Source organism: Mixophyes fleayi, chromosome 7 (assembly GCF_038048845.1).
Source record: "Mixophyes fleayi isolate aMixFle1 chromosome 7, aMixFle1.hap1, whole genome shotgun sequence".
NCBI lineage: Eukaryota > Metazoa > Chordata > Amphibia > Anura > Limnodynastidae > Mixophyes > Mixophyes fleayi.
In genome coordinates this window covers 106,035,062-106,107,150 of record NC_134408.1, presented here as the reverse complement: position 1 = coordinate 106,107,150, position 72,089 = coordinate 106,035,062, and the positions used below count along the sequence as shown (strand labels likewise).

At 41.6% G+C, this 72,089-nt stretch overlaps 2 protein-coding genes and 1 long non-coding RNA gene across 4 annotated transcripts in view; all 3 read left to right on the top strand.

Moving 5' to 3' along the window:
* The first annotated feature begins 30,776 nt into the window (after positions 1–30,776).
* LOC142097025 (speedy protein 1-B-like) lies at positions 30,777–52,373 on the top strand. 2 transcript variants are annotated; one of them, XM_075178634.1, is made up of 8 exons: positions 30,777–30,995; positions 43,218–43,301; positions 43,864–43,979; positions 45,931–45,989; positions 46,275–46,357; positions 48,516–48,687; positions 50,468–50,722; positions 51,945–52,373. In XM_075178634.1, exons 3-7 carry the CDS (start codon positions 43,910–43,912, stop codon positions 50,711–50,713), a joined length of 630 nt encoding a protein of 209 aa, XP_075034735.1. In that variant the 5' UTR covers positions 30,777–30,995; positions 43,218–43,301; positions 43,864–43,909; the 3' UTR covers positions 50,714–50,722; positions 51,945–52,373. The 2 variants fall into 2 exon arrangements, with proteins under 2 accessions (XP_075034735.1, XP_075034734.1); XM_075178633.1 differs by lacking the exon at positions 30,777–30,995 and adding an exon at positions 36,383–36,434.
* Positions 52,374–62,207: 9,834 nt separating this feature from the next.
* On the top strand, positions 62,208–64,308 carry LOC142097024 (uncharacterized). The gene is made up of 3 exons (XR_012678087.1): positions 62,208–62,258; positions 63,553–63,636; positions 64,199–64,308. It is a non-coding gene; the product is annotated as an uncharacterized LOC142097024 (long non-coding RNA).
* A 1,748-nt stretch (positions 64,309–66,056) lies between these two features.
* Positions 66,057–72,089, top strand: part of LOC142098546 (speedy protein 1-B-like) — a 7,137-nt gene continuing 1,104 nt past the window's right edge. The window contains exons 1-5 of the mRNA XM_075181381.1: positions 66,057–66,074; positions 66,378–66,512; positions 66,802–66,884; positions 68,896–69,067; positions 70,648–70,902. Coding sequence (XP_075037482.1) covers positions 66,057–66,074; positions 66,378–66,512; positions 66,802–66,884; positions 68,896–69,067; positions 70,648–70,893 — 654 coding nt within the window. The 3' untranslated portion in view covers positions 70,894–70,902. The remainder of the gene's footprint in view (positions 66,075–66,377; positions 66,513–66,801; positions 66,885–68,895; positions 69,068–70,647; positions 70,903–72,089) is intronic.

The following is a 72,089-nucleotide window of genomic DNA, read 5'->3' as shown; positions in this document are numbered from 1 at the left end:
GGGTATAGATATCTCTGCTGATCACCACATATGCTGAATATCACTAGTGGTTTGAGATTTCACACTCAAAATCACTATATAATAAAAAATGGGGCTTGGAGGGCAAAATCGATGATGATGTGTGGAAATGTACGGCGGTTTCTGAACAACCAGAAAATTGACTGTTTAGTAACTTTAGCCACAGATGTGCTAAAAAAAATGTGAAACAACTTGAAAATTTTAGTAGAGCTACTCTGGGTTTTACTAGTCTCAAATGCTTCTGAAAATGCCATTGGGATTTCCACCAGATGAAGAAGTGGGTTCCATCTGCCCTGCACTTGCACTTTTATTGGTGACTTAATAGGTGGAAACACGTTATAATAGTTCAATGCTTCTATGCAGTGTAGTAGGAGGAGGGACAACTATCAATGACTGCCAAGTTCCTGTGCAGATTGTAGTGTTTGCACCATATATGAAAATACAGCACATGTACATGTCCTAGTGCATGATCTGGTAATGGACAAGAATGGGTTAAACATTTTTATTACCTCGATTTTAATTTAGCACAAAGCATTGTTAGTGCATTTTTCCTAAGTGTAGTTTATTAGTTTATTTGCAGCCCAAATACTTTGTGGTATAAGCCAAATCCCAAATACTGTTTGCACTAAATGTAACCCCTCCAAGTTTACTCTTCCAACTACATACCAGATCCAAAGCCACTATTTCCTTTTTGTAGTTTTGCATTGTCATTAGCCCAAAAAGTGTAGCTACAGCAAACTTGCCTACTTTTTGCCTACTTGTCCAAAGAGAAAGTCTGGAGGCATGATGACTCAACTTCTGAAATCAGAGCCCCGTCCTCTGCTGCACAATGATGTGATTGGTGGGGGACTGGGGCCATGATGCTGACTTGCCTGGCGAGGCCTGGTGATGTAAATTACATCATCACAGCCCGCCCTCTTTGCAAGAGGATAGACAGTATCCAGGAGGTTGGTCTGCTCTCCTTGGAGTCCAGGAGGATTCCCTGAAACTCGGGAGTCTACTGGACATCCCAGGAGTAGGCAAATATGACCTACATCTTAAGCAGCGTAATATCCATCATATACAGATTAATATACAACACATGCATCTGTTAGGACGGTTCAGTTTTTCCCATAACAGGTCAACATTGTGTAAGTAGAATAAGAAGAAATATCTTCCTCTAAAAACAAATATTTGGATAATGAAGCCATAAATATATAGGTATTTTTACATTTTTAATTGAACTTTCAAAATCATAAGTTCTCGTTTTCTCACTTGGGTGGAACTTTGATTTTCCACAAACTTGAATAAGTTTAAACTTTTTTCCAATTTGAATAGATTTATACAAAACTGACATTAGAAAGATACTTCAATTCCTCTTTTATAGCTATAGTGCCTGATGATATTTCATCAACTAAGATAACATATTAGCTACACAGTATAGAAAGGAGAATAACATTTGGGACACACAGGGGCGCACCCAGGGGGGGTTTCCTAGTCCCCAGAAACCCCTGTCCTACCTGGGATGCTGTGTGATTACAGTGGCTGGCCCCACTACTGCTTGTAGCTTGGGAGGATCGTCTCCCAGTCAGTCCCCTGCTGTGTGATCATAGCTCTCTGCCGGCAGTGTGGCCCCGCCCCTTCCTCCCACACAGCCAGCATGGGTGTAATGCAGGAGGCAGCAGAAGAAGGTAAGAATGTGTGTATGTGTCTGTGTATATGACAGCTTACATGTATGTGTGTTTGATCCTGTGTGTCTTTGTGTATGTGTGAGTCTGTGTATATGGCAGTTTACATATCTGTGTTTGATCCTGTGTGTCAGTCTGTGTTTGTCTGTGTATATGACAGCTTACATGTCTGTGTTTGATCCTGTGTGTGTTTATCTGTGCTTATCTGTGTATATGGCAGTTTACATGTCTGTGTGTTTGATCCTGTGTTTGTATGTGTATGTGTGTTTCTGCTTAACTGTGTATGTGGCAGTTTACATGTCTGTGTGTGTATGTATATGTGAGTCTGTGCTTGTCTGTGTATGAGACAATTTACATGTTTGTGTGTTTGACCCGATGTGTGTTTGTAGCCACGCCCCTACACATGCTGGTCACGCCCACTGGTATCGTGGCGTGGAAACCCCCCTTTATCGAATCCTGCGTTTGCCCCTGACACACAAGGGTTAAACCATAGCCCACGTTTAACCCTGTGTACACCAAGGTCCCTTTATTGTGACCTTTTACCAATTCAAAGCATTTATTGATATGTCCATTAACAACAAAAACAAGGAGGGAAATCTTAACTTACAGTAAAGGGCACTCATGCCATTCAAGAAAAATATGGACATTGTGATAAAAGAAGTGGATAAGAGGTCAGCTGTGGTGATATTGGAAAAGAATATGTATCATGGCGCAACCTCAAATCTTAAAACTAAAAACAGATACCAGTAAAATTTCTAATACAAAATTGAAAATCACTATTAGACGAAGCATTACGTAATTCAAATATTGGTAAAGAGGAATTTGAGTTTCTCTACATAAAAAGCTCTGTATTCCTGTTCTTCGCCCATTACCAAAATCCACAAAACTCTAAAAAAAATACATTGGGGAGGTGCTATTATCTACTTATCCAGATATTTAGACTGCTTTTTTTTTCCATAACCATTTTTTTCAAACTGTGCTCTTTTATTAAGGTTTCAAATTATATCATTAATGTTTTTGAGGGGATTACCTGGAATGAGAAATACCTTCTGGTTTCTTGCGATAATCATGGAAAATACATACATTTTAATTAGAGATGCTCAGGCTCGGTTCCCCGAGAACTGAACACACCCAAACTTAGCAGATCCGAGTCGGCTCGGTACTTTCATGCACTAGGAATTGAAAACGAGGCAAAACTTCATTGTTACGTCATCGGATCGCGGATCTCACGAGCTTTGGATTCTATATGACTATAACTACCAGAAGTATAAACACTGTCCTCTTCATTGGAGATCAGGCAGAGTTTCCTTGATATTCTAGTGTCCTCTATACACTTGTGGTTACACTTGGCTTATGTATGTCTCACATTTTGCTAAAATACTGTAAGACCTGCCCTTCCTGACACATGCAGAGTGTCCTTAATCTCCAACCTCAGGTCTGACAGCTGTCTCAGTGTATGGTAATTGTCTGTCAGTAGATACATGATAAAAAACTTATTTTATACCATGTCTATATCTATTTTGAGAGCAAATAACTAGTTGCAAGTGAGTGTACAATAATGAGTAAATGTACATTTAGAATAATTAACAATAGAGATGCACAGGCTCGGTTCTCAGAGAACAAAGCTTACCCGAACTTAGCAGATCCGAGACAGTACCGAGCCAAACCGGCTCGGTACTATTGCGCGCCTTCGGAATTTAAAACAAGGCAAAATATCATTGTTGCGTAATCGGATCTTGTGAGTTTTGGATTCTATAAGTACCACCCTCCACGACGATTAACGCCATTTCACAGAGGGACACAGAAGGGGTAGCACGGTTCTTGGGAGTCTCTAGTGCAGTTCTGGCAGGCTTGGTCTAAGTCTGCAGTCTTTGTTTGAAAGTATATGAAAATAATATTGCGACCTGTGAGTTGGTCAAAGCTGACTGCAAATGACTTGAAATTAGTGTTATTGAGGCTAATAATAATGTAGGAAACTTCCCTTTACAAGGCAGCGCCGCTTTAAATTTAAACGCCAAAGACGCCAAACTCGCGGGTGTTGAAGAACCCGCAGCTTAATACATTTACCCCTAGGACTGAAATGCTAGAATAGCTTACTTGGGAGTAATCTGGTCAGAATCATATCAAGCTAAGTCTCTTCGGATGAGATTCATGAAGGTTTTCCATCAGAAGTACATAATTAGTAGAGATAGTATGTTTAGGGTCCAGGGAGTCCAAGCACAACAGCTCAAAAGATGTTAGGGCCCTACCAGTGACCAAAAGATTCATTTAAGCACAAAATTCCAAGCAAAAGATTGTAACACGGCCAATTCTCCTGCTCTGTATGAGTGTCAGGTAACATGATTAATATTCATCTTGGCCACATGTGATTACCATAAATTATCCTCTATCATTGGAGTCTATTAGTGCAATGGAATATGGATGACATCTTCTGTCATCTTCTGACCGAATTTACAAAAATACCAGATAATGCTCTTTACTTGATTTTGATAGTATCATTAACGGGCATCACCCTCAATGTTGGATGACATGTGCTGCAATATCAGGCCAATTACCAATATCTGCTGCCACACTAAAGGCTCTGACTGTTGGAAGGCTGGATAGCAGGCATATGCCTCCCTGGTTCAAGTTACAAGTGTGCGGCTCGTAAAAGGATCCTCTAGAATGTATTCTCTCGCAGGCAGGGTCCTCTTTACCTATTGTCCATGTCGGTCTACTGTCTGACTCCCTCATACGTCCTGTCCTGTCTTTTGCTGCACTCTGTGTGAGTCCTCATAGCACTACTCACACTCATCTGTGCTACTTATGTGTATTACCTCATCTAATTGTTTCTTGATTCTGTATCTGGCACTGCGGAATCTGTGGCGCCTTGTAAATAAATAAATAATAATAATGGGTAATGTTAGGTGTTTGATAGGGACATAGGTTGACCAATTTGTGTAGACTATAGGATAATTGTTCATGTCATTTATTATCTCAACAGCTAGAAACTTATTCACTTCACCTGATGTAGAATGTTAGGAACCACCACCTGGCAGATGAAATGATACAGAGATAGATAACTACTGTACTAACTAGAAAACTAGTACTCAAATTAAAATCCCTGAGCTGTCACAGTGACCTATAAACCATCAATTGGTGATTTAAACCACAAAAAAGGTAAGGTAAAAATGCTGGAAGCATTATATACCTGGATGTTAAAATGAAGATACAACATAGATTGTTTCACGACTTGCATTCTGCAGCTACTGTCTGCAGTGACTTTATTTGATTTGTTGTGTATATATATCCTACTTGTAGTACAAAGTAAAAGCTTATTACCTGCTTCTCTGATCTGGAGTTCTCTTTCTTTCCTGAACAGAAGATCAACAACAGTTGGGAAACTTAGCAGGAGCCTGGGCAATCATTTTTGCCATTATCTACATGCTCTGGTAAGTTACTAACATTGTCTACACATTATGTTACATTTTACAAAGCACTTTAAACTTAAATATTTCCTTTACATAAAGCTGACTTGTCTACTCTCCCTGAATGTCTGTGAGACTGAGAAATTTCTGAGAGTTTTCACAGACTTCCAGGAAAGTAGGTCACGTTCACAGATCTCATCATCATTGTCTCCCACTGCGTGGTGACGGGAATTTCGGAATTGCACATTGGGAGGGGCGGGGCTGTGATTACATGAATCACATTGTCACCCCCCCTACACTTGCCCCTTGGAGCTCCATACATATTTCAAGTACCACAAATGTAATAACAAGATTTCATTTAAACGTACTCAAAATTCTAATAAACTTCAAGGGGTGGAGAGCAGGCCCGGCGCTCCCATTAGGCAAGGTTAGGCACTTGCCTAGGGCGCCAGGCTCTGGAGGGCGCCTGGAGGGCACCCTCCAGAATGAAAATTACTTTAAAACTGTGCGTGGACCGCTGACCATACCTGTCACGGCCGCCGCACAACATTCAGATGCACGGGGGAGGGGGGAAGAGGCTATTGCTCACCACCGCCGCCTCTCTGCTCCGTTTCCTCCCCTCCACTCACTAGTGTCAGTGAGTGGAGGGGAGGAGACGGAGCAGAGAGACGGCGGTGGTGAGGTAAGGAAAGACGGGGTAAGGGGTGAGGAGGGAGGAGGGCGCCGTTTTTGCGGGGGGGGGGGGGGGGGGGCGCCGCCGATTCTTTTCAAAATGCCTAGGGCGCCATGGACCCTAGCACCGGCCCTGGTGGAGAGTGAACATTTTTGGAGGCTTCCACTTTTATTGGGTGTTTATGGAGCCATTTTAGTTGCACATGACAGGCAGATATTTATTCCACCTGTGTAATTTAACATGGAATACAGCTGGGATACGACCTGTGCAAGGTAATATTACCTATAGGAAGAATAAGTAGGAAGCTTTTGCAACTAAAGCCCTTTAGTTTCATGTTTTTGCCATTTTCAACATTAAAAAAAACAAACAACTCCTGATAGAACCTTAGTATAATTATGAGTTATTTAAGACCTTAATGAGGGTGAAATGAGCAGCATACACAGAGAAGTAACATTTAATGAGGGTCATTTTGTGTATTGACACCAGTGGACTTTTACCATTTAATAACCCTTCCCAACCACAATCATCAGCGCACGTATCTTCAGATCCATTTCTTGTTGAATTCGGGGGTTCACAGAATTGAATTAGGAACATTATAAAACAAATGCGTTCCTTGATTAATCAGGCCCTCTATGTGGATTGTACCATAACTGTTTTAAATCATGTGTAGTTATAAACTATTGGATTATGTATATCATTTTCTTTTTAAATCTCCTGTGCAAGATGGATTATTATAAACAATGAGGCTCCCTACTCCCGTTGTTCTGTCCTCTCACCCTCATTGTTATGGTTCAGGTGCCCCAATGCAAGCACAAAGGAACCTGGCTGACTGAACTCAACACTTGGGGGCCTAATACTTGAATCTAGAGTTTGACTACATGACTGTTTTAGACTCGCAGCTAATCTCTCTCTTGATACTTCTCTTACAGATGGAAGAGTTGCAGAGCGCTCAATGATCATTGCCCACAGGCTTTAGGCAAATAAATTTCTGAAATCTGGTGAAATGTGTGATAATATTTGTTCCAATGTGTATCTCTATTGTTTTCTCTATAAGTATAAAAAGGAGAAATTATTATTCTGTCATCAATCACATAGAATAGGCTTGGTGCATAATTGTTTTAATAGGGTTTGGGTAGTAAAGTTTTTTCATTATTTAGATATTGCAGTTGTTGGCTGAAGTAAGGGCACACAAAACATTGCAGTACCTGTCATTATATTCAGTAATTAAGCTTTCATTTCAAATATAGTCTTACTGCAACTGCAATCTTATGACAAACATTATACTGGTTTGGAATATAATAACAGCACTCAGAAAATCTCTCTCTAGTTTCTTATTTCAATGTTGTGATTAATTCCTGCACCATGCTTCAGAGGATATATACAGCAGTGCAGAGAGGGGGGCTGTGAAGTGGGAGGAGCCACCAATCGGAAATGGTCAACGTCTATGGAAGGGGCCCCAAGAAGTTGCTCTCCTGGGGCTGAAAATTCCTCTTGACTGCCCGGGTCTTATTCCCCTTCAAATAAATGGAAACAATGCTTAATTGTATGGGACCTTGTAATTTGCGTCCTTCTCTTTTAAAAAATATTTGTTCATTCTATAATGCTTTTCTTCTTTTAATACAAATCATATAATAAACTTTAATAAAGAGAGTAATACAAATAAATACATTAAACAGCGAACATTTATTGTTATATGAATAATATAAATGAAGACTATGAATTCCTTTTAATAAAATTTTACATTTTTGGGAAGTTAATTTGGCGAGACCGATAGAGGAGAAAAAAGTGCTCCCTTCTTCATCACACTGTATCCCCCTTCATCACGCTGCACCCCCTCTTTCATCACGCTGCACCCCCTCTTTCATCACGCTGCACCCCCTCTTTCATCACACTGTCCCCTCCTCCATTATCATACTGTGCCCTCCTCCATTATCACACTGTGCCCTCCTCCATTATCACAAGCTGCCTCTTTTCATTATCACACTGTGCCCCCCTTCATTATCACACTTCACACTATGCCATCCTTTATTGTACTGTACCCTCTGTTCTTTACTTACTTTTCTATGACTTTCTCTTTCTCCTCTTCTGTCTTCTTTTCTTCGTTGTTCCTCTCTGTGTGGCTCCTCACTGACTGTGTCGGGGCATCATGACATCATGACCAGGGCTGTCTTTCTGATTGGGCATGCTGGGCAATTGCCAAGAGGCCCTTAGGGACATAGGTACCCTATAGGCAGGGCACGGTAGTAATTAAGAAAATAAAATCTTATCAGTTTGCGATGGTGATCCGGCTCCCTCCCTGCTGCGCTCCCACTGAATGTCGAGCATGACATCATCACACCCAACATTTTCAGTGATGAGGACACTGAGTGGAGCCGTGACGGACAAGTAAGGAAGAAAGAAAACAGAGAAGAAAAAAATAAGAGAAGAAAACAATAGAGAGGTAAGTGAAGGGGTACAAAGAGCAGCATAATGGAGGGTACAAAGTGTGATACAGGCAGTGGGTCATGAAGGGCCCACCGGGGGAATGCAATGGTAGGGGCTCCCTGCAATAGTGCTGTTGAAGGGGAGTGGCCAGACGCCAGAGAGGACCAAAGGTTTTTTTTAAAAAGTAGAAACAGGAGCAAATTGGACATGACTGATATTAAACATGCATTTGCCTGTATGGATATTCTTGAAGAGAGGTGCAATTGGAGTATGCCGATTTTAAGAATGACACATATTAAACTTCATCTCATCTATTTATGTGCACAAGTATGGTGGCATTATTTTATTTAATTAGCTTGTTGTAGGTACATACCAAAATGAAAAATCAGGAAAATCTGCTGTTCTTTGTAACACTGCACAATGTATTTTTTCTAACTAGTTCAAAATTATCATTCCATATCATTAAGCTTAATTGGAATAATAACTGCACTAACAATTTCTAGTTCACCAATTAGTGTCACTACTGCACCTTCCTCCCTGGAACGGACGCTCCCCCACACACCTCCCCTCACATGTTTCTCTCCAACCCCGCCCCTTTTCCCTGCAGTACTAACATTAAGGGCTAGATTTGCTAAGCTGCAGGTTTGAAAAAGTGGGGATGTTGCCCATAGCAACCAATCAGATTCTAGCTTTCATTTATTTAGTACCTTCCACAAAATGACAGCTATAATCTGATTGGTTGCTATAGGCAACATCCCCACTTCTTCAAGCCCACAGCTTAGTAAATCTAGCCCTAAGACTCCAATAAGCTTCTCTTCTTTTTTGCTCTCCTGCTCATCGGTTTCCCCAACCCCCCCGCGGGTCCTCTTCATTGACACTGTCACAATGTCATTAGTTGATATTCGCAACACTTAAAGGTACAGGTAGCCGGGTGTCTCTCAGCATTGTTGCTAGATTGCACAGTCTGGGCCATACCTCCAACATACTCCTATACTCCCTATGTAACGCCCTGAAGAAATGGAGTGACTACAATGCAAGGACTTACTTTTTTCTTCTATGCTGTTCTTCCTCTTTCCTCGCAGTTTAGATTCGGTTGGTATGAGAACAAATATGGCTGACAGAGGAGCAATGGTACTGGTAGGACTTACTTGCGCCCAACTCAATAGTCAAAAGCAAGAACCTTTAAGCTTTTATTTCTGGATCAAATAGGTTAAGGTGGAAAAGGCAACTTACACATTTTACAATCAATATACGCTGCCTGTGTCAGAGCAATGTGTTTCCTGTTCCTGGCTACAGTTCCTGTGTCCTGACTCCTGTGAACCTGCTCCCTGTTAACCCCCCATTCCTCCTACTCCTGTGTACCTACCTGGCTGTGACCTGACTATTCTTTGGCTTATCCCTGGCACTACGCAACTGGACTATCTTCTGTGTACCGACTCGGCTGTGTTACCAACTATTCTCTGGATCTCCCTCTGGCACCGCATACCTGATACCTTCTGTGTACCGACTCGGCTGTGTTACCAACTATTCTCTGGATCTCCCTCCGGCACCGTATACCTGATACCTTCTGTGTACCGACCCGGCTGTGTTACCAACTATTCTCTGGATCCTGCCACGCACCCATTGCCTCCGTGCATCTACCGGTTACTGTTCCAGACCTATTACGCCTGGAATTAACAGTTAGTGCCTGTACTTGCACCGCATTGTCTATTTTCTTGTCTGCCTGCCATCACTTAGAACTTTCTCCCTTACGTCAGTAGGCTAATCTGGGGGCCGCGACCTGCGGTTCTTCGGCAGCTAAGCCCACACTACCTTGCGGTGGTTCTTGGTGAAGACCGGAAGGCCGTTAGACTCCGCGCCCTAGGTAAGCCTGTGCTAATACTGACTAAGGCATCAAAATCGTAACAGTTTGCTCTGACCCTTATCTAACTGATGGAAGCGACAGGGAATCCCACTGCGAGAGTACTACTGGATAACTTAGCGGCTCAGGTTGAGGAACAGGGGAAAAATCAAGAACAGTTATTACAGATTCTGCAGACTCTGTCTAACAGGTTGGATACGCTCCAAGCAGCTCAGGTGGCAGCTCCTAATCCTCCACCTGCTCCGGCCCCACAGCCTGCCCCCGCTCCAAGCGGTTCAGCTGTATCTGCTCCCACCACCTCTCAACTCCGCATACCTAACCCACCCAAGTTCAATGGGGATCCTAAGGAATGCCGAGGCTTCTTGAACCAGTGTGCTATTCAATTCGAACTTTTGCCCGGAAACTTTCCCACACAGAAAACTAAAGTCGCGTATATTATTTCCTTATTGTCTGGTCAAGCACTTGCCTGGGCTTCTCCTCTCTGGGAACATGATGACCCCATTCTCCATAATTGTGCCACTTTTTTGGAAACCTTCAGACGCATCTTTGATGAACCCGGACGAGTCTCCAGTGCAGCTTCTGGACTCCTCCGTCTGCGCCAGGGTACCCTTACTCTGGGCCAGTATGCCCTTCAATTTCGCACTATGGCGGCCGAACTTCGTTGGAACAATGAAGCTTTAGTGGCCACATTTTGGCAAGGCTTGTCCGATCGTATTAAGGACGAGCTAGCAGCCCGAGAGTTACCCACTACCCTGGATGCTTTGATCTCTCTCTGTAACCAGATTGATATATATGTTTCCATGAACGCACTCAGGAGAGAGAGAGTTCCCGTCGATCTACTTTCCGTTTGGCTCCTCGCTTCCAAAGTCCTATTACACCGGAGGAAGAGCCTATGCAGTTGGGAAGAGCACGTTTATCCCAGGAGGAAAGAGAGAGGCGGTTCAAGAATCGTTTATGCCTTTATTGCGGGTAACCCGGTCATGTCCTGAGTCAGTGTGGGAAGCGCCCGGGAAACGATCGGACCTAACTGATGACGGAGAGACTAAGTTAGGTATGAACATTCTCTCTCCTATGGATTCTAGTTTTTCTATCCAAGTTATTCTGCAATATACTGATAAACAATTGTCTCTTCCAGCGCTTATTGACTCCGGTGCAGCGGGGAACTTTTTACGAGCTGACATTGTAGAGCGGTTATCATTGCCTAGGCAACCCTTAGATCCACCAATTGCCATTACAGCTATAGATGGCAGTCGTATCATTGGAGGATCCATTAAGAACAGAACTGTCAACATGTCTCTACGCATTGGAGCCTTGCACACTGAGGAAATCTCCTTCTTAGTCATTTCAAAGGCTATCAACCCGTTGATCTTAGGCCTACCTTGGCTCAGACTTCACTCCCCCACTGTAGATTGGCAGAAACCGGAAGTTCTTGCATGGGGTTCAGAGTGTCATTCCCGATGTCTTCCCAGGATTCATAGACCCGCGATGGGCTGTCTTCCAACACCCTCCGGTATTCCTCCTCAATATCATTCGTTTTCTGATGTCTTTTGTGAAAAGGAGGCTTCCAAGTTACCCCCTCATAGACCTTGGGATTGCTCCATTGAATTGTTGCCGGATAAGATACCACCTAGAGGACGGGTATTTCCATTATCTCTACCCGAATCAGAGGCCATGTCCCTATATATTAAGGAGAATTTAAACAGGGGTTTTATCCGGAAATCCTCGTCACCAGCAGGAGCAGGTTTCTTTTTCGTAAAAAAGAAGGACGGCGGATTGCGTCCTTGCATAGACTACCGTGGCCTCAACGCCATAACGAAAAAGAATAGGTACCCCTTACCATTAATCTCTGAACTCTTTGATAGGATCAAGGGAGCTTCAATTTTTTCTAAACTGGATTTGAAAGGGGCCTACAACCTTATCCGTATTAAACAAGGGGATGAATGGAAGACGGCGTTCAATACGCACGATGGGCATTTTGAGTATCTTCACATGCCATTTGGACTTTGTAACGCTCCTGCGGTTTTTCAAAATTTCATTAACGAAGTTTTTCAGGATTTCCTGTATCAATTTGTTGTCATCTACCTAGACGATATTCTTATTTTTTCACCTGATATTATTACTCATCGCCATCATGTCTCCTTGATTCTTCAACGCCTTCGGTCGCATCATCTGTACTGTAATGTGGACAAGTGTGTCTTTGAAAAAACGCATCTTCCTTTTCTTGGTCACGTGGTTTCTGGCTCCGGATTACGTATGGACCCTGAGAAATTAAAGGCGATTTCTGATTGGCCCCAACCGATTGGACTTAAGGCCATCCAGCGTTTTATTGGGTTCTCTAATTATTACCGCCACTTTATCAAACGGTTTTCATCTGTTATTGCACCCATCACTTCCCTGACCAAGAAATCTGCCAACGCTAAGACCTGGCCACCAGAGGCGGTAGAGGCCTTCAAGTATCTTAAAGAAGCCTTCATATCGGCACCTATTCTTCAACAGCCAGATTCTTCCTTCCCCTTTTTCCTCGAAGTTGACGCATCCTCCACTGGAGTAGGAGCTATTTTGTCTCAGAAGAATTCTACTGGAAAGTTTTCTCCCTGTGGCTTCTTTTCTCGTAAATTCTCATCCACCGAAAAAAACTACGGCATTGGAGACAGAGAACTACTTGCTATCAAATTGGCCTTGGAGGCCTGGAGACATCATTTGGAGGGAGCCAGATTTCCTGTTACTATTTTTACAGATCACAAGAACCTGCTTTATCTACAAACTGCATCCTGCCTCAATCCCCGTCAGGCCAGATGGTCTTTATTTTTTTCACGATTCAATATGATCATTACCTTCAGACCAGGGTCCAAGAACAAGAAGGCTGATGCTCTCTCTCGTTCCTTTGATTCTATGGATACCGAAGAAGAGAGTGTTAGGTCTATTCTAGATCCAGAATGTATTTTGGCCATTACTCCTACTCGGGTGATCATTCCTCACGGGAAGACTTTGGTTCCTCCACATCTCCAAACTAAACTCCTTAAATGGGCTCATGCCTCCCGTTTTTCTGGTCATGCCGGTATAAAGAAGACCTTGGAATTTATCTCCCGTAGTTATTGGTGGCCGGCTATCCGTTCGGACGTTCGACAGTTTGTGACGGCGTGTTCCACTTGCGCTCAGAATAAAGTTCCTCGTTAAGCTCCATACGGTCTGCTGCAGCCTCTGCCCATTCCGGATCGACCTTGGAGTCATCTCTCCATGGATTTTATCACTGATTTACCCTCCTCCAGAGGGTTCTCAGTAGTGTGGGTGGTCACCGATCGCCTTTCCCGAGCCGCTCATTTTGTGGCATTAAAAGGTCTCCCTTCTGCCCCTATTCTGGCTCAACTCTTCATTAAAGAAATTTTTCGCCTACATGGCTGTCCAGATATTATCGTTTCTGATCGAGGAACTCAGTTCGTGGCAAGATTTTGGAGGGCCTTTTCTCGTCTTTGTGGAATTAAGTTAAATTTCTCTTCTGCATATCATCCGCAAAGTAATGGTCTCACGGAAAGGACGAATCAAGAATTGGAGAAATTCCTCAGATGTTTCATTTCAGCTAAACATGATGATTGGGTTGATTTATTACCTTGGGCAGAATTCGCCCACAATAATAATTCACACGACTCTACCTCCATTTCTCCCTTTTTTGCTCTTCAGGGATTTCATCCTAAAGTTCCACCCTTCAAAGAGTTAACCGCTTCTGGGGTTCCTGCAGTGGATTCCCTTCTATCGGACTTCTCGTCTAGGTGGGATCTTATCAAACGCAAATTACTTCACACCTCTGCCATCAGTAAAAAAGCATTTGACAAAAGAAGAAGACCGTCTCCACTACTTACTCCTGGTGACAAAGTGTGGTTGTCTACAAAGAATCTTCGCTTGTTGGTTCCTTCTAGGAAATTCGCTCCCCGATTTATCGGTCCCTTCAAGATCATTGAGGTCATTAATCCGGTGGCCTTTAGATTAAAATTACCCCCTACCTTGAGGATTCCCAATGTCTTCCACATTTCTCTTCTCAAACCACTTGTTGTTAACAAATTCTTCTCTTCAAGAAGACCTCCTGCTGCTATTTCTGCACCAGATCAGGAATTTGAGGTGAAGGAGATTCTAGATTCTCGGATTTCCAGAGGTTCCTTGCAGTTCCTGGTTGACTGGAAAGGTTACGGTCCTGAAGAGCGTTCTTGGATTCCTGCACGAGACCTTCATGCTCCGAGTTTGTTGAAGAAATTCCATACCAAGTTCCCTCTAAAGCCTTATAGGTTGACCGGAGGCCACCCCTGAAGGGGGGGGTACTGTTAGGAACTTACCTTGTTCCCGTTCCGCTGCGCTGTCAGCGGGAGCTGACAGTGGTGTCCATTTCTTCAGCGCTTCTTCTGTTAGCGCTGCCGCACTTCTGGGTTCTCTCTGCTGCTGATCATGTGACTCCTGGGCGGGGAATTCAAACTCCTATATCTTCCCTGCTCTGACACGCTGCCTGTGTCAGAGCAATGTGTTTCCTGTTCCTGGCTACAGTTCCTGTGTCCTGACTCCTGTGAACCTGCTCCCTGTTAACCCCCCATTCCTCCTACTCCTGTGTACCTACCTGGCTGTGACCTGACTATTCTTTGGCTTATCCCTGGCACTACGCAACTGGACTATCTTCTGTGTACCGACTCGGTTGTGTTACCAACTATTCTCTGGATCTCCCTCTGGCACCGCATACCTGATACCTTCTGTGTACCGACTCGGCTGTGTTACCAACTATTCTCTGGATCTCCCTCCGGCACCGTATACCTGATACCTTCTGTGTACCGACCCGGCTGTGTTACCAACTATTCTCTGGATCCTGCCACGCACCCATTGCCTCCGTGCATCTACCGGTTACTGTTCCAGACCTACTACGCCTGGAATTAACGGTTAGTGCCTGTACTTGCACCGCATTGTCTATTTTCTTGTCTGCCTGCCATCACTTAGAACTTTCTCCCTTACGTCAGTAGGCTAATCTGGGGGCCGCGACCTGCGGTTCTTCGGCAGCTAAGCCCACACTACCTTGCGGTGGTTCTTGGTGAAGACCGGAAGGCCGTTAGACTCCGCGCCCTAGGTAAGCCTGTGCTAATACTGACTAAGGCATCAAAATCGTAACACCTGGGTTAACTAGCTTAGGAGAGAAAGAAAAGATAAAGAAGATGTTACGAGCCGCGGCGGTGCCCAGCCACCGCAACTCTCTCACAGGCATCCTGGCCGTCGCTATGACGACCGGGACGTCACTTCCGGGGCTCGCCCCGGCCGTTGCCTAGGCAACGGTCGGGACGCTGAAGGAGAGCGCCGCGTCCCAGCAAAGGAGAACTGCTGGGCGCGTGCGCAAATAGTTAACTAGCCTGTGGGCTAATTCTTCTTGATTTATTTATTAGGCATAGGCTGGGGGCAGTTTCAGAGCTAGGCTCTGATTGGTCACACTTTGTATTTAAGGCAGAGAGGGCTTAGCCTCTCTGCCGATTATAGCTTCCAGTTTCCTGTGCTGCTGCCTGCTGCTGTATTCCTGGTGTTACCTTTGGATTGTTGCCTACCGTGTATGACTCCTGCCTGTTTACTGGATTTGCCTGTTTGCCTATGCCCTTGACCTTCTGGCCTGTACCACCGTTTCTGCTGATTTGCCCGTGACCTCGACCCTTGGCTTGTTTTCTGACTATTCTTCCTAGCAAGTGACCCCTGACCTCGGCCTGTTCTTTGGAATTGCTGCCTGCCATTATCCTCTGCTCCTGGGTTCCCCGTAGCTGATACATGCCACACGACCCTCAGTAGTCTGCAGCCAAGTCTGTCCCCACCACTAGGGGCTCCAGCGAACACCTGACTATCTGAGTAGACTCCGGGTGGTGTTGTATTGGTTGGAGGGGTTCCTGACAGAAGAGCTGCGTAAAGGGAAAAACACATGGTTAAACATCAGGACGTATATAAGATTTAGAACAGTCTGACTTCCGTCTTCCTAGCAGTTGTATTGCAGCTACGGAAACTCCACTTGCTGCAGCCGTCGTGGCGGCTCCAATCCTAAAAGAATGTGTGTCAAATTCAGCTGCAGTTAAGCCTAACACATTCATAGCGTTGCACATAACCAAATGAAATTGAAATTTGGTAAGGGGGGAGCAATCCTTATGAACTATAATGTGGGATATACCGAGCGCGGGCTTATTTTTCTCTGGTTTTGTTTCAAAACATTGCCTTTTTGTCATAGCAGCTGTCCATCAAGCCTATTTAAGGTACATTTGGGTGTGGCTCACAAGCCAGCCTTTGCTAGATGTAAACCCCTATACCTGGGAGGTGAGTGCATCTGATTTTAACTGCATTTTAATAGTGTTTAAAGCATATAGGTCAGTGTAGGACCTGCATATAATGAGGTACCCTTGACGTTGGGATGCAGGCTTAAGTCTTTTGATCAAAATATGAACTAATACCTTATGTTTTCATTTTGCTAGACACACACAGATATGCAGTTTAAAGGATAAGTGCTGACAACTGTCTTTTTTGTTTTGTAATCCTTATGAACTATCTAAATTTCTGCATCCCGTGGCCTCATATTGGCTAACTGATGGCAAAGCCTAACTGGACATAAAACTTGATCTTGATATTTAATAAGGGTAAACCATTAAAGCCGGACCAACCATCTGCCAAACATAAGATGGACAGGCTGTACCCACGGGGTCAGCATGAGGGGCAAGGGACCTAAAGCGCTCCCACTCAAAACGGGAAAGCGAGTCTGCTATACAATTGTCTATGCCCGGAACATGTTTGGCGCGAAAATTTATGTCACAGTCCAAGCCACGAAGCACCAGAATGCGCAGTAAATTCACTGCTTAGAGGAAGCGCTCTGACGGTTAATTGCCTGAACGACGCCCAAATTGTTGCACCAAAAAAACAACATTCTGCGACCGAATCTATTTCTATCCCTAGGAACGACAAGCAAGTTGTTGGGCCCTCCGTCCTATCTTTGGCTACCAGTACTCCCATAACCAAGAAAAGTGCTTGTGCTGAATACAGCGTATCCGAGCACACTGAGGAGCTAGCTGGTCCTACAAACAGAAAATCATCCAGATAATGCTGATGCCCTCATGACCTGTACCCGTCTGAATAGCCCAGTGTAGAAAATAGAGCTAAAGGATTCGATGTAATATTCTTTCTTTGATCTTAAATCCCATGTAGCGAAATTAATCTGGGTGAAGGGGAAGCAGCCTGAACGCTGACTCAATATCTAATTTGGCCATAAGTGCTCCCGCCCCAAACCCCCGAATGAGCGATAAAGCCTCCTCAAATGATTGGTAGATGACAGAACTTATATTCTGGTCTATGGCGTCATTGACCGAATTGCCTACGGGATGTGACATGTGCTGGATTAGCCGAAATTTACCAGGGACTTTTTTTTTTTGGGACTATACCTACTGGGGATATGACTAGATCTGAAAAGGGGGGGGGATCAAATGGGCCAATCATGCGACCTAAATTTATTTCACTACAAATTTTTTCCTCAAGGATTTCAGGAAATACGTATGCTGATTACAAGTTCCTAGAGGCCCTGCTGCTAACCGGCGTGACAATAGGGAGCCTAAACCCGTGTCGAAAAACCCTCGCAGAGAAAGGAAGCCTGATCCGCATTTGGGTAAAGTCTAAGCCATTTTTCCAAGACCTCGTTACATATGGGAGACTGTGCTTTAAGGAATGCTGTTGTCACTGCCGCGGTTTCTGGAGAGGCCGGGAGCACTCCTCGGACACTCTCCGGCTGAAAGCGCACCGCGGCAATAGGAGCAGATGTGTTTATATCTACATGACTCTCCCCTACCGCAAGCCCCGTTGTTGTATGCAAAGCACCTGTTTTTTGCAAACTGGGGAGTTCCACGTCTCCCCCCTTGCGGAAACCGGTTTCCCTGGGCCCCTGAACCGAAAACTAAGCTAGCCCGATTCAGCTGCATCCAGATCTCAATGTCCTTCACACCTAAGGGCATGTCCACCCGACCGTCTACTCTCTCCCTGAACAACTCGTCGTACTTACGCCACGTCCCCGGGCGATCGTTAAGGAACATCTCATTTATAAGATGGAAATATTTCCAGACCTCTTCGCTAGCCTGCAGTCTTGTTTCTATATAGCACGCCGCGAAGGAACAGTAACCCGACAGCCAATTAGGGAATGTTTTATAGGCATCCTCCCCTATGCCCCCTTTTGCGCGGGCCGCTTCTAACTCTTTCTTACCTGATTTTGTAATCTCAAACATGTCCACCAAACACACTTTATTTATCCTGTTCCTAATGCAAGGGCGTACACCCGCTAAAAGGGCAGTGTTCTCACATAGAACCATGGGGGCTTTATTTGCTGACATTTTCACTGCTGTTCCCTTTCTATCACCTTTTGATCTGGATCTACTAAAATGAGTGTTTAGAATCTTAATCAACTTCCGAGGACCCTCCCCCGATGAAGAAGGGGAGTCCTCGTCAGTGGACGACATAGGAGGGCTATGTGTGCGTTCAGGAGGCAGAGAAACATTTAACAACTCACCTCCTGCGCTCGCCTCAGCTTGTTGCCCGACTCCTGCCGCCCCGGAAGGTCCTGGTAACCCTGAACCATTCATGACGCCCGACTGCTGTGATTCCGGTCCCGTCAACTCTCCCGAAGCCACCGCCAAAGGCAATCTCCGACCATCTGCCACGACCACCGCTGTTTCTTCTGTTCTCAGCCTGCTACTGCCCGCCTGTAATGCCTGTACCGCTGATCCTTCAAACCGAACTTGTGTATCTGTAACAAGAGGTACGTCAACATCTGACAGCATTTGTTGATTCCCTGCCGAGAGACCTAACAGCGCCCCTGATAAGCTGGTACCTAAAAGCTCCTGCCCCGACCCTACAAACCAAGGAGGGGGGGGTCTGATTAATGAAGAGCTTAAACTCCCCAGAGGTCATCCACCCTCCCCCTCAAAGTGCTCCATGGGCACCGGATAGTAATGGGCATATCTGCCAGAAGGGGTAGGGTAAGGAGTAATACCCCCCGCTGCCGAAGAAAAGAATTCCCCAACCGGGGGGTATGGCAAATCCCACGGGACCCGAGAAGGCACGGCTGGGGCCACCGGCCAAGGGTTAAACTGAGACCGTAAACCGCATTGCTCTACTCATGAAGAATTGAGCTGAACGCCCGCCCAAGAACCTCAGACATGGGACAAATACCCCCCTGACCAGGAAGCCCTACCTCTGACCCTTCCCCCAGCGGGAAAAGCTACCATCTGCCCAGATCTGTCCACAGCAGATACCGAGACCCCGCCACCCAAGTAACTAAAACCCGCAGAAGCGGGAAGAACCCCCGCACTGGCGCCCCCAGAAATAGCCCCCCTCACGGGGTCCGCGCTCGAGGACAGAAAAGGGACAAAACCAGAGAACGGAGGATCCCAAATAATGGGGCCCAAGCCCCTGTAAGGGGAGGAAAGCCCTTGAACCCCGCTACCAGCGGGAAAACCCCGGACAATATGCCCCACCTGCCTCCCACCCCCTAAAAATGTTCCCACCTGTGGGGCCAGACAAGGAGACCCGGGCAGCAGGAAGTGACAAAAGAGGGGCGCCCCCCCGCCCAACCCCCTGGGGCTGAAACATTGCCCCCGGCTAGGTCTGGACATAACTGCACTTACACACGGAGGAATACAATAAAGCACAGCCGCCGGGATCCGCGGCCGACAGACAGGCTGAAGGAGGTAAGGAAAGGACGGAGAGAGGGAGGAGGAGGAGGGGTGGGAGGGAGGAGGGGGGAGAAGGAAACGGAGAGAGAGGGGGAAGCAGATGGAGGGGAAAAGCAGAAGGAAAAAACAGAAAGAAGGTAGAGAGACAAAGGAAAAACACACAATATGAAAAAACACAATAAGAAAAATAATAAAACAAAAAGGCTCAAAAACCAAATACCGCAATGCAATGTATATACTCAGCCTGACTCCTCAGCTTGAAATCCGGAAGCAGGAAGAACAATCACCAGTCTGCACTGACTAACTGTGTATAAGTCCCATCCCTTTCCTGCTCCTATTGGCTGAAGCTCCAGGCATCCACAGATAATAGGTTCTTTGGTAAGTCACTCACCCGCATGATTTTAACTACGTTTAGTCTGGTGGCCACACTTCTCAAACAGCAGGTGCAGGGAAACTCCTGGGAACTGTTCTCCCTGAGCTTGCTCAGACCTTTTTTAAAGGGACCATACACATATATCATACTCTGGGGCACTACACCTTCTCCATCATAATAACTTAATTCTTCCCCATCGATAATCCATTAATGAATAGGTCTCACAACAAGTGCCCTTTTTTTAACCTCAGTGATTTTAACATTTGCATTTTACACATTACCTAAGCTACATATACAGCACAGTCATGGTCACTCATGGATCTGCTATTTAGATATAGAGGCTGTGTGGCTATATGGCTGATATGTGTTTTAAGTATTGCTCAGTAATAATTATAGCAGGGTTTGGCCTTTTTCTATCAGCGTGCCAGCTAAAATCTAGTCAAGCCCAGGTGTGTGTATGTGTGTTTTTGTGTGTGTGTGCATATACGCCTGTGAGAGACTGAGTGAGAAGAAGGAGGATCTGTCAGCAAGAGAGACAGACAGACAGAGAGACACAGACAGAGAGACAGGACCAGCAGGGCTAATGTGAAAGTCGGGTACCTTGGACAGTGGAGGTGGGTGTTCCAGGGTCCCCCGGGATTGCCCAGAAGTGGGTGAATGCCAGCTGCCTAGAGACAATCCCTACTGTCCCCTAAGCAAGAGTGGGGGAGCCCATAAGGGGAAGGACCCCAAAAATAGGGTTAATAGTGGTCGGACACCAAGCTTTTTTTTTTTTTTTTTAACATTTATCTATTTTTAAACTTTGGACCAATTATTGGCAGTTTTCTGCTTATTTAGAAATTTTTTCAATTATGATATAGGCTACTACAATCTGCCTATATACTCTAATAATAGGAAATTTTCACTAGCTTAAGCTAGGTACACACTACAGCAAAATACTAACGACACGATATCTTTACCAATTTAACTAACGACTAAAAAAAAAAAGTCCCGATCTGCATGCCGATTCAAGTATACAGACTACACCCGATTACCTCCAGATCTGTGCTGTTGTCTGTCATAACCATCGACTGAAAGTAGCAGCATAGTGTCCTCTCCTGGGAACCAGCTACACACATCAAATAGCCTTTTGCAGAGTATTGGCAGCAGAGCATTCTCGGAGGTGAGACACCACCAGAACAATCACATTCTTTCCCTTGAAAGGTCCCGCAACAAGGCTCACTTCAGAGACCAGCATCTGTTTCTCTGCCTCACTCATGTTACCATAGTCCAGCTCTTTCCATGCAAACAGCTTCCCGTCCCCTCTCCTACGAATCATCTGGCACTTCCCGCAGGACCCCAAACCGTAAATCTCCACTGTTGATGGCATCCTCCTGTTAGCCAGGTCTATGCTCCAGCTGCATCTCGTGCTTCATTCCTGTAACAGCCCACAGGACAGCCAGGCTCCACAGCAGCAGAAACAGTTTAAAACTTCTGTTTAACACAGCAGTTTGGAACTGTGTTGGGAACTAGTGTGATCAGGGCATAGCCGTTTGCTGCATAACAGGTACAACGCGGGGTCTGTGCTAGATGCGGGTGTTGCTCAGAAAAGGGGCCATCGTATTTTCCAAAAGCAGTGTACAGACCAGTTCACACATACTTCGGAAGGGTGACAGCGGCTTTTTGCAGTTTTCCAGGCAGATCGGAGGGTACATGCTGCACATTAAAAACTTCAGATCAGGCGATCAAGGATAAGAAGAGAGAGGGGCAGCTGGAGGAACTGCATGCATCTGAACGGAGTGACAGGTAGCTGTGACAGCTGATCGGTAGGCGATTGGAACGATAATATTAAGCATGCCGACCAACTAAATGAAACGATGATCGGGTATGTGGGACGACTGTCGTTCAGCATGTAAGCATACACACTGAAGCGATATTAGGTCAAACAGTCGTTTATCGGGCAATTGGCCCGATAATTGGCTGAAAAAATGCCAGTGTGTACCGAGCTTTAATCAGACTCTCAGACATTATATATAATAAGTCAGCCCTACTTCCGGGTCATTTCATTTTAATTCTTTCTCTATTCAACACTTTATTTTTAATATTTCGCCGTTTCTTCATTTTGGTTGTTTATCCAACAATTTTAAAGGATATTAATAAAATTAATGTATTAATGTAGCTAATTGTTCATACCTGGAGTGTTTATTTGGTAATTTTTTTTCCTTTGAATCTACATTATGGGGAGATAACCAAGGCAGGTATTGGAGGATATGCAAAAGGGCCCACCATGCGACCCAAATCCACCTCTTTCTGTACCTTAGCCGCTAAAACTTCTGGAAAAACATAGGCTGAACACAAATTCTTTTTTGCACAAGCCTTAACTACGCCAACGATGGGAAGGGGAAAACCAAAACGAAAACCTAAACTAAAAAAACTCTGCTTGCTTCCTATCCGGAAACAAGTGAAGCCACCTATCCAGATGCTGTATTTGGACCGGCGATGCTGCCTCATTGAGTAGGCCCTGTGTCTCCCCTACCTCTACCTGCCCCGGACATGGCTCATGGGCAATCTCGGGCTGGATGAGCTGCACGACATTTTGCACAGACATGCCTGTACTTACACATGTTTCCTCGAGTGCATGTGCCGTTGTTGAACGCAAAGCACCGGTTTCTATTTTGTGTTGGGGCAGAGCTACGCCTACCCTGCATACAAAATCTCTGTACTCTATCCTGCGTATCACTTTCCTTGGGCCGCACCATCTCCATCCAAGTTTCGACATCTTTACAGTTGAATGGAATAAGATGACACCCAGTAACTTTCTCACAAAAACATTCATCGTATTTATGCCATATAGAACCCCCATCTTTTTTATAAAATGCCCGTGATCAAATGCAAGTACCGCCAGACATCTACTAATGGTTCTGGTCTCGTTTCTAAGTAAACTGCCACAAAAACGCTAAACACTGTAACCCTATTAGGAATCGACTTGTAAGCGTCCTTACGTATTCCACCTCTATCTTTAGCCTTCATCAATCCTTTCTTCCCTTCTTTGGTAATAATGAAGATATCCACATAAAAAGCTTTTTTTAAAATTCTATCTCGGAAGCTGTTTCTAATCCCTGAAGTCAGTGCTGTATATGAACAATGGACCACTGGACCCTTGTCCCCACTACCGCTCTCAGCCACTTGCGGTGCTTTTTTCTGACTTTTGCTACCACTAAAGTGCTCGCTCAAAATTCTCATTTATTTGCGTGGACCACTTTCCCGATCCGAGGAGGATCCACTACTTGTAGAGGAAATGAGAGGACTATGTGACCTTGTGGATAACATTTCTTGTTCACACTCACCCCGAGATGCGGTTCCTGGGCTGGCCACTCCTTGAAACCCGGCCATCCTTGTCATCAATGCTGCACTTTGAGAGTGGGATACACTCCGTCTTCTTGCTGACACTGGAACATATACTTGATCGCCATCCTCCAACCTACTGCTGACCTGCCTGACTAGATGACAAGAAAAGTCAGTACGCCTATGAACTGCCCTATCAACAGCGCGCGCCTGATCCGCTGCGTATGACAGAGGTACGTGCCTGGAAGTCCCCGGCTGATTATAATGATTGGTATGCGAACAACCCTTTTGATAACCTGACCTGAGGGCATGAGGTGGCACATAATGTGAATCTGACACCATTAGGGGCCTGTGCTGATGATAAGTTTCTCTGGACGCGTGCAGGGATCAACACAAACAATCATGAGGGCAACATGCAGCTTCACCACCCGTGGCTACAAACCCTATTCTGTGGATAATTTCTATGTAATGCAATTGAACTACTATGGTGCAGTTCCCTGAACGCTCCTGGGGGAAACGGGAGTGATGAATTTAATGATGAAATATTACCTGAAAGAGGATGCGACATAGGCAATTCCCTCATATTCCTATAACCTCTTGAAGGGGAAGAATAATGTTGATGATATTTGACTGATGTGTTTGGTGCGTTTACATTGATTTCACTATATGCATCAAACATATTACTTTGAGAATAAAGTGGTTGAGAATTTAAGAAATCACAAAACTACTGATTGTCATCCACCAGGTCTCGCTCATTGTCATATTGAGAATTTAGATGCTGTCTTTGTGCATACAGGACTGTATCCCTATGAATCTGCTGAAGAGGATAAGACTGGGCAAAGTTTCTACTGCTAACCATTGGGCTGGGAGGAGTATGGGGACTAAACCTACTATGATGCTGCCTGACCCTACTATCAGGGGCTTGAGCTGATGGTGTGCTGTTATTCCCCCCATGTGAACCACTGGGTGCATTGCCTGCCTCAGAGAATCTCTGACCTTCTGCTGTGGGGGATAATGAAAGGGACCTATTCCCGGCATAATCACTGAGGGGAGTGCAAGAACGAGTGGGGGAAGGTGATTCTTCCCTTGCTGCCCGCTGCTGAGGTCTGTTCCGCTTGCTCCAGAGCCCGTCTGGTCTGCGCATGTGCACAGCATGCCCAGACTTGCGCAAGATAAACGCTGCACCCGGAGAACGTCCCCACCGGACCGCACTTCCCTCCCGCCACCTGACCAGGGAAGCAGCGGGCATGAGGGGAGCACTAATGGGAGATGACCGAACTGAGAGGCCCCTCCTGGAGGAGGCATCAATGTCAGAAAAAAGAGTCGGGAGGGACCTCTCAGATTGGTCATCTGCCATTAGTGCTTACCCCGCATTCACTGCTTCGGGTGATTAATGGCGCGTCTGGGACGAGACATAATACAATTAAGGGATGTAGGAAAGGATGAAAAAGGGGAGGGGAAAATGAATGAAAACAAACGAAAGAAAGAGAGAGAGAAAAAAATAAAAGAGGGGAAAAAACACAGACTATGAGGTAAAATTAAAGGCAGAAGGACAAACCGAGAAGAGGGAATAAAGAACAAAACTAAAAAAAGTAGATGCTGCGAATAACAGACAGAAAATCAGTTTAAACTAATTAAACTCTCTGCAATCAGCCTGACAGTGACCCGGACACCACGAATTCCTGAAGACTAGCGGAAGAACGCCTAGTGAAGCACTAATATATATAAACACAGCCTAACTCCACCCCCCTGCATCCATAGGCAGCAGCATGTCACCAGACTTAGCCCTGTAAGGTAAGTGCCTGCTTCGTGACAAACAGATGCGTTTATTTGCATTCAGCTTAAGGCCTCATTTTTAATAAATAGTATTCACAGTCAAAAGAGGGGGGCGTGAAGATCCTCCTCATTAAACCAGGTGAAAACCCTTTCCAGTGGACCAGACACTGGGTGTGCCCGAGAAGGCGACGAACATCCAAGATGTGGCTGACTTCATACTCGTCGCCATCCGTTGTTGGAATGGGAGGCGGCTGGGAGGGAATGCGGGCATATTTATTAACAGGATTGATGACTTGGGTTACTGGAAAGGGACCAATAAATTGCGGAGCCAACTTCATCGATGGTACCCGCAGTCTGAGGTTCCGGGTAGAGGGCCATACTTTATCCTCCGGCCGGAGAACAGGAACCAGTTTTCCATTGTGACAAATTTTCCATAGCAGAGGTCCAAATATGAGCTAGATCATGAACAAGAGAGAGAGCTGCTGGAAGGAACTGTGGGAGCAGGAGAGGAGGAGAAGTCTGGTAGAATGAGATGAGAACCAAATACTGTATAGAAGGGAGAGTAACCAGAAGAACCATGGACATGATAGTTATGGGCAAATTCAACACATGGGAGAAGATTACTCCATTCAGATTGATTGTTGGAAGAAAAACAATGGACAAATACCTCAAGATCCTGATTTACTCATTTCAGTTTCATTGTTGGTCTGGGAATTATAGCCTGAGGAAAATTTCGAACCGACTCCCAAATTCTTACAGAAAGATCTCCAGAAGCAGGATACGAATTGAACTTCGCAATCAGATATTATCTCCTGCGGGCATCCGTGGAGGTGGAAAATCTTCTTGATAAACACTTGTGCTAGTTTGGGGGCGGAAGGAAGACCACATAACGGTACAAAATGAGCCATCTTAGAAAACCTATCCATGACCACCCAAATAGTGTTGAAACTGTTGCTGAGAGGTAGGTCGGAGATGAAATCTATGGAGAAGCTAACCCAAGGTCCTTCATTCCGTAATTGGCAGAGGAGAGAGTAATCCTGCTGGAGAGTGTCTGGGAGAGTGACTTTGAGCACAAACCGCACAGGCATGAGCCTGCAGTGTTGGCCACTAAAAATGCTGGGAAAGTAAAGCAAAGGTCTTCTTGAAGCCGGCGTGGCCTGCGAATTTGGAGGAGTGAGCCCAGCGGAGAGCCTTCAGGCGAAGATGTGGATCGAGGTAAGAGCAACCAGCTAGAGAAGTCCTAGGAGAGGGGCGACAATGCTGGAAGGTTTGAGTATTAGTCGAGGTTCAGAGACAGGAAGCAAGTGGGATTCGTCAAAGGACTGAGACAAAGCGCCAGTTCTGGACTTCTGGGCACCGGAGCGATAAGGGAGTCTCAAGTTAAATTGGCTAAATTACGAGGACCAATGGACTTGACAAAGGTTCAGACAGCGGGCATCTCAGAGGTAAATAAGGTTTTTGTGGTCAGTAAATACAGTTACCGGATGGATGGCTCCCTCAATAGGTGGCACCACTCTTTTAAGGTGGATTTGATGGCAAGTAATTCTGTATCCTCTATACCATAATTGCATTTTGGAGGTGAAAATTTCCTGGAGAGGAATCCACAGCGGCGATAAATACCAGCAGGGGATTCCTTTGAGATTATTGTTCCTACTCTGACCGATGAAACGTCCACTTCAAGTAAAAATGGCCTCACTTGGTTGTGCTGGACAAGGACAGGAGCCTCAAAAAATGCTTTATTTAAGGAATCAAATGCTGAAATTACTTCAGGAGTCCAATTCCTGGGATCAGACGATTTTCGGATGAGGGCAGTAATTGAGGCAATTAGGGTGAAAAAAATTGCACACATTTTTCAAGTTTTCAGAACAATCGATTTGCTAGGAGATTGGTAATGACCTCTTTAACATGAGAACAGTGAGAAGTGAGATCAGGAGAAAACATCAGGATATCGTCCAAGTATTCCACTACATGATTGTAGATAAGATCCTGGAAGACTTCATTGATGAAGGACTGAAAGACTGCCGGGGCATTACAGAGCCCAAAAGGCATAAATAGATACTCATAGTGTCTGTCACGGGCACTAGGAGTTGCTACCCGAGTTTCACCAGATGGTACTCTGCTGGAGAGGTGGGGATATGGCACGCACCTCAAAGCAGGCAGGTGAATGATTGGAGCGACACAACAGCAGGAGAGTAGAGATTGTCTGAGGCAATCAACGACTTGGAGCTGTAAACTGGAAACTGGAGATAATGTAGACACGAGGAGTGGACGTGGATCGGTGATGATAGGTAGAGGAGGAGTTAGTGATCTGCGTACAGCAAGTTGTACCACTGCTCTGATGGGAAGAATAGGATGGGTGCAGGTAGGTAGCAGGGTAGTCGGTGGTCTGCGAGTAGCAAGTTGTACCACCGCTGTGATAGGAGGACTTGTCCAGGTGCAGGTATGTAGCAGGGAAGTCAGTGGTCTGCGAGTAGCAAGTTGTACCAGGGTTGCTGTACCCTGCGCAATAAACAACAATGGATGCAACTGGTATGTGAGTATAGATAATAGTCAATAGTTAGTAACGCATACCCAGTTTTGTAGATCCGGAATCAGCTGGGAGATGAAGCGTTGTAGCGGTATGGGAACCGTCGCTGAGTTGAGCAGGGAAGCAGCGTGGAAGCTGTAACACGATCAGCAGGGTGTCAGCGTTGGAACGGTCAGAGGACCGCTGCTGAGTGGAGCCAGGAGCAGCGTGGATGCTGTGACACGATCAGCGGGATGATAGTGTTGTAGCGGTGTGGGAACCACCGCTGAGTTGAACAAGGGAGCAGCGTGGAAGCTGTAGTAAGAACAATCTGCACACAGTTTGGAAACTGTATAACGAGGAAAGCTGGAAGCAGTTTGGGATCTGCACACACCTATAGAAGTTCACTGGGAATGAGACTTAGGGATCAGGCCCCTATCTAGGGTTGCAGGTGCCTCAAATAGGGTGAGGTGATTGATCTGTCAATCACCTCCATGGACAGGTGAAGCTACGAGCGAGACCTGCGCATTCGCAGATGGCAGGATTGCGAGCGGCCACGATTCCACACAGGTGTAGGGAGAAAAGATGGAGGACCTCGCACCAGAGTAGAGGCACTCACGGTCCGGTGAGTGACAGTGTCCCTCTCATGTACTAAAGGCAGTCTTTCATTCGTCACCCTCTCGGATGCAGATTAGATTATAAGCTCCCCTGAGGTCAAGTTTAGAGAAGACTTTGGAGCCACTAATCCGATCGAACCATTCCGTGACGAGCGGAAGAGGATACCTTTTCTTAATCATTATGGCACTCAACTGCCGATAGTCAATGCAAGGGCGCAAGGTTCCATCTTTTTTTGGCAAAAAAGAAACTGGCACCTGCCGGAGACAAAGATTTTCTGATAAAGCCTCGTTGGAGGTTTTTAGCGATGTAAAAAGACATGTTCTGATTTTCAGGCAGCGAGAGGGGGTGAATCCCCCCTTGGGAATTGGTTTATCGGGTAATAAATTAATAGTGCAGTCCCAAAGGCGATGTGAAGGAAATACTTCTGAGGCGACTTTGCAGAAGACATCCTGGAAAGAGGCATAAGGAGCAGGGTGCTCTGGCTGGGTTGAAAGGATATGACAAGGAACAGAGGTTTCACTAAGCTTGATTTTAGAGAGAAACTTCTTGAAGCACAGAGGACCCCATGAGGTAATTTGAACCAAATTCCAATCGAATTGGGGTGCATGAAGTTTGAATCACGGAAGACCTGGAATGATAGAATTTATGGACTGTGGAAGAACCAGAAATTCTACGTATGAAGCGCCCCTGGCGTCAGCTGAATCTGACCAGTAACCCAGCACACAAAACCATTAGTAACTCGATTCCCATCCACAGCGGTGAGGAACAAAGGCTGAGGCTGATCTCAAGTAGAGATATGGAGTTGCGAATCCAAAGTGGCGGAGATGAAATTTCCGGCAGAGCCAGAGTCCAGAAAGGCAGATGTTACATGAGGACCGACAATAGTATCCAGCGAGATGAACATTAAAAACTCTGGGCTAGCAGAGATGTAGGGAGTGGTGAAATTAGGAGGAGGCTAATCCTTGCCTTTTAGTACAAGTAGATAACAAATGACCGGACTCTCCACAGTAGAGGCATAAGTTTTCCTTGAAGCGTCTCTCTCTTTCCTCAGGAGAGAGATGAAACCGATCTATCTGCATAGGTTCATCGGAGGGAACCGGCCAGAGGAAGCAGGGAACAAGACAAGGAGAAAAACGTCTGGCAGAGTCTTTCACGTGAGTGTACTTGAAAGCGTAGATCGATCCTGTTACACAGAGAGATGAGGGCGTCTAGATCCGCTGCGAGTTCACGGGAGGCAAACTCATTCTTAACACGATCCGCCAGACCTTGCCAGAAGGTTGCCCCTAACGTTTCGTTATTCCACTTCAACTCGGAAGATAACGTACAAAATTGCTCTGCGTATTGGCCCACCATCTGAAGTAGCCGAGAACACCCGGCCTGGCTCATCAAATACTTTGCAGAAGTCTTCAAAGAACGAAGAGGCATTTTGCAGGAGGCAGTAGTTACGTTCCCATAGCGGAGAGGCCCAAGCCAAGGCCTGTCCTGAGATCAGGGAGATAATGAATGCAAACTTGACTCGTTCAGAAGGGAATGATCCGGAATTACATTCAAAGTGAATGAGACATTGGTTTAAAAAACTGTGACACTTCTTCGGATCCCTGTCAAACTTTTCAGTGGGTGGAGAGTGTAGTGAAGAAGTGGAGACTGTCATGGAAGCCGAGGAAGGCGAGGTAACTTTGGAGGTGGTGATAGCCACAGCTTGAGAGATTACCAGTGCGGTTTGGAGTGACTCAAGTCTAGTTGTGACTCCCTGAATACATTGAATCAGTTGGGCCTGTTTAGTCTCATGTTTCTCGACTCTGTGAGCCAGGTGTAATAGCAATTCAAATGTAGATTGTCACGGTCTTTAGACAGGATAGGAGCCCAGTAGCAAGGAGGAAGGCTGGCTGATAGGAGGTGAGATGGTAAGAAAGGTCAAACAAGCCGGGTTCAGTACACAGGGAGGCGAAGAGGTCCAATGGTTGAGGCAGAGGCAAAGTGGAGGGCAAGCCGAGGTCGGTACACGAGTAGTAAATGTTGGTAATCAAGAACAGCAGCAGGAGCAGGAGCTAGATCACAGACACAGAGCACAATAATCAGGCACTGGAGACAGGAACTGGCCAGGCTTTTATAGGAAGTCAAGGGGGTGGAGCTAAGGCATGCTGGGACATCAGGAGATCACTGGAACTGATCTAGAACACAGAATACAGGCAAGGAACTGTCTAGCAGCCAGAATAGCTCAGTCAGTAGAGCAGCAGTCCACAGACGCAGAAGCCCTGGGTTAGAATCCTGATGTAGTTGGTTCTCCAGATCCTTTAGTCAACATGGCCAGAGTATACTGTCACAATAAAAGTAATAGTGAGACCCACCTACTGGTATTGATGCTGATAGTCTAGGAGGCACTTCGTCTAAACATGACTCTGCTCTTCGCCAGGAAGTCCCACAAGAGAGTTTGGAGTTTGCAGCAGAGGCACACAGGTTGCGACCCTCCCAGGTGGCCACCAGAGAGGTAGAGAGAGTTGGCGCGGTCGTGCAATCTGGGTCAGAACCGTGCAGACGAATAAGTACCAAAAGGAAAGGCAAAGGCAGAGTCAGGGAGTTCAGAGGTCAAACCAGGAGATCCAGTTATACCAGAAGGAGAATCCAAGTACAGTGTCAGGAAAGCCGGGTCAGTAACCAAAAGGATAATCAGAGTGCTGAAACACAGACAGGAACTCTGGAGCATAAGGAGACCTTGATGCGCTGGCACCCTAATGGTGTCATGGAGTCCCCGTAAAACATTGTGTTCTGTCGGTGGTCAGAACCAGCTGTCCACCGTCAGGGAGGGGAGGAGAGCATCCCTTTGCCTAGCAATGGAGACGCGAATAAGTCGCACATGCATCGGCAGCCGTCGGAACCACAATACAGACACGTCCCGTTGGCCAGCACAGGAAGGCGCCCATCCCCTGCACTTCTTGAATGTGCGATGACGGCGCCTGAAATTTACGTTTCCCATAGGTACCACCATCACCCCATCAATAAATTAAAATCTCCTGCACACTATTAATTTAACAGTTCACGTCCCCATCTAAATTACACTGAAATCAACCCACCCCTCTCTCTCCCCACACATTATGATCCGTGGCCACAAGCAATAGGATGGCTGTATATATCAGGGTATATTTCCTATTTGTTATGGCATGAATAATAGATGGCTTAAGTTTTAACTTGCGTAATGATGGGTTTTATAGATGCTTTGTACCTCTTTACTGGTGATCTTTTCTCTATTATTTGCTCTCTCCCAAACAAGCACGCTCGCCTTTTTCATAATACCATCCTCTATCCTTGGTTCTCTAATTGAAGCCTATCCCCTGTTCTCTTTATCTAATTATAAAACATACAAAATCTAAAGTAAAAAAAAATGGCACTTCTATTTCTCAATATGTTACCTCCTGTTTATGACACACAACCAAACACAAATAACATGAATCATATATCAATCTAGTGACGTTTAACGTTGAACCCAGTGAAAAAACTATGTTGTGTCCATTCTTCTTTGAAAACATGATATTTCCTCTGTCTAGAAGTAGTGTAGATGATAGATCCTAATCAATTAATCTATATTAGTCTAATAATTCCTGTGTCCACCACTGGTGATAGAATTACAAGTACACATGTGCTTTTGCAAGCAGGGCCGCCAAAAGGAATTTTGGGCCCCAGTATGGCAATTTCTTTGGGCCCCCTCATTAGTTGACTATAACAGAGACTTGTGTGTGCCCTGCAAAAGGGGGTATGGGTAAACAATTGAGAGCCTACTTGTACCTTCTTGGGTGCATGCCTAGAGTGAGAAAAGCACTAGGCCAACCCCTACAGAAAAAACCTTCCATTGTTGCATACACCATTGATAATCACATGATATATACATTCACGCAGTCAGAACAGAATTACTAAGTTTCAGGACAGTGGGACAGTGTTCTAAAAGCGCTACATACGTAGTGGAAGGTATGTATATGTTCTCTTGAAACAGACAAATATTAAAAAATATTGTTGCAAAGAAAGACAAAAAATGAATACACACACAAAACATATATACAAGCAAAGGGGCACCTTGTCTCAGGACAGATACAATTAACCAGTGCAGACTCATACTATTATTACCCTTCATCATCATTAACAACATTTATTTATATAGCGCCAGCAAATTCTGTAGCACTTTAGAATTGGGAACAAACATTAATAAAACAAAGACAGAGAGGTGAGTGGGCCCTGCTCGCAAGCTTACAATCTATGGGACAATGGGAGTTTGAAACACAAGGGCACGTGCTACATTATATTGCACATTGGACCAGCTAGAATGCAAAGGTACAAAGTATTGAGTGGGCTGTGTGATCAGTCACACAGCAATATTGGTCAGAGGGTTGTTGTCTTTTGCTAGCTATGTAGTGGGTAGTTATCGGGTAACCTAAGGAGATTTAGATGCTGGTTGAGGGATATCATAAGTTTGTCTGAAGAGGTGGGTTTTCAGACAAAGCTTGAAGGTTTGAAGACTAGAGGAAAGTCTTACTGTGCGAGGGAGGGAATTCCACAAAGTGGGTGCACCCGAAAAAAGTCCTGTAACTGGGAATGGGAGGATGTGATGATAGTGGAAGAGAGACGCAGGTCTTTTGCAGAATGGAGGTGAGGAGTTGGTGGATATTTTGAGACAAGTGAGGAAATGTATGTCAGTGCACTTTTGTTGATGGCCTTGTATGTTAGTAGAAGAATTTTATGTTGGATTTGTTGAAATACAGGCAACCAATGTAGAGACCGACAGAGTGACTCAGCAGAGGAAGAACGGTTTGCAAGGAAAATCAATCTAGCAAGGAAAATCAATCTAGCAAGGAAAATCAATCTAGCAAGGAAAATCAATCTAGCCATTGCATGCAAAATAGATTGTAGGTGTTCAATTCTGATTTTGGGAAGACCAGTAAGGAGGGAATTGCAATAGTGGATGCGGGAGATAAAGAGTGCATGAATTAAGGTTTTTGCAGTGTCTTGTGTGAGATATGTGCGTATTCTGGAAATGTTCTTTAGATGTATGTAACATGATTTAGATATATTGTCGATGTGGGGAACAAAGGATAGCTGTGAGTCAAGGATCACACCTAGGCAATGATCTTGTGGGGCTGAATTTATGGTCATGTTATCAACAGAAATAGAAATGTCAGGCAGGAAGCTTCTGTTTTTGGTTGGGAATATTATTAATTCAGTTTTTGAAAGATTGAGTTTGAGTTGGCGAGAAGACATCCAAGATGAAATGGCAGAAAGTCAGTAACGCGAGACAACACAGATGGTAAGAGATCAGGAGAGAATAGATTTGTGTATCATACGCATAGAGATGATACTTAAAACTGAATGAGCTTATTAGTTTTCTAAGAAAAGTGGTGTGGATAGAGAATAGCAGAGGACCTAGGACTGAGCCTTGTGGTACTTCAACTGATAAAGGAAGAGGAGCAGTGGTGGATCCAGAGAAATTAACACTGAAAGAGCGATAGATAGGATGAGACGCAGGATAGGACAGTGCTTTCAAGACCTAGGGATTGTAGATTTTGTATGAGTGGTCAACAGTGTCAAATGCAGCAGAGAGATCAAGGAGAATTAGAAGAGAGCAATGGCCTTAAGTTTTTTTGATCAAATCATTGACAACCTTGGTCAGTGCAGTCTCTGTGGAGTGTTGAGAACGAAAGCATGACTGAAGAGAATCCAATAGGTTGTTTTCTGTAAGAAAGTGTGTGATGCGAATGTAGGCATTTTTCTCCAGAAATTTGGAGGGGCATGGGAGCTGAGAGATGGGGCGGAAATTTAGGAGAGAGTTTGGGTCAGAATTTAGTTTTTTCAAAATAGTAGTAACCACTGCATGCTTGAATAGTGATGGAAAAATATCAGTAGAGAGATTACAGATTTTAGTTAGATGTGGAATGAGCACAGGAGACAAGGACCTACCAATTTGTGAGGGTATGCGAACAAGAGGACAGGAGGTAGAGTAGGAAGATGAGAAGAGAACAGAAACTTCCTCTTCAATTGTGGGATCAAATGAAGAGAGAGTGTCAGAGGATGCTACAAACCAATTGAGCTGATTGCTTGTCGAGGTAGATGATACTATTTGAAGTCTTAGTGAGAACATTCAGTGCCACCTCCGACGATGGGAATTACCTTATTATTATTTATTTATTTATACATTTATAACCTTTGGTGGAGATGAGGGGTCGGCAACCTTTTTTCTATCAGTGCGCCCGCTAAATATGCCAGTTGTGCATGCATGTATATATATATATATATACATATATTCCATTTAAATATTTTTTATTTTACCACGCTAATAACATGATAATATTAATAGTAATGGGAACAACAAATAAAAGTTCATATTATGCCACAGAGTAGTGCCCTCAATTCACATTATTGCATACAGTAGTGCCACAAATTGATATTATGCCACACAGTAGTGCCCCAAATTCAATTATTCCACACATTAGTGTGTCCCCAATTCATATTATGCCACAGAGTAATGCCCCCAGTTCATATTGTGCCACACAGTAGTGCCCTCAATTCCCATTATGCTATACAGTAGGGCCTCCAATTTATATTATGCCACACAGTAGTGCCCCCAATTCACATCATGCCAAGAATGTTGCATTCCACCCATCTGGGTAGAATTAGAACATTGTCAAGTTAAAAAAAAAAAGGCAAAAAAAATATTACGCAATAAAATAAAAATTGATCCAGTAGAGACTGGGCTCTTCTATTTAGTATCTGCAAGCCCCCCCCCCCCCCCCCCCCCGGCACCCCTGCTGGCAAATGCTATAACACCTAACATTAAAAACATATAAATAAACGTGACTTTAGTGGTGGAGGTAAATTTAAAATATGCGAATTAGGTTTATGGTTGGGGTAGGGCATGTCCTAGATCAACTTTAAATTTCAGTGTAAAAATAAAGCTATCAATAAAGTATTTGTCTGCCACATGTAGAAACATCAAGTATTTAACTTATGTGCAAAATAATAAACTAATTTGCACCCCTTGCATTGTAACATGGTTTGTCCCAGAGAAAATTTACTCTTTTTTTCGCCTTACTTTCCTTAATGAATCAGGCTTGAAAAGTGTATGTTTAAGCAACCAGCACTGTTGTACTATTGTATTATTGATTAGAGCCCATAAAGGCATATGTTACATTACTTACATAAACTAACTGTAAAAACAGAGGATAACATGAATTACAATGTTCTAGACAAAATTTCAAAAAGTGAAATATTTGGACAGACTGTTCAGTCTTAAATAAAATTTTATTTTAGATGAGAGAGTGTCAAAGTTATTCTGTGACTAAACGGTTAGTCAGATGTCTGACGTGACAATCACATCACCGTTGCTTCCTGTCAGTCACTGTAACACCATTATGATACATGGGGATAGTACTCTCTATTCACTGCTCTGACCTAGCAAACTGGGCTGTGATAGGATATAAAGAGAATCGGATGTTGATCATACTAGGTCTCCATATTGGCAAATATTACCCGGTTACTCAGCGCTGAGCCTGACTTAATCTCACTCAGCTGAGACCAACCAGTGACTGACATAATCCTGTCATTTATATGATAAAACATAAAGTAACCACCTGTTTGTACAGAGAATGTGCTACAATACAGGTGTGAGCTGTGTAGAGGTGTGTACACCTTTATGGCAGTGACACCAGTCATGTAGAACACTGAGGGGCACACGGCAATGACAGTTATTTTTTTTCAAACTGGATTTGATCTCTGACGAAGCAGCTGAGATTGTGGACAGTTCATCTACAGGATCATCAAAATTTCTATTTTCACTTTTTATACGTATTTTATAGATATTATAGCAGTTATATTTTACATAATTGTTACTCTTTGATTATATTAAATCCTCCCATATTGTTACTGTTATTGATAGCTACTATAGTTTTATAATATATTATAACATATATAAGTCATACAGTGTTACATTTTATTTTAAGAATAACAGTTTTTTATACTATATTTATTGTACTTGAATTTAAGTTTGGTGTTTTTACATATTTGTTATTTGTTATAGCAGAGTGAGGACAGACTCCATGGCCTCTAGGTAAGCAGGGGAGTGTAATATTGTGAGATACTATACAGGACATGAAAGCTGGAGAGATGCAGGGTTTCTTTCATATTATAAGTTGTACACTATTATTTCACTACAAATAATATATTAACAGCTAATGTGGGGTCATTTTACAGGTAAAACACATTGATGCCCACAGCTTCAGCCCCTAAGATATTATTCAGCTTTTCATTTCTCAATCAATAGTTCACTGCTAATAATTATTAGCAATAAATCCAATTACAATTGGATACTATTAGGAAGACTTTAGTTAAAAGTGCAAAATGGAGATTAAATTTAATCTCTTCCTTTATTTACATGTGAATATTTTATAAATTTTGGGCACATTTCACTATCAGTAATATTTCTGTGCAATAGCCACATCAATTATACTTTAGTTATTTAGAAGAGTTTGCATTTGCAGAAAATACCATTGGTTTTGTTATGTGCGTATTGTCGCTAACCAATAACGATTGTCGAACCTCGATTTGTATTTCCAAAGCACAAAGATTTATTCGCAATAAGTGGAAAAATATGCTCAAGCGAAGTAATAGTAAATACAGCCGTTACTTATCGCAGGCGCTCTGGATCCAGTGCAGTCATTCAATCCTGAAGTCTGGGGACAAGATGTCTGCACTCTGGATCACAAGCTGCTGCTTATATACACAATCAAATACAGTAATACAATGAAGATGGTATGGCTTGCATCTATTGGTCCGGGTCTCAGGAATGTCCAAGGGGTCGTCAATCATTGGCTGGTTCATCCTAAGGAATCCAAAGGAGGGGGTCATCTCTGCAGGGGGTATGCTCTGCTCTTCCCGCCAGGATTCCTTAGTCTTAAGTAGTTCATAATTCCCTATCATTCATAACTTGCGTATGCACTCTGCGATTTCCTCGCAGAGTGAACCAAACAGTAGGATATGTAACAAGGTTCATTATGATACCACTCATGATGTTATTCCTTTAACCCGTTCCGTGTATTTCACTAATATGCATGTAACTCTGATATAACATATAAATACTACTATATTTCGACATAACTGACTATGTGTTGCAACTACCATTAATGTGTACTATTTTATAAGTATGCGTGTTTGTGCGAATGTATGGTAAAAGACCAATTACTGTTGCTGCCACGTGTAGTGGATGCGTACGCCCTTTCACGCCATAGCGTGCCCTTGTACGTCGATGCGTACCGTACGCATCTTTTCAAACAAAGAGGTAGCAAGCGATTTCATTGAGCTTGTGATTTCACTGCTTTTTTGATTTCAAGTGCTGTTTTTGTTTAAAGTGTGGAGTTGGTTCCATTAAGGATTGCTGTGCTGTGCTGAGAGAGTGATATAGTTTGGGGAATTATTCTGTGTGTTTATTGAACGGGATTCGTTTTTCTGTGTGTTTATTAAGTGTTTTTTTTTTTTTTTTTTTTCTTCTCTCTGTTAGAGCTAGTGGGTGTGGTTTAATTGCATAGTTGATACAGCTGGTTAGTGCAAGCTCTATTTAACAGGAGGTAGCAAGCGATTTCATTGAGCTTGTGATTTCACTGCTTTTTTGATTTCAAGTGCTGTTTTTGTTTAAAGTGTGGAGTTGGTTCCATTAAGGAGTTGAATCCAGGAAGGGGTTTAATCTGGTAAGTGGCTAGGAAAGGCTAGTACTAAAGTTCACTGTAGGCTATAAGAAGTTAGGTTAGCCATAATAAGATGAGTAGTAGCAGGCTTGATGATCTCACTCAATGCATATCTTGTCATATGTATGCACACTTGGAGCAAGTGTTCCAAGGTTTATACCTCTGTGAGAAATGTGAGCAATTGGTCTCTTTGGAAGCCCAGGTAACTGATCTAAAGCAGACCATTGCAACATTGAGAGACATTGCCAACCTGGAGCAGAGTTTACAGCTCACCGTTGATGCGTTATCTGAGCAGGGTGGAGCAGAGACAGAGGAGGATGCACAGGTAGGCAGCTGGGTAACAGTTACTAGGGGTAGCAGAGGGAGGAAGAGGCAGGCCAGTTCTGAGCTAGGCAATCCCAGCAGATTTGCCAGATTGGATGAAGATACTGTGGAAGGCAGTTCAGAATTGGTAGAGTTGGATGACACTGCTTCCTCTAGCAACCAGGGGAATGGTCTCTCCAGCATAGAGGGGACCAAAGTTACTCAGGGACCCAGGCAGATTGTGGTGGTAGGGGATTCAATTATTAGGAAGGTAGATAGGGCAATCTGTTACCGGGACCGTGCATGCCGAACAGTGTGTTGTCTCCCGGGTGCTCGGGCTCGGCATATTGCGGATCGGGTGGACAGATTGTTGGGAGGGGCTGGGAATGACCCAGCGGTTTTGGTGCATGTTGGCACCAATGACCGAGTTAGAGGAAGAAGGGGTGTCCTAAAGAATGATTTCAGGGACATAGGTCGCAAACTTAAGGCAAGGACATCCAAGGTAGTATTTTCGGAAATACTACCTGTGCCACGCGTTAGTCCAGGGAGGCAGCGGGAGATTAGGGAGGTTAATGCGTGGCTAAAAGATTGGTGTAGGAAGGAGGGTTTTGGATTCTTAGAGCACTGGGCTGATTTCTCGGTCAGTTGCCATCTTTATTGTCGTGATGGATTGCACCTGAATGAGGAGGGGGCTGCAGTGCTAGGGGAGAGGATGGTTAGAAGGTTGGAGGAGATTTTAAACTAGGCTCCGGGGGGGAGGGGCAAGCAAGTATTTATGGGATAGACATTGAGAGTAGTAAGGAGGAATTTAACAAGAGTAAAGGGGGTGGAGAGGGGGGAAAGGGAAGCATAGCCGATAAGGAGCGGCCCTTTTTAAAGCTAAAAGAAATACCTAAGGGAGGCAATAGACTTAAGTGTATGCTTGCAAATGCAAGAAGCCTGACAGGTAAAATGGGGGAGTTAGAACTAGTAGCAATGAATGAGCAGTATGATATTATAGGTATTACTGAGACCTGGTGGGATGATACACATGACTGGGCAGTCAACTTGGAAGGTTATTCTCTCTTCAGGAGGGATAGGGTAAATAAAAGGGGAGGAGGAGTATGTCTTTATATTAAGCCAGAATTAAAACCAAGTATTCTGGAAGTTATATATGAGAATATTGGTGATAATATAGAGGCATTGTGGGTGGAGATATCCAGCGGAGGAAAAAGTTCAGAGAAGTTTCTGATAGGGATATGCTATAAACCGCCAGATATTAGTACGATTGAGGAAGCCCAACTTCTACAGCAAATTGAAAAGGCTACACAACTAGGTCAAATTTTAATTATGGGGGATTTTAATTATCCGGACATTGATTGGAGTACTGAGACCTGCGGTACAGCTAGGGGAAATAGGTTTCTGAGCACGCTAAAAGACCATTACATGTCCCAATTAGTTGAGGAACCAACTAGGAACCGGACTATACTGGACCTAGTAATAACAAACAATGTAGACGTAATATCAAATATTCAAGTAAAGGAGCACTTGGGAAACAGTGATCATAATATGGTCTCATTTGAAATTAGTTTCCAGAAACAACAGTATAAGGGATCAACTAGGACTTTAAACTTTAAAAAGGCAAATTTTAATATGCTAAAGGAGTCTATAAAGAGCATAGACTGGGACAAAGCCTTTGAAGGAAAAAATACGGAAGAAATGTGGGCTGTCTTTAAAATGTTGTTGGAAACATACACGTATAAGTTCATTCCTATAGGAAATAAATGTAAAAGAATTAAGTCTAAACCAATGTGGCTAAATAAAAAGGTAAGGGAAGAAATGCAAAGGAAGAAGCGTGCATTTAAATTGTTTAAGTCTGAAGGGTCAGAGGAGTCCTTCCATAGGTACAAGGAATGTAATAAAACATGCAAAAAGGAAATTAGATTGGCTAAATTAGAAAATGAAAGGCACGTTGCAAAAGAAAGTAAGACAAACCCCAAAAAGTTTTTTAAGTATATAAATGGCAAAAGGATTAAAAAAGATAATATAGGACCACTAAGAAGTGAGATGGGTGAATTGATAAATGATACTAAGGAAAAAGCAGAGATATTAAACACGTTCTTTTCTTCAGTATTTACCAGAGAGGAACAAATGGCAGGAGTAATACATAAAAATGGAAATGAAACCATGCCATTAATTAATACTTGGTTGTCAGAGGAAGAAGTCCAAAGGCGACTGAAGAATATTAAGATAAATAAAGCTCCAGGTCCAGATGGCATACACCCAAGGGTCCTTATGGAATTAAACTCGGAAATAGCTAGACCGCTATTCTTAATTTTCAGAGATTCAATCTCATCAGGCTCAGTACCAATGGATTGGAGAATAGCAGATGTGGTGCCGTTGTTTAAAAAGGGGACGAGATCACAACCAGAGAATTATAGACCTGTAAGCCTGACATCAATAGTGGGGAAACTACTGGAAGGTATTTTAAGGGACAGTATTCAGGATTACTTGGTACGCAATAAAATTATTAGTGGGAATCAACATGGATTTGTGAGGGATAGGTCATGTCAAACTAATCTAATTAGTTTCTACGAGGAAGTTAGTGGGAACTTAGACCAGGGCAGGACAGTAGATGTGGTCTACTTAGATTTTGCAAAGGCCTTTGATACAGTGCCACACAAGAGGTTGGTTTACAAAATAAGGCAACTGGGTCTAGAAATCAAAATTTGTACTTGGATCGAAAACTGGTTAGAGAATAGGGAACAGAGAGTTGTGATAAATGGAACATTTTCTAATTGGTCAAAGGTCTTAAGTGGAGTTCCTCAAGGTTCCGTGCTGGGACCACTCCTTTTTAATATATTTATTAATGACCTTGGTGATGGTTTAGAGAGTAAAGTTTCTATTTTTGCAGATGACACTAAACTCTGTAAGGTAATAAAATCAGAGCAAGATGTAGCTTCTCTACAGAGAGACTTAAATAAACTGGAGGATTGGGCGGCTAAATGGAATATGAGGTTTAACACAGATAAATGTAAGGTTATGCATTCAGGGATCAAAAACAAGAACGCAATCTATAAATTAAATGGAATTAATTTGGGAGAATCTATAATGGAAAAGGATTTGGGAGTGCTCGTAGACAGTAGACTTAGCAATAGTGCTCAATGTCAAGCAGCAGCTGCAAGGGCAAACAAAGTATTGGCATGCATAAAAAGGGGCATAGATGCAAGGGAAGACAGTGTAATTTTGCCACTGTATAAATCATTGGTAAGACCTCATCTTGAATATGCAGTACAGTTCTGGGCACCACTCTATAAAAAAGATAATTTGGAACTAGAAAGGGTTCAGAGAAGGGCGACAAAATTGATAAAGGGTATGGAGTCATTAAGTTATGAGGAAAGGTTAGCCAGTTTAGGCATGTTTACTTTAGAAAAGAGGCGTCTAAGGGGAGATATGATTACTATGTACAAATACATTAGGGGTCTATACAGAGAGCTTTCATGGGAACTTTTTACCCCAAGGACCATACACAGGACACGTGGTCATCCCCTAAGGTTAGAGGAGAGGAAATTTCACAACCAGCAAAGGAAGGGGTTCTTTACAGTAAGGGCAGTCAAGATATGGAATTCATTGCCAGGGAAGGTTGTGATGGCAGATTCAATAGATATGTTTAAGAAAGGGTTAGACAAATTTTTAGCGGAAAGGTGTATCCAGGGATACGACCGTTAATTTAAAATAAAGGATAGTAGTGGATATAGGGTAAAAATTGGATTGCAATATTGAGTCTGGGGGGGATTTTCAAAATTGAAACAGATGGGCGGTTGCCTACTCTGGATTAATTACAAATATAAGTGCAGGATCGCAGGAGATCCAAAATAGGTTGAACTTGATGGACTGGTGTCTTTTTTCAACCTCATCAACTATGTAAGTTTGCTAGACTTTAATTGAAATGACTTTATCCAATTTACTGACTTCGACAGTTTCTTTAAAAACCAAGACAAGAACGCAGAGTAAATTGGCGGAACAGCGGAAAATAACACAATTTTATTTATTTACTAAAAAACACTGGGCAAACGGTTGAAGAGAAAGGATTGTCATACCTGTCTGAAGGGCTGCAGTTCTACCAGTAACAATGGTACTCCAATTTATGCATTGACCTTATATATATATATATATTTGGTACCCCTTACAGCATTAACACTCTTTGTGTAATTTTTTTAAAATCTTTATTTTTAAAAAGTTAGATGATTGTTTTGAAAATGTGTCAGAAACAATAAAGCAAAAAACAAAAATAGGCCAAGAAGTTGTACCATTTTAGAATCTAGCTAACCAACTGGTTCACCTCTTTTTTAAACAAATGCCTATTTTATCAATCAACGTAGGGAGCAGTATTATGGCTTTTCCTCTTTTTAAAAAAAAAAAACCAAACAATATTTATTAAAAAAGAGGAAAACACTAATTTTTTTAATGATGGGACCCCAAGTTTCTATTGACCAGTGATGGTTTCTCACAATTTTCACTGCTCATTTCCTAGGGGTCTCGAGTACACACACGTTGTAACTCACCCTTTCTGAGTTGCATGTAGAGTGCGAGTATCCTGAGGGGTTAATCCAACTGTTTACATCCCGTTTTTACAGTGATTTACAAATAGTGTTAGGTGACATTAATAATGCTGAGCCCAAGTTATGGTATATATGAAACTAGTGGAGATAATTTTTCTGTTCTGCGATCTCCATTTCACCCCATCTAGAGGGACAGAGAACTGACTATAACTGAGATGCAGTAAGATGTAGATAGTTATAGAGTAATAACTTATATGAAATATTCAAAAGTTGATTCATAATTCTGTTAAATAAAACCTTCTCATCTAGACCATCTCCAGGAGCTGTCACCTCTCCCCAGGTCCAGAGAGGGAAGAGGAAGAGAGAGGTCAGCGGACAATATGGAGAACAGCAGTGAGTGGAATATTTCATCTTATTTCAGTTACATATATACAGCATATATAAAGCATATATACAGTGTATAGATGGCATTACAGACTCATTTTACACATAATTTTAATTACTCCTAAATTACTTACTCCTTTGATGGAGGTGTTAGGGTGACAGGATCATTTGCAAGACTTACATGGTCCTTTTTCTGCAGTGCTGTGATAGCTTCCTAAAGTGACAGGACTAGGTAAGAAGCTCAGCATTAGAGAAAATATGTAGATATATATATATAGTGGTCAAAGTGGAAATTTAGAAGTGGCAGTATGAAAGATTATGGGAATGTAAGTGAATGTAATTTGCTAGTTTTACAATGTAGACAATAGGAGAAGTGACGATATGGCATACCAGCGTATACACCCCCACTTCGTTCACTGTATATATCCATTACTATATATGTATATATTATGTAATAATTACAAATTGCACACAACACCATGAACACATAACATGTCTGTATAGCGATATGTTGACATTCATTATGTACTAAACTGTGCTTTCCTTTCCCCCCTCCCAATTCACTGTCTAGGCCTCCACCAGAGTGCCAGAAGTGGAGAGCTCCAAATGCCAACCCAATGGAGAAGACACGGAAGGGGCATATCTCCCTGCAGCCAGAAGAGAGGGCTGCTTTCTATCACCTCCTGGGTAAGACATTTTTGTGTTTCTAATGTCAAATTAGAGGTACAAATTACCTAACATTTTATTAATAATTATATGGACATTCATACATTTACGACATAATACAGCCCAACACCACTAAGTCATAGAGTATTCCATGGAATTAAATGTGTAGTCCACCTTTGGGTAACCTCTGATAAATAGAACATTCACCCCTCTATAGCATATAGGGAATGTTCACCCTTGGAACACCTGTTACATTACGCCGGGAACTGGATCATGCTGCAGCCTGTTAATCTTCCCTGCAGCATTAAGAGAACTAATTTGCATCCTTAGCTCTTCAATAGAGCTCTGTTGAACCAGTGTGGACTGACTGAGTCCTCCAGGGCCATGACTGGCAGTGACAGATAGCGCTAGGGCTCAGGGAATGGGATCCCTATTTCATGTATATGGGTACATGTTATATTCAGCAGGGGGTTTCCGCTACATGTTCATAGCAAAAAAGCATTAAAAGTAATTCACAATGCTGGTAAAATATAGGCAACCGAGGAAATGCTGTTTATGCTGTTATAAACCTGTTTAATCACTATTACCCGTGTTTAAGCAGAAAAGTACATGGCTTAGCCCATCAAGAAGGTGGTGAATGTAAGGGTGGTCCATGCTAAATGCAGGCTAGCCATAGTAATGCACAACGAATTGCTCCCAAATGCACTATTGGGATTTAGTTTTGCTGGATGAGATTATTACATGATTAAGAGAGAGGGGGGTCCCTGGTTTAGCTGATGGCAACAAATCCATTATCCTCCCACAAAAAACATAATAATTACACATCTTCCCATTTGACAGAGATTAAGCAGGTGACTAGACCTTCGACAGGATGCATTTTCCATCGTCCATCTATGATATATTAGCACACATATAGGCACACATATGCCAATATAAATTAATGACAGAGCAATTAGAATCACCTTTAAACATAGAGAACTGTGTGTGTGTATGTGTATATATATATATATATATATATATATATAGTCCTCTGCAGTTGTCGCTGTTTTAAGAGGGCGGACCTTCTGCAACTAAACAGTGACTGACAGCAATTATGCCGACCTGCTTTACATAGATGCACAATGCGGATTGGTTAATTCTTACCTAGGGACAGGGCCAGTAATGTCACAGTAACTCAGTCTCAGGGAGTATGAAGCTAATACATTACTTTTTACCAGAGCTGTGATAGAAGCGATGTATGTAAAGTAAAATTACATTGTGGGGCTTAGAGGTGATTTAAAATATAAATGCTTGAAACATGCAAAGACGCTTCAAGCTTACCTTACCCACATAACTTATTTATGACACAAATAATCATCCGACAAGGAGGATACTAGGTGAAAAATGAAAATGTGGATTTAATTAAAGGGATGGTTTGAAATAGAAAGAAGGTAACAATTTGAAGTGGCGTTTTCCATTTTAATGGTCACCCCATAAGGGACATGAATATAAAGCATATGCCCATTTCTATAGCAGAAAGTGGATATGGACATGGTCCTCTGCAAAGAGGTCACATAGGGACATTTATTAATATACATGTGCACATATACTGCTGTAAGTAAATGACACTTATTCTGGTGTATTATACAGACGTGCTGATTGAATATACTTCCACACATTATTGTAAATTGGTCTTCTTATAATATACACTTTATAGCAGAGAGTACTGGTTACAATCTTATATTTATCTGTACCCGGCGGCAGGAGACAGAATGTAATTAGCGACATTCACATTGCGTACGGCTCAGTCCAGGAAATAGACAACATAATGTTATACTACACTGGAGATCTGTGAGAATACGATTATGATGGACAGTTCCATATGTAACACTGTAGAATATAGACTGTTTCTCACAGGTGAATGTAGAGATTGTGACCTTGTACAACTGTAACACATCGAGAATCCCATCTGAGATATCTTTATTTATTCTAGAAGAAGATCACATTCAGGATTTCCTGGCCAGGGACACGGGCCTGAGAATTTCCGACAAGGTATTTTCACATTTACAAAGAGAAAGATAACATGACAGATATAAGTGACTGACAAGATCTAATTATTTCTATATGAATAAATAACCTTACAGCGGTTGTAACCGGCCTAGAAAATGTTATTTCATTTGTTGGGATGTAACAGATATGACTAAGTGCTGACAATAAACATCACCCTTTGATATGTGTGTAAGGGGACTATGCTATATACCGAATACAAATGTAAGTTGTTAGTTAATATGTTTTACATTCATTTCCAGCCTCTAATATATATCTCTACCCCACTAGTTTCTCCTGGCCATGGTCCTGGCTTATTTCAAACGGGCAGGACTGAAGACCGAGGAGTACAGAAAGTACTTTTTCGCAGCCCTGTAAGTATCTACACTGTTTATGATCTTCATGTTTAAAAGCCCCTTCTCCCATAGAGCTAGCAGGGAAACTGGAGCGCAGCTGCCCTCAGGACTGTACACTTTGTTACATATTAGCATTAGGTTTACCAAGCACACTAGTGTGCACACCTGAGGCACACACCCACATCATGTCATATGTATCATACATCTCTTGTACATGTAACCCCTGGGGATGCTACAGTTGGACTTGAGCACCCAGGGGCTACTCATCACAATTGCATCAGTTAGAAAAGAGATGGATATTGTCATTTACCAGTCCAAGAGAAATTACATCTCCCACAGGGCTACTGTGAAAAGGGGGCAGAGCCTAACAAGACTGAGAAACCAGAGAGCTGGGGAGGAAGTAGAGAGAAGAGCTCCCTGGGGGAGACTGAGCTGTGTGACAAGTCTAGATAGGTGACCCTAGGCAGAAGGGCACTGGATTGATGGTCTGAGTATAGAGAACAGACAGTGTGCAGGGATATCAGAGCAGAGTGGAGTGGTGAATAGAACCTGCTGGGAAGTCACAGTTTGATGCTGTAGGAGGAGGTTTGCATGCACCTCAAAAGAAAGACATTTTGCAAATCAGCCATTTGGAGAGAATCAAGTTCATATACTGGTGCAGATAAGTAACTGGTTAATTTACCTCTCTGTTATTGTTCAAGTGGGGTTTGGACTATATCTGGCCATAAGGGCAGAAGATTCAGGGATAGATGGGTGGGCAGGTAAATGTGCAACATGTGTTTGTTTAAGCAGCATTTGAGTTTATACCACAAGGTGATCTCTCTGGTGTTAAAGTTGTGGAACTACAAGTCCCAGAATACAAAAGCAACGATACAAGCTGAGGATTTACAGATGTTGTTATATTAAGCTTTGCATACTGTGACTGTTGGATCTTACTGTAAGTGATTTAAAGACACGTAAAAGCTGCAAACTGGACACATTCTGTTTCCATGCCATGCTGGCATACATACAAAAGGGCTCCAAGTTGCAGTGCAATGCTCCATCTGTGCGGTGTGTTTGAGTGCTGCCAGACTTGTGTTTGGCAGTATATGGTAAAAATATAAGTAAATATATATATATATATATATATATATATATATATATATATATATTATATATATAGATGTATATATATATATATATATATATATATATATGTAAATATATATACATACATATATAGATATATCTCTGTATCAGGAGCATGTAAGGTTAACATATGATATATTGGTCCGGTGTATAAGGTTGTAACAATTAATGTTTATGTCTTATACTATTGCTATTATTGATTTATTGAGAGTTATTGTGTTAACTTACTGTTCATAGGAAGAGTCGGTGCTCTATTTTCATCCACACTGTATTCTAGTGTATTGTTCACATTTTTATTAAAATTATACCAAAGTATATTTTTCTATAAAATCACAAAAGCTGCATTTAGTGGTTCTAGTTAAATAAATGTGCAGGATTGGCTTCTGCAGCACATAGTGTGTCATAGTGTATTAGTACTAGGCAGGGGGTTTCCCAAATCTCCCCCTGGTGTATTTCAAAACACCCCCAGAAGAAAAAAAGTGGTGATTCGGGTGGAGGCACTGACAACCATGTACAGAGGTTATAAGCACCTACATCTCATATATATATATATATATATATATATATATATATATATATATATATATATCTTCACAATGCATAATACCGAAGGGAGTGTTACATACAGAATAACCTAATGCCAGGGGCAGGACTATAGCTGTGGGGCTCAGGGGTAAGGAGGGTGAGAGGGGCCTACTAATGCTGGCCCAACCCCTATACCAGTTTCCACTCTGCTCTTCTGAGCTCACATGGAAGCTGGCACATGTGCAGTGAAGTCCCCCATTTTGGACTTTATTACACTCATCGACCCTCGTGTATGCTCAGAAGAAAAAGCAGAGAAAGGGCCTGCGGAGAGGCTGGACACATATTGCAGCCCCTGCTCAAGATTGTGCTATGGTAACTGGATAGTTCTAGTTACATACCTGACCATGGCTAAATTACTGCTTATTTTACCTTGTGTCTTTTCTTATACATATTTTATCTACTGTCTCTTACTAGAACAAGTCTACATCATTTGTCTATATTAATTCACTGTGTGTTGCTCCAGATTCCTGGCAAACCAAGTGGAAGAAGAGGAAAGGCCCTTCATGATGGAGATCTATCCCTGGGCCCTCGGATGGACGTGGAGGCAGAGAATGGGACGTCTGCAAGATCGAAGGAACACTTTGCTGTCCAGGATGGGATTCTATGCTATGGTGGACCGGGCCTCCTGTGATATGGTTTGTATTAATCAAGAATAAGAAAGTTATGTTGGACCTGGCAGAAAATATAGAAGTGAATCAGTGGATAAAGTATTGTATAATGAAGAAAATAGGTTTGTTACTACAAGGTGGAGACTTAGTGAACTTACCAAATGCATTGTTGTACTACTCAATTTATATGACTTGGGCTTTAGTTAGGCATCCTAAGTTAATTTGTAAACCATACAAGCCCAAACATGTATGACCAGGGGTAAGTATCAGATATGAATTGTAACTGTTCATTTCATAAATAATAACATAAAATAGACACTTTTGAAAGTTTTTATAAGCATTTTTGGGACTAATATTAAGTTCTAAGGTCTTCCCGATATTTCCCACTCCGTCCCCAACCAACAATCAACACTAGGGGCTAGATTTACTAAGCTGCGGGTTTGAAAAAGTGGGGATGTTGCCTATAGCAACTAATCAGATTCTGGCTTTCATTTATTTAGTACCTTCTACAAAATGACAGCTAGAATCTGATTGGTTGCTATAGGCAACATCCCCACTTTTTCAAAGCCACAGCTTAGTAAATCTAGCCCTAGGTCTAACAGCTGCTAAATAATCAGCATTCGCAAATTCATGTTAGGATGTCACAATATAAAGATAATATAGTTGTGTAGAACATGTGAAAAAGGAAAAAACAAAAGGTCAGGTTAGATGGGCCACGTTGTTCTATGATACTACAGCACAGATGTTCTAAGCTCTCTTATTGAATATAACGAGACCTAAGCAGGCCATTAATGTCTCCTCACCAATAAGATATTGTGCCCTAGGATAAGCAAGGTTCAGATAGCACTTTAGTGTTACTTAAAACTTAAGGATAAGAGGATTGAAATGATATGCAAATATAAGTGCTAACACATTAGTAGCGTATTTAATTCAATAAGGGCACCTTATCACATCCTTAGGTGATCTTATTTTTCTAATGATGTGGATGTATGAAATACACAAGTGTAACAGTTATTTGTAATAGGATTTGTTATATTGCCTTTTTTTCTTGACATGTGCCCCCAAATTATAACTAACTTTTATGCATGTCATTTCCTGTACATGTCTAAATACTATTGATCTGGATATATACATAAGGGTATGAATGGATGTTTGCACAATTTGAAACAATTCCTTTGCTATTATATTATTTAGAAAAAGACACTGGAAGCATTAATATTGTCTTTCAGTCATATTATGCATGTCTCTCCATCTTTATCACCCCCCACCCCCCCATTATTATTTTCCTATTCAAGCTCTATCCAATATGTACACTTTTATATTTGATGCTTGAGAATTCCAGATGCAATGCATTCTGGTGCATACAAACGGCAAGCTACAGACCTTCTCTTTAAGTGCTATCACACACAGAACTGATAACGCATTGCTGATACATAAGGAATTCACCTGTGCAGCAGAACTGTTTCTTTAAAAGTAACATCAGGGTGCTACTTAAATAATCAGTTTTGCACATGTGTATTTATTATGTGTACATCATAAATAATGCTTACGTGTTACTTATGGTTTACACACGATATGCTACTTAGGGTAGATTATTGCATATAGCATAGATACTTAACAGAGCCTTTTAAAGTCTCTCACTTATATATTAAGGTGCCCCAATAACACATTATAGCAACTGGGCCTATGTATTTCATAATAAAAATCTAAAGTAAATTCACAATAAAAAAATAAAAATAGAATAATAGTGTTTAGTTAAGATTTTACATTGAAAATACTAATTTTGTTGATGTTTATTTCATTGTAGATCATGGCAGAAGACCCAACTCACTGGGCTTGGATGAGAAATAGGAAAGAACACCATGGCTGGGCTATACGTCGTAGGAACATCGGAGAATATCTTATCCGAGGCCCAGGGAGCAGCCCTCTATCCTGCTCCCTGTGTAACGCCCCTATGAGCCATCCAATCCAGTGGGAAGTGGCTGGAAATATCATCTTCTGTGCAGATCCACAGGAGGAGCCTGAGAGTATTATCAAGGTCCTGGTCCCATAATCATACTCAGTGAGTAGAGGGCCAGTAATACAGAAAATGTAATTGTAAAAGTATCTAAATAACCATTTTATGTATGGAAGCAGAGTTATTAAGGATGTTAGTAACTAAAATTAAGTTTTAAAATATTTTACACATTGACCCATGTTAAAATGAAAAGTGTCCAATAGTAATTAAATCTGTATAAGTTTATAATCAGACCACTAATATCCAATCATTTTTGAAGAACTGGAACATACATGAGATTCTACCCATCCATAAATATCCCTCCTGCTTTCTTCTCAGTGTGATGGACAGTAACATGGTCTCTATTCTTATGTATTTTGGTATCTGATCCAGGATCAGCAGCAGTTGGAAATCTTGGAAAATCTTAACTTTCAGTTACCAATTTTAAAAATGTCATGGAATTTACAAATTATTACATCTACGGACGCACAATGTATCTTTACATGTACAAGTGTGCCTATTGTTCTGGCTGGCTCATGTCAATGTGCAGAAACACCACATAAACAAAAAATTCACATTGGTTTACAGACTGGTGGGGGAATGTATGAGTCAATTCTGTTTACCCTTTCCATCATAGTGCTTGGGAAAATAATAAAAAAAGTAAAAGTCTCACATCAAATAACGACCTACTACAAGTTTAGGTTCACCACAGTGTTTCAGCTTCTTTTCTAGTTTTCAAAATAATTCTTGATAAATTAAGATTTATTTATGTCTTAAATGAATTATGAGAGTAATAGGACATTCAGACTTTCTTTATAACATGTGTTACTATTACACTGCTCGATGTGTGCCTATAAATGCCCTTTCCCACATGTGTGCGATTGGAAGGTGTAGAGTGTGTCATAAGTATAGTGATGAGAACTGATCTCTGGCTTCTCAGATGTAGTAGAGAATTCATGACATTTATAGTGAGGAAAAGGCTCAGCACTCTCTCAAAAAACCTGCACTCAGCAGAGAAATGCTACACTGTCATGTGCCTAATCTGCTTTTAGAAAGGGACACACAACTCCTCTCATCACTGGTGCAAACTCTCCTGCAGATTCCGCTATCCTGACCTACAAATTCATTCCCTGCTCAGCTAGGTGCACTTGAACACAAAAGTAGCCACATAACATTACAAAAGAGTATTTGTTCTGTGGTTTTACACTCTTGCAGTTTGTTAGTTACCCTTTTTAATGTAAGCTGAGAATGAATGTAATATGCTTCTATCTTGTCCATATTTTTATAGTCATGAAGCAAGCACCAAGAGGACTGACTTGGAGAAGAACAACCGAAGAACAATAAGAAGACACCATTAGATGGAAGACCAGAGGACCACAGACGAAGAGAATCATTTTTCATTCTTTGATTTTAGCACAGAAACATAACATATAATAGACACTCGTACAACATTACATTAGCAGTCACTCCCTTTAGTATGCCCAGAGGAGGGGCAGTACAGCAGCCATGGCTCCTCACAGGTTTCCTCCACAGGGGGTTTTTCCTGTCCTGAGTGCTGCTGTACACTTATTACACATTATAAGATAGATGATACTATTTATATATTATTATTTAATACTTATTAAATTAGTGCCTTCTTTTTACATATTATAATTTAGAACATAATAAAATTAACATAAAATAACATATATAAATACATTGTATTAAATTTCATATTTTAAGCTCATCTTTAATTTTGTCTGAGTCATTTATTTGCATATTTTTCTAGTTTATTATGTCAACTGAACTATAAAATAAATGAAGAAAAAAAGTAAAAAGAAAAAAAACATGACATTGTTAATCTTAGGCTAAAAAAGTGCTGTGTTTCCCAGCAGTAGAATTGGCTCTGCCAAGTCTGTAAAGCTGGTCATACACGGCCAATTCTCCTGCTTGGTATGAGTGTCATGAATAATATTCATCTTGGCCACATGTGATTACCACAACATATCCACTAACATTGGAGTCTATTAGTGCAATGGAATATGGATGACATCTTCAGTCATCTTTTGACCAAATTTCCAAAAATTCCTGATAATGCCCTTTACTCAATTTTGATAGTATCATTAACAGGCATCACCCTCAATGTTGTATGACATGTGCTGCAATATCAGGCTAATTACCAATATCTGCTGCCACACTAAAGGCTCTGACTGTTGGAAGGTTGGATAGCAGACATATGCCTCCCTGGTTCCAGTTACAATTCTGTGGCTCGTAAAAGGATGAACATCCTCTAGAATGTATTCTCTCGCAGGCAGGGTCCTCTTTACCTATTGTCCATGTCGGTCTACTGTCTGACTCCCTCATATGTCCGGTCATGTCTTTTGCTGCACTCTGTGTGAGTCCCCATAGCACTACTCACACTCATCTGTGCTACTTATGTGTATTACCTCATCTAATTGTTTCTTGACTCTGTAGCTGGCACTGCGGAATCTGTGGCGCCTTGTAAATAAATAAATAAATAAATAAATTTTAAAAAAATGGGTAATGTAATGTTTGGTGTGTGATGGGGACATAGGTTGACCAATTTGTGTAGACTATAGGATAATTATTCATGTAATTTATTATATCAAGAGCTAGAAACTTATTCACTTCACCTGATGTAGAATGTTCAGTACCAACATCTGGCAGATGAAATGATACAGAGATAGATAACTACAGTACTAAATAGAAAACTAGTGCTCAAATTAAACTCCCTGAACTGTCGGAGTGACCCATAAACCAACTTTTGGTGATTTAAATCATAAATAAAGGGAAAGTTAAAGTGTTGGAAACATTTTTGATGTTAAAGGGACATTTCATAAGAAGATACTACATAGATTGCACTTATTCCACGCTTTCCTTCCAAAGAAGGTCACAGTTATTGATCCTTTGGTACTCCAGATTGAAATTGACATCACATATCCCATGAAAGGAGAGACAGACACTTTATTATTATGATACATTTACATACCCTCATTTATTTTATAATAATTAAGCAAAAAATAAAGTTTTGCACCATTAAACCTGTGTGTTAGCATAGCTATCAACCCACACTAGTAGGTCCACACTAGTACACAAGATGTCCTAAGTTCTAGTAGCCTGAATGTGAAAATTGCTGATTACTATGTAACTTACTCTTGAGTAGGAATACATTTAGCAGAAATGCTCAAACACATACACTATATGGACAAAAGTATTCGGACGCTTGACCATTACAAAAACGGACTGTCGTGACATTGTATTCAAATACCTATACTTTAATTTGGAGATTGTTCCCATTTTGCAAAAATAACAGCTGAAACTCTTCTTGAAAGGCTTTCCACCAGATGTTGGAGTGTTTCTGTGGGAATCTGTGCCTATTCATCTTGTAGAGCATTTATGAGATCAGGCACTGATGTTGGACAAGAAGGCCTGGCTCTCAGTCTCCATTCCAGTTCATTCCAAAGGTGTTCAATGGTGTTGAGGTCATGGCTTTGTGTGGGCCAGTCAAGTTCTTCCACACCAACCTTTTCAAACAATGTTTTTGTAGTCTTGCTTTGTGCACTGGGGCACAGTCATGTTGGAAGAGAAAGGGCCTTCCCCAAACTGTTGCCACAAAGGTGGAAGCATGGCATTGTGCAAAATGACTTGGTATGCTGAAACATTAAGATAGCCCTTCACTGGAGATACAGTGAAAACAGACCCATACCATTATCCCTCCTCCACCAAGCTTCACAGTTGGCTTAATGCAGTCAGGCAGGTAATGTTCTCCCGGCATCCGCCAAACCCAAATTCTGCCACCTGACTGCCAAACAGAGAATCGTGATTCATCACTCCACAGAACACATTTCCACTGCTCCACAGTCCAATGTCGGTGTGCTCCTACACCACTCCCTCCAGCATTGGCATTGGTCTTGGTGATGTGAGGCTTGCATGCAGCTGCTCAGCCATGGAAATCCATTCCATTAAGCGCCCAACGCACAATTTTTCTGCTTACATTAATTCCGGTGGTAGTTCGGAATTCTTCTGTTATGGAATGAGCAGAGCACCACACATTATAAATGTTCAGAGTGACAGATGGGGAAGATGGTGCATGTCAGACTCATCTTGTCACACCTCTGATCATTAAACTGCCAAATCTTCCAACCAGGACAGTATCTTATTTTAGATTTTTTTTTTATCCCTTGGAAAAACATTTATTAGGCTGTCCTTAATGTCTACTGTACATACAGAGATTTTTACAATTGCTCCTGATTGCAGACACGTTGTAGCATATATACTATACTGACATCACTAGTACTGAGGAGTTAGACTAGCCCTATAGCTGGTGCAGGAGATGTGGCAGAAAAACAAGTAACTTTGAGACACCTAGAGTTTGATTTGGACGAGGCTGCTTGCGCTCGAGCTTGCTCGTCCTTACTGTAAATTGACTATGACCAAACGCCCCTTCCTGGTCCTGTTCCCTCCCTGAAATCGTAGGCTGTAGTAAGTGTCCGTTGTGTACTCTCATGTAATGTCAGAGCTGCGTTCATTGATGTATCTCACGGTTCTGGAGATGCGCAAAGTGATTTTGTGTACGATACGCATAAAATCGGCAGATAGGTTCCTTAATGACTCAGGCCTTATATTGTCAGGTGCTGTACATGTGGTGCATATGATACTGATGCTGAACTGAACACATCTCAAGATATAAGTGAAAACATTTTACTTTTGCGTGTGTTTCTTTACATAAGTTGCACTAATTTTGCACCCATTTTTGCATCAAACCACTAGATCTCCCATCCTCCTATACCAGTCTTCGTTATTCTTTTATATATGTTAATGTTTTCACTGTGTCAGTTTCAGCAGGAATTATATTTTCTAATTTACCTAAGAACATTTTCAATTTTCTATCTGTAATTTTTTTTTGAGGGGGAGGGTGCGGCTTTCTCTTAGTACCATAGTCGGGTAACTATGTTTTTAACTTATGGGTGTTATAGGGGAAAACATTTTTTAAAAAGGCGTAGTTTCATTTTTTCTGTCCTTTAGCTGCTTTCATAAACTGAATACAGTCAGTGAAATATACCAGTTGTTTTTTTCTAACATTTGCAGGGATACCACATGTATATACTTTATTGGAGGTTTAGTCTACATTAGTGTATCATTAGTGTCGGACTGGAGCATGAAGGGTCCACCGGAGGACTTCAAATGTAGGGGCCCACCAGAGAGTCAATCTCTATAGAGGTGAGACAAGACACTAGAAGGGGAGTGGTCAGCACATGAAGGACTCGACTAGCAGCACATAGTGTAGTATATAAAGAATACAGTGTATTTAAAAAAATATATAGTCTAGGTCCCATCCCTTAGATCAGGACAAAGTCTTGCCCCACTAGAATCAGAACAGATGCCAGACTCTCCTTTTCTCTCTTACCTATTCTTGCAGTGTTAACTATCTGTTGTTGCTGATGTCTTAAGCTCAGTTGCTGCCTGGATCCTGGAATGTTGGTGGGGCTGGCTGTGCTGGGCTCGGGGCTTGGGGACGGCATCTGCCCACCGGGCAGGTCCCATAGTGGGCTACTTTGGGCTGGGTCACCAGCAACCTGCATTTTTTCCCTTAAAGGAGGAGATTCAATTCTACAAAATCAGGGTGAGGAGTCTCCACTGAATGCTGTGGTTCTGTTTGGAAAAAGGGGTAGGTACATTAAATAAGGATAGCCTTGCAATGAGGGCACAATCTAGCACCCTTCCCCAACCAGTCTCAATGATAAATCAATAGCTCCAACGATCAATAAGTAGGCAAATAGCCCTGACATTAAATTAATCGTATTCACAGTTACTAAATAGACATATTCCCCCACCCAGACAATAAATTAATTGCATTTACATTTAATAAATACACTTACCCCAATCCCCCCAAGCAACTCAGACATTAAATTGCTCTAAATAATTATTATTCACACTGAATAAAAATTCTTCCTTCTACCCAGAATTGGCCAAGCTATAATGCTGGGGGGTTTGGGGTCTAACGATTTCAAGTCACGATACCAGTAATACTGAGACCCACCTACTGGTATTGATGCTGCTAGTCTAGGAGGTGCGGAGTCTAAACGTGCCTCTGGTCTTCGCTAGGGACCCCCTGCAAGGGAGTTTGGAGCTCGCAGCAGAGACACGCTGTTCATGGCCCACCCAGGTAGCCAACAGAGAGGTAGAGAGAGTTGGCATGATCGTACAATCCGTGTCAAAACCGTGCATACGAATAAGTACCGAAGGGAAAGGCAAAGGCAGAATCAGGGAGTTCAGAGGTCAAACCAGGAGATTTAGATATCCTAGAAAGAGAATCCAAGTACAGTGTCAGGAAAGCCGACTCAGTAATCAAAAGTACAATCAGAGTGCTGAAACACAGACAGGAACGCTGAAGCATAAGGGGACCTTGATACTCTGGCACCATAATGGTGCTATGGAGTCCGTTAAATAGTATACACTGTATTATGATTGGTGGCAATGAGATCGGTGGTCAGAATTAGACCGACAACAGGAGGAAAGGAGATCGTCCCATTGCCTAGCAATGGAGACACGGCAAAGCCGCAAATACACTGGCAGCCATCGGACCCAGAATACAGATGCGTCCAGTTGGCCAGCACAGGAAGGCGCCCATCCCCAGCACTTCCTGAATGGCGGGGACACCGCCTGAAATTTACATTTCCCATAGCCTCATCAATAAATTATAATCTTCTGCACACTATTACACTGAAATCAACTCACCCCTCTCCCTCCCCACACATTATGATCCATGGCCACAAGCAATATGATGGCTGTATATATCAGTGTATATTTCCTAATTTTTATGGTGTGAACATTAGATGGCTTAAGTTTTAACTTGCGTAATGATTGACTTTATAGATGCTTTGTAACTCTGTACTGGTCAAAACAAGCACCCTCGCCTTTTTCATAATACCATCCGCTATCCTTGGTTCTCTAATTGAAGCCTTTCCCCTGTTCTCTATATCTTTAATATATAATAATTATACATCTTTATAATTATAGAACATACAAAATCTAAAGTAAAAAGAATGCCAATTCTATTTCTCAATATGTTACTTCCTGTTCATGACACACAACCAAACACAAGTAACATAGATCATATATCAATCCAGTGAAGTTTAACGTTGTGTTATTCCTCTTTGAATAAATGATATTTCCTCTGTCTAGAAGTAATGTAAGTGATAGATCCTAATCAATTTATCTATATTAGTCTAATAATTCCTGTGTCCACCACTGGTCTAGAATTACAAGTACACGAGAGCTTTTGTAAACTGGGCCGCCTAGAGGAATTTTGGGCTCCGCTACGGCAATTTCTTTGGGTCCCCTCCATAATTGACTTAACAGAGAATCGTGTGTGCCCTGTAAAAGGGGGTATGGGCAAACAACTGAGAGCCTGGCTGTACCATCTTGGGTGCATGCCTAGAGTGTGAAAAGCACTAGGCCACCCCCTACAGAAAAAGCCTTCCATTGTTGCATACACCATTGGCAAAAGCGTGATATATCTCCCCGCAGTAAGAAGAGAATTCCTGAGTTTCAGGACAGCGAGACAGTGTTCTAAAAGTGCTACATATGTAGTGGAAGGTATGTAGATGTTCTTGTGAAACAGACAAATATGAAAAAATAATGTTGCAAAGAAAGACAAAAAATGAAAACACACTCAAAACATATATACAAGCAAAGGGGCACCTTGTCTCAGGATAAATACACCTAACCAGACTCATACTATTATTACCCTTCATCATCATCATTATCAACATTTATTTATATAGCACCAGCAAATTCCGTAGCACTTTACAATTGGGAATAAACACTAATAAAACAATACTGGGTAAGACATACAGACAGAGAGGTAAGAGGGCCCTGCTTGCAAGCTTACAATCTATGGGACAATGGAAGTTTTAAACACAAGGGCACGTGCTACATCATATTGCACATTGGATCAGCTAGAATGCAAAGGTAAAAAGTATAGAGTGGGCTGTGTGATCAGTCACATAGCAATATCGGTCAGAGGGTTGTTGTCTTGTGTTACCTGTGTAGAGGGTGGTAATAGGGTAACCTAGGGAGATTAAGATGCTGGTTGAGGAATATCATAAGCTTGTCTGAAGAGGTGGGTTTTCAGAGAAAGCTTGAAGCTTTGAAAACTAGAGGAAAGTCTTACTGTGCGAGGGAGGGAATTACACGAAGTGGGTGCAGCCCGAAAAAAGTCCTGTAGACGGGAATGGGAGGATGTGATGAGAGTGGAATAGAGGTGCAGGTCTTGTGCAGAACGGAGGTGTCGAGTTGGGAGATATTTTGAGACAAGTGAGGAGATGTATGTCGGTGCACTTTTGTTGATGGCCTTGTATGTTAGTACAAGAATATATTGGATTCGTTTAAAAACAGGCAACCAATGTAGAGACTGACAGAGTGGCTCAGCAGAGGAAGAACGGTTTGCAAGGAAAATCAATCTAGCTGCTGCGAGCAAAATAGATTATAGGGGTTCAAGTCTGAATTTGGGAAGACTAGTTAGGCGGGAATTGCAATAGTCGATGCGGGAGATGATGAGTGCATGAATTAAGGCTTTTTTTTTAAGTGTCTTGTGTGAGATATGTGCGTATTCCAGAAATGTTCTTTAGATGTATCTAACATGATTTAGATATATTGTCGATGTGGGGAAAAAAAGGATAGTTGTGAGTCAATTATCAAACCTAGGCGACGACCTTGCAGGGCTGAATTTATGGTCATGTTATCAACAGAAATAGAAATGTCAAGCACGAAGCTTCTGTTTTTGGGTGGGAATATTATTATTTCAGTTTTTGAAAGACTGAGTTTGAGTTGGCGAGAAGACATCCAAGATGAAATGGCAGAAAGACAGTCAGTAAAGCGAGACAATACACATGGTGAGAAATCAGGAGAGGATAGATAGATTTATGTATCATACGCATAGAGATGATACTGAAAATCAAAGGAGCTTATTAGTTTTCTAAGAGAAGTGGTGTGGATAGAGAATAGCAGAGGACCTAGGACTGAGCCTTGTGGTACTCCAACTGATAAAGGAAGTGGAGCAGAGGTGGATACAGAGAAATTAACACAGAAAGGGCGATTAGATCGGTAGGATGAGAACCGGGATAGGACAGTGCTTTCAAGACCTAGGGATTTTAGCGTTTGTATGAGAGGTCAACAGTGTCAAATGCAGCAGATAGATCAAGGAGAATTAGAAGAGAGCAATGGCCTTAAGTTTTTGTTGTGATCAAATCATTGACAACCTTGGTCAGCGCAGTCTCTGTGGAGTGTTGAGAGCGAAAGCCTGACTGAAGAGAATCCAGTAGGTTGTTTTCTGTAAGAAAGTGTGTGAGGCGAATGTAGGCATTTCTCTCAGGAAACTTGGAGGGGAATGAGAGCTTAGAGATGGGACAGAAATTTGAGAGAGAGTTTGGGCCAGAATTTTGTTTTTTCAAAATAGGAGTAACCACTGCATGCTTGAAAAGTGATGGAAAAATACCAGTAGAGAGAGAGACGGAGATTGCAGATTTTAGTTAGATGTGGAATGAGCACAGGAGACAAGGACCTATCAATTTGTGAGGCTATGCAAACAAGAGGACAGGAGGTAGAGTAGGAAGATGAGAAGATAATAGAAACTTCCTCTTCATTTGTGGGATCAAATGAAGAGAGACTGTCAGAGGGTGCTACAAAGGAATTGAGCTGATTGCTTGTCGAGGGAGATGATACTATTTCAAGTCTTAGTGAGAACATTCAGTGCCACCTCCGACCTTTGCTCCATGGGAATTACCTTATTATTATTATTTATTTATTTATACATTTATAACCTTTACTGCAGATAAGGGGTCGGCAAACTTTTTCTATCATTGCGCCCGCTAAATATGCCAGTTGTGCATATATATATATTCCATTTAAATATTTCTTATTTTACCATGCTAATAACATGATAATATTAATATTAATGGGAACAACAAATAAAAGTTCATATTATGCCACAGAGTAGTGCCCCTCAATTCACATTATTGCATACAGTAGTGCCACCAATCTATATTATGCCACACAATAGTGCCCTCAGTTCATATTATGCCACACAGTAGTGCCCTCAATTCACATTATGCTATACAGAAGTGCCTCCAATTGATATTATGCCACACAGTAGTGCCCCCAATTCACATTATGCCAAGAACGTTGCATTCCACGCATCTGGGTAGAAAGGGAACATAGTAAGTTAAAAAAAAAATGCAAAAAAAATATTACACAATAAAATAAAAATTGATCTGGTAGAGACTGGGCTCTGCTATTTAGTACCTGCACCTATTAAAAAATGGAGTAACTTTGCACCTTGGCAAAACCTTGTTGCATTAGAGGTGGAGGTAAATTTAAAATATGCGGATAGATTTATGGTTGAGGTAGGACATGTCCAGATCAACTTTACATTTCACTGTAAAAATAAAGCTATCAATAAAGTATTTGTGCGCCACATGAAGAAACATCCAGTATTTAACTTTGTGCAAAATAATAAACTAATTTGCACCCCTTGCATTGTAACATGGTTTGTCCCAGAGAAAATTTACTCTTTTTTTCGCCTTACTTTCCTTAATGAATTAGGCCTGAAAAGTGTATGTTTCAGCAACCAGCACTGTTATACTATTGTAATATTGATTAAAGCCCATAAAGGCATATGTTACATTACTTACATAAACTAACTATAAAAACAGAGGATAACATGAATTACAATGTTCTAGACAAAATTTCAAAAAGTGAAATATTTGGACAGACCGTTCAGTTTTAAATAAAATGTTATTTTAGATGAGAGGTTGTCAAAGTTATTCTGTGACTAAACGGTTAGTCAGAAGTCTGACGTGACAATCACATCACCGGTGCTTCCTGTCAGTCACTGTAACACCATTATGATACATGGGGATAGTACTCTCTATACACTGCTCTGACCTAGCAAACTGGGCTGTGATAGGATATAAAGAGAATTGGATGTTGATCATACTAGGTCTCCATATTGGCAAATATTACCCGGTTACTCTGCGCTGAGCCTGATTTAATCTCACTCAGCTGAGACCAACCAGTGACTGACATAATCCTGTCATTTATATGATAAAACATAAAGTAACCACCTGTTTGTACAGAGAATGTGCTACAATACAGGTGTGAGCTGTGTAGAGGTGTGTACACCTTTATGGCAGTGACACCAGTCATGTAGAACACTGAGGGGCACACGGCAACGACAGTTATTTTTTTTCAAACTGGATTTGATCTCTGACGAAGCAGCTGAGATTGTGGACAGTTCATCTACAGGATCATCAAAATTTCTATTTTCACTTTTTATAAGTATTTTATAGATATTATAGCATTTATATTTTACATAATTGTTACTTTTTGATTATATTATCTCCTCCCATATTGTTACTGTTATTGATAGCTACTATAGTTTTATAATATATTATAACATATATAAGTCATACAGTGTTACATTTTATTTTAAGAATAACAGTTTTTTATATTATATTTATTGTACTTGAATTTAAGTTTGGTGCTTTTACATATTTGTTATTTGTTATAGCAGAGTGAGGACAGACTCCATGGCCTCTAGGTAAGCAGGGGAGTGTAATATTGTGAGATACTATACAGGACATGAAAGCTGGAGAGATGCAGGGTTTCCCATATTATAAGTTGTACACTATTATTTCACTAGAAATAACACATTTTACAGGTAAAACACATTGATGCCCACAGCCTCAGCCCCTAAGATATTATTCAGCTTTTCATTTCTCAATCAATAGTTCATTTTTTAATAATTATTAGCAATAAATCCAATTACAATTGGATACTATTATGAAGACTTTAGTTAAAAGTGCAAAATGGAGATTAAATTTAATCTCTTCCTTTATTTACATGTGAATATTTTATAAAATTTGGGCACATTTCCCTATCAGTAATATTTCTGTGCAAAAGCCACATCAATTATACTTTAGTTTTTTAGAGGAGTTTGCATTTGCAGAAAATATCAGTGGTTTCTTTAAGAACCAAGACAAGAACGCAGAGTAAATTGGTGGAACAGCGGAAAATAACACAATTTTATTTATTTACTAAAAAACACTGGGCAAACGGTTGAAGAGAAGGGATTGTCATACCTGTCTGAATGGCTGCAGCTCTACCAGTAACAATGGTACTCCAATTTATGCATTGACCTTATATATATATATATTTGGTACCACTTACAGAATTAACACTTTGTGTAATTTTTTTAAAATCTTTATTTTTAAAAAGTTAGATGATTGTTTTGAAAAGGTGTCAGAAACAATAAAGCAAAAAACCAAAATAGACCAAGAAGTTGTACCATTTTGGAAACTAGCTAACCAACTGGTTCACCTCTTTTTTAAAGAAATGCCTATTTTATCAATCAACGTAGGGAGCAGTATTATGGCTTTCCTATTTTTTAAAAACAAACAAACAATATTTATTAAAAAAGAGGAAAACACTAATTTTAATGATGGGACCCCAAGTTTCTATTGACCAGTGATGGTTTCTCACAATTTTCACTGCTCATTTCCTAGGGGTCTCGAGTGCACACGTTGTAACTCACATGAGTTGCATGTAGAGTGCGAGTATCACGAGGGGTTAATCCAACTGTTTACATCCCCTTTTTACAGTGATTTACATATAGTGTTAGGTGACATTAATAATGCTGAGCCTAAGTTATGGTATATATGAAACTAGTGGAGATAATATTTCTGTTCTGCGATCTCCATTTCACCCCATCTAGAGGGACAGAGAACTGACTATAACTGAGATGCAGTAAGATGTAGATAGCTGTAGAGTAATAACTTATATGAAATATTCAAAAATTGAGGCATAATTCTGTTAAATAAAACCTTCTCATCTAGACCATCTCCAGGAGCTGTCACCTCTCCCCAGGTCCAGAGAGGGAAGAGGAAGAGAGAGGTCAGCGGACAATATGGAGAACAGCAGTAAGTGGAATATTTCATCTTATTTCAGTTACATATATACAGCATATATAAAGCATATATACAGTGTATAGATGGCATTACAGACTCATTTTACACATAATTTTAATTACTCCTAAATTACTTACTCCTTTGATGGAAGTGTTAGGGTGACAGGATCATTTGCGAGACTTACACGGTCCTTTTTCTGCAGTGCTGAGACAGCTTCCTAAAGTGACAGGACTAGGTAAGAAGCTCAGCATTAGAGAAAATATGTAGATATATATATATAGTGGTCAAAGTGGAAATTTAGAAGTGGCAGTATGAAAGATTATGGGAATGTAAGTGAATGTAATTTGCTAGTTTTACAATGTAGACAATAGGAGAAGTGACGATATGGCATACCAATGTATACACCCCTGCTTCGTTCACAGTATATATACATTTCTATATATGTATTTATTATGTAATAATTACAAATTGTACACAACACCATGAACACATAACATGTCTGTGTAGGGATATGTTGACATTCATTATGTACTAAACTGTGCTTTCCTTTACCCCCTCCCAATTCACTGTCTAGGCCTCCACCAGAGTGCCAGAAGTGGAGAGCTCCAAATGCCAACCCAATGGAGAAGACACGGAAGGGGCATATCTCCCTGCAGCCAGAAGAGCGGGCTGCTTTCTATCACCTCCTGGGTAAGACATTTTTGTGTTTCCAATCTAAAATTAGAGGCACAAATTAAATAACATTTTATTAATAATTATATGGACAACCAAATATTTACCACATAATACAGCCCAACACCACTAAGTCATAGGGCTAGATTTACTAAGCTGCGGGTTTGAAAAAGTGGGGATGTTGCCTATAGCAACCAATCAGATTCTAGCTGTCATTTTGTAGAAAGCACTAAATAAATGAAAGCTAGAATCTGATTGGTTGCTATAGGCAATATCCCCACTTTTTCAAACCCGCAGCTTAGTAAATCTAGCCCATAGAGTTTTCCATGGAATTAAATGTGTAGTTCACCTTTGGGCAACCTCTGCTGAATAGAACATGCACCCCTCTACAGCATATAGGGAATGTTCACCCCTGGAACACCTGTTACATTACGCCGGGAACTGGATCATGCTGCAGCCTGTTAATCTTCCCTGCAGCATTAAGAGTACTAATATACATCCTTAGCTCTTCAATAGAGCTCTGTTGAACCAGTGTGGACTGATGGAGTCCTCAAGGGCCATGACCGGCAGTGAGTGTTAGCGCTCGGGCTCATGGGATTCCTAATTCATGTACATGGGTACATGTTTTATTCAGCAGGGGGTTTCCGCTTCATGTTAATAGCAAAAAGGCATTAAAAGTAATTCACAATGCTGGTAAAATATAGGCAACCGAGGAAATGTTGTTTACGATGTTATGAACCTATCTAATCACTATTATCCATGTTTAAGCAGAAAAGTACATGGCTTAGCCCATCAAGAAGGTAGTGAATGCAAGGATGGTCCATGCTAAATGTAGGCTAGCCTTAGTAATGCACAACGAATTTCTCCCAAATGCACTATTGGGATTTAGTTTGGCTGAATGAGATCACTAAATGATTAAGGGAGAGGGGGGTCCATGGTTTAACTGATGGAAACAAATCCCTTTTCCTTTCACAAACAACATGATAATTACACATCTTCCCATTTGACAGAGATTAAGCAGGTGACCAGACCTTCGATAAGATGTATTTTCCACCGACCATCTGTGATTTATTAGTACACATATAGGCACACATATGCCAATATAAATTAGTGATAGAGCAATTAAAATCACCTTTAAACATAGAGAACTGTGTGTGTGTGTATATGTATATATATATATATATATATATATAAATATATAAATATACTTCTTTGCAGTTGTCGTTGTATTAAGAGGGAGGTGCTTCTGTAACTAAACAGTGACTGACACCAATTATGCCGACCTGCTTTACATAGATGCACATTGCGGATTGGTTAATTCTTACCTAGGGACAGGACCAGTAATGTCACAGTAACTCAGTCTCAGGGAGTAAGAACCTAATACATTACTTTTTACCAGAGCTGTGATAGAAGTGATGTATGTAAAGTAAAATTACATTGTGGGGCTTAGAGGTGATTTAAAATATAAATGCTTGAAACATGCAAAGACGCTTCAAGCTTACCTTACCCACATAACTTATTTATGACATAAATAATCATCCGATGAGGAGGATGCTAGGTGAAAAATGAAAATGTGGATTTAATTAAAGGGTTGGTTTGAAATAGAAAGAAGGTAACAATTTGAAGTGGCGTTTTCCATTTTAATGGTCACCCCATAAGGGACATGAATATAAAGCATATGCCCATTTCTATAGCAGAAAGTGGATATGGACATGGTCCTCTACAAGGAAGTCACATAGGGACATTTATTCATATACTACATGTGCACATTTACTGCGGTAAGTAAATGACACTTATTCTGGTGTATTATACAGACGTGCTGATTGAATATACTTCCCCACATTATTGTGAATTGGTCTTCTTATAATATACACTTTATAGCAGAGAGTACTGGTTACAATCTTATATTTATCTGTACCCGGCGGCAGGAGACAGAATGTAATTAGCGACATTCACATTGCGTACGGCTCAGTCCAGGAAATAGACAACATAATGTTATACTACACTGGAGATCTGTGGCAATACGATTATGATGGACAGTTACATATGTAACACTGTAGAATATAGACTGTTTCTCACAGGTGAATGTAGAGATTGTGACCTTGTACAACTGTAACACATCGAGAATCCCATCTAAGATATCTTTATCTATTCTAGAAGAAGATCACATCCAGGATTTCCTGGCCAGGGACACGGGCCTGAGAATTTCCGACAAGGTATTTTCACATTTACAAAGAGAGAGACAAATAACATGACAGATATAAGTGACTGACAAGATCTAATTATTTCTATATGAATAAATAACCTTACAGCGGTTGTAACCGGCCTAGAAAATGTTTTTTCATTTGTTGGAATGTAACAGATATGACTAAGTGCTGACAATAAACATCACCCTTTGATATGTGTGTAAGGGGACTATGCTATATACCGAATACAAATGTAAGTTGTTAGTTAATATGTTTTACATTCATTTCCAGCCTCTAATATATTTCTCTACCCCACTAGTTTCTCCTGGCCATGGTCCTGGCTTATTTCAAACGGGCAGGACTGAAGACCGAGGAGTACAGAAAGTACTTTTTCGCAGCCCTGTAAGTATCTACACTGTTTATGATCTTCATGTTTAAAAGCCCCTTCTCCCATAGAGCTAGCAGGGAAACTGGAGCGCAGCTGCCCTCAGGACTGTACACTTTGTTACATATTAGCATTAGGTTTACCAAGCACACTAGTGTGCACACCTGAGGCACACACCCACATCATGTCATATGTATCATACATCCCTTGTACATGTAACCCCTGGGGATGCTGCAGTTGGACTTGAGCACCCAGGGGCTACTCATCACAATTGCATCAGTTAGAAAAGAGATGGATATTGTCATTTACCAGTCCAAGAGAAACTACATCTCCCACAGGGCTACTGTGAAAAGGGGGCAGAGCCTAACAAGACTGAGAAACCAGAGAGCTGGGGAGGAAGTAGAGAGAAGAGCTCCCTGGGGAGGCTGAGTTGTGTGACAAGTCTAGATAGGTGACCCTAGGCAGAAGGGCACTGGATTGATGATCTGAGTATAGAGAACAGACAGTGTGCAGGGATATCAGAGCAGAGTGGAGTGGTGAATAGAACCTGCTGGGAAGTCACAGTTTGATGCTGTAGGAGGAGGTTTGCATGCACATCAAAAGAAAGACATTTTGAAAATCAGCCATTTGGAGAGATTCAAGTTCATATACTGGTGTAGATAAGTAACTGATTAATTTACCTCTCTGTTATTGTTCAAGTGGGGTTTGGACTATATCTGGCCATAAGGGCAGAAGATTCAGGGATAGATGGGTGGGCAGGTAAATGTGCAACACGTGTTTGTTTAAGCAGCATTTGAGTTTATACCACAAGGTGATCTCTCTGGTGTTAAAGTTGTGGAACTACAACTCCCAGAATACAAAAGCAACGATACAAGCTGAGGACTTACAGATGTTGTTATATAAAGCTTTCCATACTGTGACTGTTGGATCTTACTGTAAGTGATTTAAATACACGTAAAAGCTGCAAACTGGACATATTCTGTTTCCATGCCATGCTGGCATACATACAAAAGGGCTCCAAGTTGCAGTGCAATGCTCCATCTGTGCGGTGTGTTTGAGTGCTGCCAGACTTGTGTTTGGCAGTATATGGTAAAAATATAAGTAAATATATATCTCTGTATCAGGAGCATGTAAGGTTAACATATGATATATTGGTCCGGTGTATAAGGATGTAACAATTAATGTTTATGTCTTATACTATTGCTGTTATTGATTTATTGAGAGTTATTGTGTTAACTTACTATTCATAGGAAGAGTCGGTGCTCTATTTTCATCCACACTGTATTCTAGTGTATTGTTCACATTTTTATTAAAATTATACCAAAGTATATTTTTCTATAAAATCACAAAAGCTGCATGTAGTGGTTCTAGTTAAATAAATGTGCAGGATTGGCTTCTGCAGCACATAGTGTGTCATAGTGTATTAGTACTAGGCAGGGGGTTTCCCAAATCTCCCCCTGGTGTATTTCAAAACACCCCCAGAAGAAGAAAGTGGTGATTCGGGTGGAGGCACTGACAACCATGTACAGAGGTTATAAGCACCTACATCTCTTAATATATATATATACCTTCACAATGCATAATACCGAAGGGAGTGTTACATACAGAATAACCTAATGCCAGGGGCAGGACTATAGCTGTGGGGCTCAGGGGGAAGGGGGGGTGAGAGGGGCCTACTAATGCTGGCCCAACCCCTATACCAGTTTCCACTCTGATCTTCTGAGCTCACATGGAAGCTGGCACATGTGCAGTGAAGTCCCCCATTTTGGACTTTATTACACTCATCGACCCTCGTGTATGCTCAGAAGAAAAAGCAGAGAAAGGGCCTGCGGAGATGCTGGACACATATTGCAGCCCCTCCTCAAGATTGTGCTTTGGTAACTGGATAGTTCTAGTTACATACCTGACCATGGCAAAATTACTGCTTATTTTACCTTGTGCCTTTTCTTATACATATTTTATCTACTGTGTCTTACTAGAACAAGTCTACATCATTTGTCTATATTAATTCACTGTGTGTTGCACCAGATTCCTGGCAAACCAAGTGGAAGAAGAGGAAAGGCCCTTCATGATGGAGATCTATCCCTGGGCCCTCGGATGGACGTGGAGGCAGAGAATGGGACGTCTGCAAGATCGAAGGAACAATTTGCTGTCCAGGATGGGATTCTATGCTATGGTGGACCGGGCCTCCTGTGATATGGTTTGTATTAATGAAGAATAAGAAACTTATGTTGGACCTGGCAGAAAATATAGAAGTGAAACAGTGGATAAAGTATTGTATAATGAAGGAAATAGGTTTGTTACTACAAGGTGGAGACTTAGTGAACTTACCGTATGCATTGTTGTACTACTCAATTTCTATGACTTGGGCTTTAGTTAGGCATCCTAAGTTAATTTGTAAACCATACAAGCCCAAACATGTATGACCAGGCGTAAATTTCAGGTATGAAATGGAACTGTTCACTTTATAAATAATAACATAAAATAGACACATTTGAAAGTTTTTATAAGCATTTTTGGGACTAATATTAAGTTCTAAGTTCTTCCCGATATTTCCCACTCCGTCCCCAACCAACAATCAAAATTGGGTCTAACAGCTGGTAAATATTCAGCATCCACAATATAAAGATAATATAGTTGTGTAGAACATGTGAAAAAGGAAAAAACAAAAGGTCAGGCTAGATGGGCCACGCTGTTCTATGATACTACAGCCCAGATGTTCTAAGCTCTCTTATTGAATATAACGAGACCTAAGCAGGCCGTTTATGCCTTTATCTCCTTACCAATACAATATTGTGCCCTAGGATAAGCAAGGTTCAGATAGCACTTTAGTGTTACTTAAAACTTAAGGATAAGAGGATTGAAATGATATGCAAATATAAGTGCTAACACATTAGTAGCGTATTTAATTCAATAAGGGCACCTTATCACATCCTTAGGTGATCTTATTTTTCTAATGATGTGGATGTAAGAAATACACATGTGTAACAGTTATTTGTAATATAATTTGTTATATTGTCTTTTTTTCTTGACATGTGCCCCCAAATTATAACTAACTTTTATGCATGTCATTTCCTGTACATGTCTAAATACTATTGATTTATATACATGAGGGTATGAATTGATGTTTGCACAATTTGAAACTATTCTTTTGCTATTATATTATTTAGAAAAAGACACTGGAAGCATTAATATTGTCTTTCAGTCATATTATGCATGTCTCTCCATCTTTATTACCTGCCCCCATTATTATTTTCCTATTCAAGCTCTATCCACTCTGTACACTTTTATATTTGATACCCGAGAATTGCGGATGCAATGCATTCTGGTGCATACAAACGGCAAGCTACAGACCTTCTCTTTAAGTTCTATCACACACACAGAACTGATAATGCATTGCTGATACATAAGGAACTCACCTGTGCAGCAGAACTGGGGTTTTTCAAGTAACATCAGGGTGCTACTTCAATAATCAGTTTTGCACATGTGTATTTATTATGTGTACATCATAAATAATGCTTACGTGTTGCTTACGGTTTAAACAAGAAATGCTACTTAGGGTAGATTATTGCATATAGCATAGATACTTAACAGAGTCTTTTAAAGTCTTTCACTTATATATTAAGGTGCCCCTATAACACATTATAGCAACTGGGCCTATGTCTTTCATAACAATAATCTAAAGTAAATTCACAATAAAAAAATAAAAATAGAATAACAGTGTTTGGTTAAGATGTTACATTGAAAAGACTAATTTTGTTGATGTTTATTTCATTGTAGATCATGGCAGAAGACCCAACTCACTGGGCTTGGATGAGAAATAGGAAAGGACACCATGGCTGGGCAATACGTCAGAGGAACACCGCAGAATATCTTATCCGAGGCCCAGGGAGCAGCCCTCTATCCTGCTCCCTGTGTAACGCCCCTATGAGCCATCCAATCCAGTGGGAAGTGGTTGGAAATATCATCTTCCGTGCAGATCCACAGGAGGAGCCTGAGAGCATTATCAAGGTCCTGGTCCCATAATCATACTCAGTGAGTAGAGGGCCAGTAATACAGAAAATGTAATTGTAAAAGTATCTTAATAACCATTTTATATATGGAAGCAGAGTTATTAAGGATGTTAGTAACTAAAAAAAAATTTTAAAAAATATTTTACACATTGACCCATGTTAAAATGAAAAGTGTCCAATAGTAATTAAATCTGTATAAGTTTATAATCAGACCACTAATATCCAATATTTTTGAAGAACTGGAACATACAAGAGATTCTACCCATGCATAAATATCCCTCCTGCTTCCTTCTCAGTGTGATGGACAGTAACATGGTCTCTATTCTTATTTATTCTGGTATCTGATCCAGGTTCAGCAGCAGTTGGAAATCTTGGAAAATCTTAACTTTGAGTTACCAATTTTAAAAATGTTAGGCAATTTACAAATTATTACATCTCCGGACGCACAATGTATCTTTACATGTACAAGTGTGCCTATATTTCTGGCTGGCTCATGTCAATGTGCAGAAACACCCCATAGACAAAAATGTCACATTGGTTTACAGACTGGTGGGGGCATGTATGAGTCAATTCTGTTTACCCTTTCCATCATAATGCTTGGGAAAATAATAAAAAGAGTAAAATGCTAAGTGTTAATACCTTTTATCATTGCACCTATACTTTAATGATTAAAACACTTAATACCTTCTTATCTAAAATAGCGACACGGACACCAGATATAAGTTTGGCAAAAAGGGGCATATTTATTTAGTGGAAGAATTTTATTTTAAAACTCTGAATGGCGACGAGAGCAAAGCAGTCAGCTAACGACTAAATTTTAAACCAATACAGAGTAAGGTGAAACTCAATACCGCTGTCCCAAGACTTTACGGATCCCAAGTCTTTACGATTGGTCGGTACTAAACTTGGCGTCATCGTGTCTGCCCCCTTCTGGACTCACATTGTCGCATACGACAGGATATCCTCCGCCCCAGAGGCCAAGAGTCAGGTTACTGCAAAAGGGGCAGTGACGTGTGGCCAATTAAACGGTAGTACCTTCGATTAGTCGCTAACTGCATTGCTCTCCTACCCACTGCGCCTTGACATAAGACAAGGACTTAAATTTTAGTATCACCAGCTTATGCCGGGCGGGAGGGAGGTATCTGACATCCAGGACTAAGAGAGAGCCAGCCCACAGCTCCCAGCTAATTTATGCCCTCTTGGAAAACC

Bases quoted from the DNA above. Each gene is read 5' to 3' on its own strand.
- LOC142097025 (XM_075178633.1), top strand. The intron at 46,358-48,515 runs GTAAGTATCTAC...GTGTTGCTCCAG, and splicing joins AAGTACTTTTTCGCAGCCCT to ATTCCTGGCAAACCAAGTGG. The intron at 48,688-50,467 runs GTTTGTATTAAT...ATTTCATTGTAG, and splicing joins ACCGGGCCTCCTGTGATATG to ATCATGGCAGAAGACCCAAC.